This window comes from Muscardinus avellanarius (assembly GCF_963383645.1).
Source record: "Muscardinus avellanarius genome assembly, chromosome: 8".
NCBI classification, from domain to species: domain Eukaryota; kingdom Metazoa; phylum Chordata; class Mammalia; order Rodentia; family Gliridae; genus Muscardinus; species Muscardinus avellanarius.
Genome location: NC_137794.1, coordinates 98,786,122 through 98,858,210, shown reverse-complemented (window position 1 = coordinate 98,858,210; position 72,089 = coordinate 98,786,122). Strand labels below are relative to the sequence as shown.

At 37.8% G+C, this 72,089-nt stretch overlaps 1 protein-coding gene across 1 annotated transcript; it reads right to left on the bottom strand.

Moving 5' to 3' along the window:
- Nucleotides 1-14,223: 14,223 nt before the first annotated feature.
- RAB32 (RAB32, member RAS oncogene family) lies at nt 14,224-32,688 on the bottom strand (the record flags this gene model as incomplete). The annotated part of the gene is made up of 3 exons (XM_080700336.1): nt 14,224-14,373; nt 19,839-20,116; nt 32,445-32,688. 3 exons carry the CDS (start codon nt 32,686-32,688, stop codon nt 14,224-14,226), a joined length of 672 nt encoding a protein of 223 aa, XP_080556462.1.
- Between the last annotated feature and the right edge of the window lie 39,401 nt (nt 32,689-72,089).

The window sequence follows — 72,089 nt, the reverse complement described above, 5'->3', positions numbered from 1 at the left end:
GGAGAATCACACAGGCTTGAAGCCAGCCTCTGCTACTTAGTGAGGCTCTCAGCAACTTAGTGAGACCCTGTTTCCAAATAAAGTATAAAATAGGTCTGGGAGGTAGAAAATCCCCTGGGTTCCACCCTCAACACCACAAAAACCAAAACAAAAACTAAATAAACCCTAACCACAAAAGTTATGATTTTGGAAGGTAAGGCTCTTGGAAGGTGAGTTGGTCACAGAGAAAAAGAATTGTTGGCTTATAAAAAGATGTCCCAGAAAGCCTCTTACCTCTGCTGGCATTTGAGAACACAATAAGGTAACAGTTGTCTATCAGCCAGGAAGCATGTTCTCACCAAACATCTCTTCTGGTGGTGCCTTGATCTTAAACAGTGAGAAATGAACTTATATTGTTCATAAGCTGCACAGTCTCTGGCAGTTTGTTGTAATAGCTGGAGCAGACCAAGTCTTACATTATTTCTGTTGTATAGATTTTAAGGGAAACTAGGATTTCAGCAACATTAGTAATCATAATCTAGGAAGTAGGTATTAGAATATCTATGTGCCTTAAATAATTTTTGAAAAATATATGTGGAGTTATTATTAGCATTAGAAAAGTCATTGTGAGGCATGTATTATCAAAAGCGGGTGAAATAACCTTTTACATTGCTCAGCACAGTTCTCAACATCTAACAATGACACCTATAATAACTAGTCACCCCTGCTCAATCAAAGGCATGCACTGCATAAAATAGGCTTCACTTCCACGATTCAAAACAGGTTTCCGTTGCTTTAGCACTCAATTTTCAAAGTGGCTTTGAAAAACCTATACAATTATTATGTTCCTATATAAAAGTTCTGTGCATTTTTATATCCATGGACTTTTTTTATTTGATTATGAAAGCAACACCACTCCACCATTCTGGTTTTAATCTATGCTTTCCAAAGTTTTGCTTTTATAACTGTTACTGAAATGATTGTCCTTGCAAAAATGAATTAAATTTTCAGTTGTCCAAGTATGTAAGAAGAAAGTCCACGTGGAAATGCACTGTCAAGATCATGAGTACTTTCCTCTATATAAATTACATTACTCTTTTACTCTTTCAGCACAATAAGACCTTTTTTGGTCCACAACCTAGTAGTCTTAGCAAATACATTTTTGGCTAATCAAGTTGACTTTTAAAAATGCTACTGCACAATAGTTTTGAATTTATATTTTTGTGAATTTGAAGATCTTTTTATTTGTTGAGGAGTTATTTGTATTTCCTCTTCAATGAACCGTTTTTGCTTATTCTTTGTTCTTTTTTCTTTTTACAGTACTGAGGATGGAACCCAGGGACATTACACTTCCAAGCTATACCCCCAGTCCTGTTTTTTATACTTCATCTTGAAACAGGGTCTCTCACTGAGTTGCAAAGGACCTCACTAAGTAGCTGAGACAGTCTGCAAACTGCTCTTTATTTTTTATTAGCCTCTTTTTTTTGTTTTTTTGAGCAGTAGTATGAGGTACTATTCTGTGAATATCTTTTGAGTTCATTTATGATGAATTTTAGGGCAATGTTTTTATATTTATTCATTTTTATGTAGTTGAATATATCAGATCTTAGAATTGTTTGCAATACTTAAAAGGTCTCCTAATTTGAAGACTTAGAGAACCCTGTTTTAATTTAGTAATTTAAAAATATTTTTTACTTAAATTATAAATTTATCTGGAATGTATTTGAATTAATAATAAGACTTAGAGAGCCAACATGTTTTCCTAGATGACTATCCAGTTGTCACAAGACAGTTTATTAAATAATGAATTTTACTGATTTAAATAAAACCATGCCATATACTAAGTGCTTTCGTTTTTTGGACTTTCTTATTCTGATTCATCTTACTATTGTTATGCTAATACTTAACTGACTTACATTAAGAAGCATAGAGAGTACTCATTTCAGCACAATGTAGAATGGCCCATGTCTATGTCATCATCACAGAGAAAACTTTTGGTATGTGGAAGTGAGTAATATTATATTAACACTATTAATTATCACATTTTATTATTAAAATTAATAGCCAAATTTTAGAAATTCAGTATTACATACACAGGAAGAATTCCTCAGCATTATCAACAGTGAAGAGTGTTCCTATTTATTCTGCCATAAACTGTGATACTGAATTGATTTTCACTTTATTTTATCTTATTTAAATTTTGGTGCCTCTACCAGTATAGATTATTGATAATGAAGATGTTGTGCTTCCTTTGAAATAATAAATACAATGTGCATCATTTTCTCAACAATTTGTAGACTTGGAGACTTGACATCTGGTGGTCCGGCCCTTTCAATGATGCTGCATCTGGGAAATCAAACTTCACGTCCTCCTTGAAGAAGCAACTTTCTGAATAGTTCTGGAAGTAGATGTAGATTCTTGTCTTTAAAAAATGTTTTCTTCAGTATAGATAATTGTCAAAAGAATGGGAACAAATCTACCACTCGATCCAGCAATACCTCTTCTGGGTATCTACCCAAAAGAAAGAAAACAAAACTACCAAACTAATGCATGTGTATCTATGTTCAGAGCTACTCTATTCACCATAGCCAAACTATGGAACCAGCCAAGATGTCCATCAACAGATGAATGGATTACAAAACTGTGGGATATGTACACAATAGAATTTTACTCAGCCATTAAAAAAAACCCCACAATTACATCATTTTCAGGGAAATGGATGGAACTGGAGAACATGATGCTAAGTGAGATTAGTCATTCACAAAAAATAAGAAATTGGATGCTTTCCCTAATATGTGAAAACTAAGGAAAAATGGGTCATAGGAGGAACTCTAGATGAAAAAGGAAATCATATAGAGGAGCCAACACGACAACCTAAGAGAGGGGATGGGAAGGAGGAAGAAGGAAATTCTCTAAAGCACACAATGTACTTAAATATATCAAAGCCAACCACTAAGCCAAGCATGGGAAGGAGGAATGGGGAGGGAATGGGGTGGGAATTGGGTAGGGGCTAAATGGGTAAAAATATTTTAAAAAATGTTTTCTTATTTGTTATTGCATTCCCATTTTGTGTTATTACCTGAGGAAATATTCCTCTGAAAATATAGACTGAAAAAATGAATATTTCTCAAAATAGTACAGTTATCTCCTACCTGCATTTCAGTTAGACTGGTTCTTCTTCAATATCAGTGTTCGCCTTGAAGGTGAATGATAAAGGATGCTATAGAAAATATCTTTTTTTTTTTTTTTTTGGTGGTACTGGGATTCCTGGAAGCCCTTCTACCTCCGAGCTACACTCCCAGACCTATTTTATACTTTTTTTTAAAAAACAAGGTCTCTTAAGCCAGCGCGGGGCTGGCTTCGAACCTGTGCGATCCTCCTGTCTCCGCCTCCCAAGTGTGGGGATTACAAGTGTGCGCCACCATGCCCGGATGAAAATATCATTTTAAAATATACAAGTTTTCATAAATATTAGCTCGATTATCTCATCAGGAGGCTCCAGCAAACCAAATATATCCTTCATGTGTAATCATTTATTAACAGAATTTAAGTTATTTAATAATCAAGAATTTTTTAGTCTTCATTCAGATTTCCTTCTCACATGTAGTATCTTCTATCTTATTTAAATAGTTTATAAATATTCAGAACTGGCAGATCTAAACTCCTTTTTATGTAGTTCTAAATTCTTTATGTCATATGGTTTTGTTTTTGACTCAAGAGAAGTAATTAAAATGGCTTGCTATTTTTCTGCTTTTGGCCAGTAAATATTACTTTATTTAGCACTCTAATTACTTTCTGGACATAAAAATAGTATGAACAAAATGCTAAACTTCTCACAGTCCACATCATACTTGCATTATTTCAGTGACAACTTTGTGACACTTTTCTTTACAATTTTTCATTCTCTAAATATATCTTTAGTTCTTTCACTGTGTTGATTTCTTGTGAGACCCAGAAATCTCTCTGCTGTGAAATAAAATAGAAGTGTTAAGAAATTTATTATTAATGTACCATGCTGTCAAACCTATTACTCCTGCATGTCCAAATGCCTAAAATACAAGGCTCACAATAGTACATTTAATATCACTAACATTTTTTTAATTCCACAGCAGAATTTATGGAGGAAAATAAAACCTTTTCATCACTGTCTTCTAAACAAATTGTAACTACATTACAAAACTGGAAAAAATTAAATATTCTTTCCTTCAACCTCTGAAAACAATTGGAAGTCCACAGCAATATTTTTATATTGTCTTTTAAATTCTTAATTTCTGTAAACTCAAAACCAGTTGATTCTCAAAACATTCTATCCAAGTATTTTGCTCTAAATTCTGATTAATAAAAATGGGTTTGAAGTATGTCTTTTTTCTTTATAACTTACTTTTATTATTATAAAAGTAATATAATTTAGATAATTATATTTGACTTATAGATTACCTTTCAACTTTTTGTGATATATATATATATATATATATATATATATATATATGGAAGTAGGAATTATTTATGGATCATATTGTAATTTATTTTATAATTATTTGAAGACCCTCCATAATGTTTTCTATAATGACTTCACCATTATACATTTCCACCAACAGTACCTAAGGTTTTAATTTTTTCACATCCTTACCAACACTTTTTTTAATAGTAGCCTTCTTAACAAGTATAAGTTCATATTTCATTGTGGATTTCAGGGTGCAGTAATTCTAGTTCTCTGTAAGCTGAGATAGGAAGATTGAAGGTTTGAGGTCAGCATGTGATGATTCAACAAGACAGTTTAAAAGTAAAAAAAAAAAAAATGAGGAATGGGAGTTTAGGTTAGTGCTAGAACACCCCTGGGTTCACACACTCATGCACACACACCCACAATTCCACTTCCCCTATATTCTTTGAGAAGTTTTATATTTGAGGTGTTATGCCTAAGTCTTTCTTCCATTTTGAGTTAATTTTCTGTATGGTGTAACATGATCACCCAATTCTATCATTTTATATGTGGACTTAGGTTTTCTCAGCACTATTTATTGAACACAATAGACATTTTTTACATCTTTGTTAAGGATCAGTTGATCCTTTATGGGTGGTTTTAAGAATTTCTATTCTGGTCCAATGATTGATGTGTGTGTGTGTGTGTGTGTGTGTGTGTGTGTGTGTGTGTGTGTATGTGTGTGTGTATTGTAAGCTTCAAATGAGAAAAAGTAATTCCTCCAGTTTTGTTCTTTTTCAAGATTGCTTTTTATCTTTCAGATCCCTTGTGGTTCCATTAAAGTTTTAAGAATTAGCTCATTGGTATTCATGGGTTTTATATAGGCTTGTATGTAAACATATATGCGTGCGTGTGTGTGTGTGTGTGTGTGTGTGTGTGTGTGTGTAATCTTTTGGGGTTTTATGGATAAGAGTACATTTCCTACAGAGATATTTTTACTGTTCTATTTCCCCTTGTATATTTTTTATTTACTTTTATTGCCCAGCTGTGGCTGAGACTTCTGGAACTATGTTGAACATAAATGGAAATAATAAGCATCCTTTTTTTGTTCATATCTTAGTGTAAAAACTTTCAGTTTGTTAATCATGCATATGATGCTAGGTACCCTGTATCAATCCTGTATTACTTTAACTATTTAAAAGTACATTTTTCTATGCTCAATTTGTGAAGTACTTTTTATCATAAAGAAATAGCCGAGTGTGATGGCACAAAATTGTAAGCCCAGCTTATTTTGAGTAGCACAATAATTTTGAATTTGATACATACTTTACTTTTTCTTCAAAATTATTTTTAAACAATTAACAATGATTTACAATATTTAAGGCACACAAAATTCTATTTTTAAAAATAACAGACTCCCACATTTAAGGTGACTCCTAAAACAAATATTAGAACAGAGTTAATAAGCTATGTTATATTGGATATTTTACCTAAAATATTTGGACCAATAACAGAATGAAAAATTGCTTTTAAGGACCCAGTGGAAGTTGGCTACTATTTCCCCTCTAATCAAAGCAGACTGAGCTAGTAGAGAAGCTTGTGGCTAACTCCATTTGACAGACCCTGTTTCTTTTTCCTCTTCAAGTTCATCATTAACTTTGGTTTGAAAAGAACAAGGAGGCTTCAAAAATGAACTTACAGACATGTCATTTAGTAAAGGTTAAAAAGACAGACTCTTTCATAACATGCAGTTCCCCAAATGCCACTGCCAGCAGTCATTTGGAAGCTCGTCCAACTCGTTAATGAGCTCCCTTTCTTCATTTGTTGCTTCAGTACATTGCATGAGGTATTGCGAGAGAAGAGAAAACCTTTAGTCAGCACCTATGAGCTGTAGCGACAGGGTTTAGGACCTAACGTTTCCATGGTAGCTCCCGCAGGAGCATGGCCATTGCTTTGAGTCAAGGTAGTCTGTTGCATCAGACTCTTAGCTGATACCCACAAATCAAAACAGGAAAAGTAATGAGTTAAGGGGACGGGGCATAGAAGTAAAACCCATGTACAATAGATAAATTCAGCTTAGTTTGGTTCATTCTAGACCTATCAATATACGCATACAATAAGTTCTCATCATGAGGATTTTCATTAAATTACAAAATGCCTTAAAAATCTGTTACAGTATGAAATAATTATTTTAGATTTCTTTTATGTCTAAAAACGTAATAAAATATTTAAGTAGATATTTAATATGTGAATAATATCACATATTATATCACAGATAATATCAGAGCATAATGTTTTAAATTTAGCCTTGACTTAGCAACTAATTATCACTTTATACTGAGATGAAGTATATGATACTTAAATGTCTGAGCATAAGACAGTTATTTCTAGTTACCTGTTATCATTACTTTGGAACATAATGGCTTACTTATCTATTCAGTCATCAAGTTTCTGTTTTAACTACCATTCTTTTCTTTTTAGGTTCTACTACTGTTCATATTCTACATTGTTAACAACATAAATTGAATTTATCATCAAGTCATCATCCTGTTAAATAAGATTGGATTTAAATATGCTCAAATAGTACCATAAAACATAAAACAGCCTACGATATGTATTCAGTTTTCAGAGGTGTTAGGTGAAAAACTACTTCCAGATATTGAAATGATAAATACTATAAATTAAAAGTTTGGGTAAGGCATTTGAAAGTTCATAATATGTTTTTTTTTGTGTGTGTGTGTGCGTGGTACTAGGGTTCCTGGATACCCTTCTACCTCCAGGCTAAACTGACAGACCTATTTTATATTTTTATTTGGAAACAGGGTCTCTTAAGCTAGCGAGGCTGGCTTTGAACCTGCGCGATCCTCCTGTCTCCACCTCCCAAGCGCGAGGATTACCAGCGTGTGCCACCACGCCTGGTCACAATCATAAAGTCTCTCTTGCTCTCTCCTACTTCCCTCCCCAAATTCCCTTCCATTATCCTACCCGTCTGGCTCCTCATTTACCTAAATTCCCTTTTGTTTCCTCCCCCTTCTAGCTTCCACATATGAGAGAAAACAGGGCTCATTACTTTCTGAAACTGGATAATCTCACTGAGCATAATATACTCTAATTCCATATGTTTCTGGAAATTTCATAATTTTCCTTCTTTATGGCTAAGTAATATTCTATTTTATATATAACACGCTTTCATAATCCATTCATTTTGACAATTATGAATTACTTTTTTTCTCTTCCAAATGACTAACTGGTGGTAGTAACAGTACTTGTAGATTAGTTTAGCCTTTCAAAACCTTAGGTCTATTTAATTCAGTGAACAAAATCAAATATGCATGGCTTGTCTATTAAAATTTTAAGATATTCAGACTTGCCAAAAACAAGTGAAGATAAAAGTGCTATACTTAAAGAGTGTTCATGTTTTGATTAATGCCATACTTCTTAAATGGAATAATATTGTATTATTGCGACTTTATATAGGTTTTCAAGATGAATACCAGATGTTTTTGTAAAATTATATTTATTTTTGTACTTTTATTGATTTATTATGGCCTCACATCATCCTGTAGTTCATAGTGATGGTGACAGACATGCACACAGCACTTGCTGGGCTTTCTCACAGCTTTCTCTCCTCTTCCCCATACAGGATATTAAGATTTTCATTGGAAATCTCACATAGGTATATAATATCAGCAGAAGTGTTTTCTTTATTGATTCTTCCTCTCCCCGTCCCCCTCCCCAGCACCACCTTTCTTATTCCATCGGGGATTCTCCTCCATTATCTCAATCCCGTCTTCTATCCTAATTACTCCCTAAATTTCTGCCTATGAGAGAAAATACATGACCCTTCACCTTTTGTAATCCCTTCTTCTTTTGATAGATGCTTGGGTTGGTTCTATAATTTGTCCATTACGAATTATGCTCCTATAAACACGGATACACATAGAGCACTATAATATTCTGACTTCAGTCCCTTTGGAAAGATACCCAGGAGAGGTATAGGTGGATCATATGGTGGGTCCATTCCCAGTTTTCTGAGAAATCTCCACACTGATATCCATAGTGGCTGCACTAATTTTCAGATCCACCAACAGTGTGGAAGAGTTACAATTTCCTCACATCCTCACCAGCATTTACTATTGTTTGACTTCTTGTTAACTGCCATTTTAACTGCAGTTAGTTGGAATCTCAGTGTAGTTTTAATTTGTATCTCCCTGATGGCTAATGATGTTGAACATTTTTATATATGTATTGACAATTTGTGTTTCTTCATTTATGGAGTGTTTACTTAATTCAATTGCCCATTTCTTGATTGGACTATTAGTATTTTAAGTGTTAAATCTTTTAAGTAATTTTTCTATTTTAGAAACTTTTCTATCAGAAGAATGGCAGGCAAAAATCTTCTCCCATTCTGTAGGCTCTCTCATTAGACTCGATGATTCCCTTTGATCAGCAGAAACTTTTAGTTTAATACCATCCCATTTATTAATTCTTGTTTTAATTTTTTCAATGCTGGGGATCTTACTGAGGAAGTTTCTATCTCTACCTATATGTCCTCTTTTAGTAATTTCAAAGTTTCTGGTCTAATTTCCAAGTCTTTGCTCCAATCATGAGTTGACTCTTGTACAGGGTGAAATGTAGAGATTTAATTCCATTTTTCTACAATGGATAACTACTTTACCCAATGTCATTCTTTTCAGAGCTAGAAAAATCAGTCCTAAATTTATATTCAAAACCATAGGACCGAGAATAGCCAAAGTAATTCTCATTAATAAAAACCATGCATGAGTTATATATCACTGCATCTGCTTTCAAATTAAACTACAGAGGTATAGTAATGAATGCAGCATGGTATTGGTACAAAAGCAGACACATAGACCACTGGAACAAAACAGAAGATACAGAAATAAATTCACACACTTGTAGTCAATTGATTTTTTACAAATGTGCCAAAAATGTACATTGTGGAAAAGATATTCTTTTCAATAAAATGTGTAAAAACATATTTCTGAGTTCTATCCTTAGAAAACTAACCCAGTGAGAGCAAAGTGAGGTTCCAGCATTTTTATTAAAAAACTTAAGTGCTTTTCTCAGAAAGCCAAACTACACCTTTAAAAGTCATAGCTTTTGATATCAATTATTTTTAGAAACATTATTTGGTTACTGATCTAAAGATAGTATATTAAGCCACTGAAAATTTTATGATGTTTATGTCTCATGCAAACAGGTGATACCCATCCTTGTAATTGATGAGGTATTCTATATTTTTTCAGTGTCTGAATTTGTGTGTGTGTGTGTGTCTGAGTGTGTGTGTGTGTGTGTGTGTGTGTGTGTGTGTGAAATTGAGTTTATATATGTAATTGGTTTTTCAAAGTTAATAAAGGAGTTGGACAGGATGGCACATGCTTGTAATCCCACGTACTGAGGAGGCTGAGGCAGGAATATCACAAAGTAAATTCCAGCCTCAAAAACATAGGGAAACCCTACTTCATGTGGGATGCAGCATATCTCAGTAGTTGAACAAAAATCAACTACTCAGAAAGCAGTGCCCTGACCAAAAAAGCAGTTAAGATATTTACAAACAAAAATACAAAAAAGGGAACCACGGCCAAAGGAAATCCAAACCTCTGAACGCGATTCAGCTACACAACAGGATTTTTTTTCTAATTGTGAAACTGGATTACTTATGTCAGAGTCACTGAGAAACTGCATACTACTAGGATATAATCTATCAGAAACTCAGAAGAAAAGTGGGTGTGATGGCCCACACCTGTAATCCCAGTACTAAGGAGGCTGAGACAAGAGCATAGCAGGTTCAAAACCAGAGATCCACAGCAAAGAACCTGGACGCGCACCTGACCTACAGAACACCATTAAGACAAGATCAAAGAAGGACCTCCCCACTCTATATAACAATCAAAATGACCAACAAAGGGGCTAAGGAAAGAACCTTAAAAGCAGTGAGAACAAAAGAAAGGGTGACAAACAAGGGCAAAAGAATAAAAGTCACTCCAGACTTTACAACCCAAGTCATGAATGCCAGGAGAGACTGGTATGATGTGATCCAGACCCTGGAAGAAAACAACTTCCAATCAAAACTGCTATATTCATCAAGATTATTTAAAATTGATAGAGGAAAAAAAAAGTGTTTCAAGATAAGCAAAATCTCAAAAATTCATGAATACAAAGCCAGCACGAGAGAAACTACTTAAAGAAACCATAAAGAATAAAACAGAGGCAAATTTTGAACTAAAAAAGAGATGAATTTGATCAGCAAGGCAACTAAGCAATGAAAAAATAACGTTATATCAAAGAGAAGATAGAAGACTAAATGAGAGGAAACAAAAATCATATTTCAATAATAACACTGAATGTCAAAGGACTTAAAACACCAATTGAAAGAAGTAGACTGGCAATGTGGATTAAAAAACATAATCCAAATATATGCTGCTTGCAAGAAACTCACCTTACAGCCAGACATTCATAGGCTGAAAGTGAAAGAATGGAAAAGATAAATCATGACAATGGAGACCCAAAATGAGCAGGAGCAGCAATGCTGATATCCAACAAGACAGACTCTAAGCTAAAATACATCAGAAGAGACAAAGAAGGGCATTTCCTTTTATTAAAGGGATCAATTCACCAAGAATATATAATGATAGTAAATGTTTATGCCACAAATGTGGGTACAGCCACATTTGTAACACAAACCCTTCAGGACATCAGATCTCAAATAGACACATATACAATAATATTGGGAGACTCCAACACACCACTCACACTACTAGATTGATATTCAAGGCAAAAGATTAGTAAAGACTATTCAAAACTAAGAAAACTATAAACCAATGGGCCTAATAGAAATATACAGAATATTTCAACCAGGAACAGCAGAATACACATTCTTCTCAGTTGCCCATGGAACTTTCTCCAAAATATATCACATCCTGGGCCACAAAGCAAGCACCAGCAAATTCAAAAGATGTAATATAATTCCCTGCACCTTTTCAAATCACAATGGGAAGATAGTTGAAATCAACAGAAGACCAAAAGAAACTATTTAAATACATGAAGATTGAATGATACACTATTGAATGAGGAGTGGGTAAGATCAGAAATAAGGGGAGAAATAAAGAAATTCCTGAAATTAAATGAAAATAGAGATACAACATACCAAAATCTATGAGACACTTTGAAGGTGATGTTAAAAGGAAAGTTTATAGCATTGAATACCCACATAAGAAGATCAGAGAGTCGCATGTAAATCACCTAATGACACATCTCAAAGACCTAGAAAAACTGCAACAGTCTAATCCCAAATCCAGAGAAGGGAGGAAAGAATTAAAATCAGAACAGAAATAAATGAAATAGAGAATAAAAAAATACAAAGGATCACAGAACATAAAGCTAGCTCTTTGAAAAGATTAATAGATTGACAAAGCCCTGGACAACCTAACCGAGAGAGAGAGAGAGAGAGAGAGAGAGAGAGAGAGAGAGAGAGAGAGGGAATGAATGAGAATAAATCAACTCAAATCACTAAAATTAAAATGAAAAAGGCACCAAGTACTATGTGAATATATGCCATTGTCAACATGATCCACATTATGATGTGAGACTGTAGTGTACCAATAAAATAAAAAAAATAATAGAAAGTAAAATGTTATGGGATGTAGCTCATTGAAAGAGAGTCCCTAAGTTTAATTCCCAGTACTAAAAAAATAATTAAGGGAACCAAAGTATTCCCTTATTTGCTTTGAGATCTTTCTTAGTTTACACTGAATTCTAGTTCTATGTTCATATCACAAAAAAGTGGCAATAATTTAGGACTACTGATAAGTTGATATCAACTATTGCAAGTTGATAGGGGCATACAAGCACACATCACAAATTTAGCCCTTCCCCAATCCCCACCCCCATTTCCTCCTCCTCTCTCCTACTTCATGTTTGGCTTAGTGATTGACTTTGATATTACTGCTTTAGAAAACAGTATGGAGGATCCTCAGAAGAATGGGAATGAACCTACCATATGATTAAGCAATACTGTTTCTGGATATCTACCTAAAAGAATGGAAACTATACTGCCAAACTAATGCATGTGTATCTATCTTCGGTTTTATTTTTAAATTATAATGTTAAAAATGATAAACTATCTCAAACTGGAATAAAAAATCTTGAAGGCTCATAAAAATGAGCTATGCAAGGTACTACCGTCCATTCTTAAAATTTCCTTAAATTAATAAAAATTTAAAGATGGGCAAAGAAAATACAATAATTCCTGATTTTGAAACCATAGCTAAATTAATTTAAACCTAATAAGTTATTGTAAAAATTAACATTAACATGTGTAAAAAGAAAAGTCCAAATATACTTGTCTCCTTAAATAGCTATTTAGAATAAGCTTGATATTTCTAACATTTGAGTTTTGTTATATTAGCATTTTATACATCCCTATGAGATGTGGAATATAAAAAACTTATAAAGTTTAACATTGTACATAGAAAACATATTATAACTTTTAAGCAAGGCTTAGCTTTAATAAGAGAGCTACATTTCATGGCCGATGGCAATTTTCATTTATTCACAGAAAACACCTTTCTGTGCATGTGGACTTCTGTGTTAGTTTTTTCCCCCCTGTTCTCAACAAATTTATGGATCTTTCCCACGAAGTTTATTTAATATATATGACCAACTTGATCAGTATCATATTTTGCAATAGCTTTGGATTATGATATGAAACCCCTTAAAATTATTTGAATTAATTAATTTAAAACTTTCACAAAATATAATTAAGTTCCTAATAAAACAGTAAAAAGTGAACAGATATGAAGTTTTCTAAGGCAAAAGTCATCTTCTTAGACATACATTAATTAAGGACACAGGCTTTAGTTAAAATATTTATTCTTTTTTTCTCATTGGGGCAAATGGTAATACAAATATTGTGAATCTGCCTTTAGTGCCTCACGCATTATACTATAAATTTCCTAAACATTATATAAAACTATACATGACCTAGTTTCTTTCACAATTTACACTGTAGAAACTTGTGTCTAATTGTATGTACTTTAAAAAATATCTTCTTGACCATTACCATTATAGATTTGAAAACATTAGCTCCAGTTAGAATTCCAACAGTAATGTCAAAAAGGCCCTTTGTGAGAAACAGAAACACACAGAGGAGGGGAGAGAAGGAACCAGCAGAGAAAAGAAGAAGTGTTCATTTATATTGTTTCCAAGTGGTAGCAAACAGTTCCAGAAGGAAATGGCCACGATACAGGTGTGGCACAGGTACTTCTGAGCAATTAGGAATGGCATCTCAATGTGCCTGAGAGGGATGTGATTACATGCCACACCTTCCATGACTGGTGAAATCATACTTACTTTCATGTGATGTGCCAGTGTTTTGAATAGACAAGAGAATTGCCAAACAGGAACTTCAAGCCTTTGTGGCTAACAGATTCTAAAAACCTTATTGGAAAGCAAAGATGGGATCCAGGGGCAGGAACAAAATCCGAATGATGGAACACCATCAGAGAAGTTTTATTACCACCCCAGTGCTTACACTAAAAGCTACAATTTGGAAGACTGTACAAAGATGTTAAAAGGATGGAAACATTGTCCTCCACATCTTGGCAGCAACAACCGCTTAGGTAGGGGTCACCTATTACATCCCAGAGCCACTAGCAAGGGCAATTCTCCAGGTGTTCTGTTCTTGAATGTGCAACTGTGCCCTGTGAGTGTACCTGTGGGGAGAGTCACAGGGCAGAGCGTCACCTGTGACCATTTTTCTCAGGGCTGGGGCGGGCACAGGACAAGTAGAAGCTCCATCAGCAGCACTGAGATCTGCGCTCTTCTATTTTGGTCTTCTGATCCATTTTAATTATGTCCTCATCATTTTCTTCACTTGGAAACCTTTGTTGATTCACAAGAATGTTCTCCACTAGAAACCGGGCGGCTTCGTCTATGTTTATGTTATCCTGTAATACAGAAGCAAAGAACAGAAGCAGTGCTAGCTAGGATCTGTTCATAGAAGAAAACATTAAGCATAGTAGGTGAGCAGGAAGGTTTGTCAGAGGCACCGTAATTACACCAACTATGTCTTCTCTAATACTCAAGTAACTGTCTACAAAGAGTTCAATGATCCTGGGTCGTGGGCTATGGAAAGAACCCTCTCTTTTTACCATGGACATCCTTTTCTGTATTCTTGTTTTAAACTTTTGCCACTGAGATTCTATGAGCTATATTAATAGTGGAAAATGTACCATCCTGCCTGGGCTGCCAAGTAGGTAGGCAAAAGCACTCTGACTAGCAAATCCACACCCTGTGATATTGTGCTAGATTTGTGTTGCTGTGATGAAAACCTGCAAAAATCAGCTTAAAGCAGGAAAGGATTTTTTTTTTTTTTTGGTGGTACTGGGGTTCCTGGAAGCCCTTCTACCTCCGGGCTACACTCCCAGACCTATTTTATATTTTATTTTTGGAAACAGGGTCTCTTAAGCCAGTGCGGCTGGCTTCGAACCTGCGCGATCCTCCTGTCTCCGCCTCCCAAGCGCGGGGATTCTAAGCCTGCGCCATCACGCCCGGCAGGGAAGGGTTTTTTTGATCATGGTTTTGGAGGTGTCAGTCCACGGTCAGCTGGCTTGTTGCTCTGGGCCTGCAGTGAGGCAGGACGTGGTGGCAGCAGAGTGTCAGGAGGAGAGTCACTCAACTTGTGGCAGCCAAGAAACAGAGAGGGAAGAAAAGGCCAGGGACAAGATAACCCTTCCAGGCACACTCCAAGTAAACTGCCTCCTCCAAGGAGGCCAGCCTCCTGTAGTTTCCAGCACCTCCAACAGTCCATTCCTATGATGAATCCATCGGTGCCTTAATCCAGTGTTGAGATCTGAGCCTTTGGTACCCAGTCACCTTCCTAAGTGCCCCACTCCTGTACGCTACTGCACTCAGACAGATTCTGACACAGGAGCCCGCGGTGTCCATTCCAGAGCCAACTCACATCCAATATGTAATTTGCGTAGTCAGGATTCTTTTAAAGAAAAATGAGAAAGGGCTCAAATCACATCAAAATATGTTAAATACATCACGTTGCACCATGAGCACAAATGATCGCTTTTAGTTGCCATGAACAAATGAGTCTGAGACGATCTTGTGGATGCAATCCCCATTAAGGACATCTCATTAGCTACCACAGCACTTCTGTGTCTGATTTTTATGTTGTCATAGAACCCAAAATAAGCCACACATAGAAAGTTCTATGCTTACTTTTTAAAATAATTTCAGATTTTGTAAAACACTGCAAAAATAATAAGATTTCCTAGATACCTTTTCCCCATAATCCTTAAAAACTAACAGCTTAGATATCTACCGTAAAACTCCTGGGTCAGAACATTAGGGAATCGTATTCTGCCAACATTAATCGATCAACCTTATCTAAATTGCACCAGATTATCTCAAGGTTTTATCCCGTTTTTTGTTATTTTACTGGCACACTGTAATTACGCATCCTAGTGAAACTCTAAGTGATACCTTCATACATGCACACATCAGCTGGTATATTTCCCTCCACGCCACACTGCTGTCTCCTCCCCCACTCGGATTAGTGAGATTGGTAGCAGTACCTTTGTATATGAACATCAGATGATTTGGACCGTTTCCTTCCTCAAGCCTCCCTTTCCCCTTTCCACCTCCCTCCCACAGCCCCTTCCCCTGTTCTTTTGGTCTTATCTGAAGTCTCTTTCGCTTTCAATTTTCTCTCTAGCTTCCACGTATAATAGAAAACATATAACGCAAGGCCCTGTATTTGATGCAGCATCATGAGCTGTATTTTGCTGGACTGTCTCTCTGGTCTCTTTAATCCGGGACAGTTCCTTATTCTTGATGCCAGCCAGATAATATCCCCCAATCTGGGTCTGCTTGATATTTCTCTTTCGTTCCATCCAAGTTTTACATTCTTGGACGAGACAAGACAGGGGTTTGCACTTCTTCTCAGAATACCAGAAGACACAAGGAAGCTGTACTGCTGGACTTCTCTCCTAAAGTTACTGCTTCCTGTTACTACTTTGTCAGTACAGATATGTAAAAATACACTCACTGTACTTTTCCTCACTAACTTTAGATCTGTCAATTCCTCCCTAGCATAATTACTGTGGTGTTTAAAGGTGATTTTTTAAATTTACATCCTTTTTTCTATAGTAGTTGAAATTCTGCTGTTAGGGAAAGATTCTCTTCTCTATATATTTAACATTTGTTTACGTACACCATAGATTATTACTGCCTTTTCTGGGTTAAGCCCACCACAACAGTAACTTATTTTGTGGCTCCAATTGTGTTAGATTTCTAGAACTCCTATACACAGGTGCCCGTGCCTCTGTGATGGGTCTCCATCATTTGGCAAATGCTTCTTCAGTTTCTGGCACCACAGAATAACTTGGCACGTTTTAACTTTCTAGTCCTCCCAGCCAATGTGAGTCAGTCATTTATCCACGGATCCTCACGGCTTTCCCCAGAAAACTTATTTGAGAAAACAAAATCCGAGGACTAGTGAAGGTCATTCATCTTATGGTATCATTGCTTTCAAGGCCTTTCAGGGGATAGAGCTAGGAAATTACACACACACACACACACACACACACACACACACACACACACACATTCATATCTATAGCTACTTCTCTGCTAATCTTCATTTAAAAATGTGTGTATATGCTTACAAATACACATAGAAATAGATCTATTTTTATCGTAAATCAAATGTTTATGCCAGGCGTGGTGGCACATGCTTGTAATCCCCATGCTTGGGAGGTGGAGAAAGGAGGATTGTGCTGGTTCGGAGACAGCCTCGCTGGTTTAAGAGACCCTGTTTCCAAATTAAAAAAAAAAAAAAAAAAAAAAAAATATATATATATATATATATATATATATATATATATATATATATATATAATATCCTAATAGGAACCCCAGTACCACCAAAAAAAAGTGTTTATGTTGTTATCTTCCATTGAATCAAACACAATAGATTCACTGTAGCCTCAGCCTTTAAAAGTATCACCTTCCTCAGACAGTAGAAAACCTTGAAGTGTTGTGCTATCTATTCAGGTTTCTTTTACAACACCAACAGTTTTAAGTATTGCCTCTAATACAAGCATGAGTTGGCTCAAAAATTAAAATGGTGATGGTAGAACACAGCACATCTCAGCAGCTGTAACAAAAAAGCATGAGTCTTTGGAAGTCCAAGCATCATTCTGTTCTTCCATCCCCATTTTAACAATATACAATTGCCTAGATGCATTTAGTCACACTTGTTTAGAAACAGAGCTTCCCATATTGCAGTGAAACTAATCACCAAGTTTCACATTAGAAGTCCATTATTTGCCATAAAGGGGAAGGAATGAAACCCATGACTTCAAAATTGTCTTTTGGCTATATTCCTATTAGAACCCAGATCACTGGGATTCAAGTAAAAATCTCATATGACATTGCTTCCCAGCTCAGAATTATACTTAGTGACACTTAGGACTTTTAGCTTATATTTATATTACACAACTTATATTACTAACACAATTTATATTACTGTTAGACTCTTGCAAGATTCCTCGTTCACCATACAGAAATTCTGTTAAAGCCATTTCTATTATAATTGTACAGAAGTCCAGAACAGACCTGAAACTTTGACTCTCTCACATGTATGTGTAATTTTGTCTATAAACATAATAAAACCGATCACTACATAGTCTCAAATTACAAGTCATATCACCATTTATGAATCTTCTATGTAGATCTCAAGAGAGAATTTGAATTTATCTGAAAGATTAATTCAAATAAAACCCAAAGTGGGATTTTACTGCAATATAAAAAAAAATACTCAACTTACATGCTTCCATAAACATTTATAGATACTGCTGCTTTTTTTTTTCCGATGAAGCCAAGAAGTTAAGGCAAAACACTCAACAGACACGCAGAGCCGAGAGAAGCCCAGCCCTGAAAAGGGCTTTCGCTTTCCTGGAAGCCTTTCTTTCTGAGAAGCCCTCCTTCCTGCTGGGCTAAGCGCTTAAGCACCACCATGGTATTCATCTTTCTTATAGGACAAATATTTATTTGTGAAACTGAAATGGAGTAAGATGCTATATTTACCCCATCAAATAGCCTGAAGCTTAGGAGTATTCATGTCTGCTTCCAGGAGACATTCTTTTATCCGTTATCACTCACCATGCTGAGGTTGCCCTGTGGCGCCACCTCTTAACAACTGTTTCCATCATGCTGCCCCCGCTGGCATCAAGTAATCCTCCCCTGTGAGGGGAGGTTTCTAGTGAACTAAAAGTAACTCAGTATCCAGTCTCCACAATGAGGGAGCTGATTTGGAAGAACAATGATACACACACACACACACACACACACACACACACACACACACACACACACACAATGTGCACAGCACATACTACAAACTGCTCTTATATAAAGAATATACAAAGGTAAGCCACATATTGTGGCACATGCTTGTAATCCCAGTACTTGGGAGGGGCTGAAATAGAAGGATCGCAAGTTCAGGTCAACCTCGGCAACTTAGTGAAGCCTTGTTTAAAATGAAACAAAATGGACTTGGGGTGTAGCTCAGAAGTAGAATGCCCCTGCATTCAACCCCTAGGATCCCTCAAAATATACAAATTTATGATGTAATGTTTATCATCATCAAATTGCCTAAACAGGTCAACATTTTATTATAAATCCAATGATTACTTACCCTCTAATTGAAATTCTCAGTGCACATAAACCTCAACTACTTTGAATATTTTTTTTTTACCTTTGCTTTCATGTATATTTAGGAGCTAAGCTGTTCAAAATCCACCTTAAGGATTTTGGTCTCAAAATAATGTTTTTTCCTGCTCCTAATGATGGAAGAAAAAAAATCCACTCTACTGTTAATGAAGAAGCATGTCATAAATGTCCACATTTTTCTCTTGTTCCAATCTTTCACATACATTTAATCAGAAACTTTTCAAACACCTTCTGAATAAATCCTCTTGCTGACCATTCAATGTCTTCTTTCATTCTGCATGAGACATAGATCTCCCCTATATTTCTTTAAGCCTTTTGTAAAAGTCAAAATGCTTGTATTTGACAATACACCTTATTCCCAATTCATATGAGCAACATGATAGGTACCTCAGTTAAAGTACACAAACCCACAGACAAGAGCACTTGAATTTTTCTCTAAATAACAACTCTTTTTTATTTGAATGCAAAATCTGCCCTTTTACTCACTTCCTCATTAGTAAATTTCGAAAATATTTTTGCTGCAGAATCATGGAAGCTATGACATACCCATGCTCTCCTTTACCTGGGTTTCAAACTCTCCTCACAGAAACGCATCTAAATATTTTACAGTTAAGCCCAGAATGACAAGGAGTAAGAAGAGTGGATTCATCAGCAAAGCAGATCTCACCTTGGCAGAGGTTTCAAACCATCCAGAGAAGCCATGGTCTTTGCAGAACTGATCCATCTGAGTAAGGCTCTGGCTAGTATCCCTCTTCTGGTCACATTTATTAGCTAGAAGAACAGCAGGAATAGGGCTGCCATTGGGAAGCTGAACTTTACTATCCAGATCACTTTTCCACTTTAAAACTGCCTCGAATGTGGAAGCCCTTGATATATCAAAGACCACAAAAGCACCAACAGCTTCTTTGTAGTATACTCGGGTCATGTTGCCAAACCGCTCCTGCCCTAGAAATAAATATACAAAAGATTAAACACCTGTAATTCTCACAGAGCAGTATTTAGATGTGGCTCCATTGGTCCTAAGAATAATACTATAAACAAATATCTCTTGTTTCACAGCAACATAAGCGAGTGAGTTTAAGGACACAGACATGGAACCATGACCTCTGAAACAGAAGTGGCTGATGATTAGCTTGAACATACAATTAACTTGTTTTATGTTCTGTGTATGGACAACCCATATGCCATAAACATCAATATGATGGTAATTTAATTTCTTCCTCCTCTCCCCTTGGTCTAGGAAGAGAGGCACACTTGTGAAAAAAAACTCAAGCTGGGCATAGAGGAAGAGATAATAAGCATGCAGGAAGGAGATTAAGTACAGTGGTAAAATGTTAGTCAAAAAGATTAAAACATGACAGGAGATTACGTAGCTCACGTGCTCATCTTTCCTTCATGTCTCTAGCCTATATCCACTATTGACTCAATATGCAAAACTGCTCTCCTCTAAGAAGCAGACGTAGAAGACCTAGTTTCAGAACAAGACATGGTACAACTGGTTGTGTGACTATTACAAGAATCAGTTGCCGAATACTTTGAATATCAGTGTTCTTTTAAAATAATTTAACTTATGTTAAAATACTTTGGGTAAATTCTGCTCCTTCATATAGTGCTGTCTATGCACACAGACAGGATTACAAAACATTCTCTCACTATCTGCTAGCATACTAATCTTTCACATAGGACGATGTTTTCCTTCATCTGAGAGATAAAAAGACAGGCAAAAGGATGCTCGGTCCAGATCAGAAGGATATTGATTAAAGAAGATATGACTAGAATACAGACTTTCTGACTGCCTAAAAGCTACAGAATTAGGATTCTGAACTTCCAAAGCTCGTAACTTCAGGTGTTAAATTACTCTCTAGATTAGGGGAAGGAATTAATAGTAATCAATGTGGATGTAAGATTTATAACTGTGATTTATGATAAAGACATAATACTTTCCTGTTCAAACACATGATGAGAAACACACTTTATCTACATTCCATTGATACATATTGAATTTACATTTTATTTGAACAAATGCAAAGCAACTCCAACTTAAAAAATATTCTCTCCTATAGACTTTACATGCCATAATACATATTTATACATTACTTTACAAAACAGTGGAAGAATATGACAATCGTCAAGCTTATATAAATAAACTTTTAACTCATTGTTTATGAAAACTTCTTATGTGGGTTTATCTGAAGTGGTATTATTATAGTCTAAAGACTAAAGGATCACATGTGAAACTATTATATTTTGCTGGTCAAATAAATCTAATCAGTCAATCAGATAGTTCATTTTATCATAAAGCCCACATATATAAAAAGTTAGCAATGGTACCATTTTTCATAAACCTACCTGTAATAATCATATATGACATGTTCACTTAGGATATTCCAACTCAATAGTAATATTGATTCAAAATCAGTGTCACTATTCTGCAAAAGAATTACCTAAATGCTTTTAAGCTATTCAGACTACAATTTCTAATAAAGTAGTATCCCAAATACTTCGATTTTTATGAGTTTTAATGATTAAAAATGAAAGGACTATGGTGAAAAGAATAGTCTCATTAAGATAGTCTTAGAGTAAAAAAGACCAAAGGATTAAAATTTTAAGAAAATTTTAATTAAATTAAGTTTAATTTCATTTAAAATTTCTTAGAGTAAGAAATATCAAAGGATTAAAATTTTAAGGTAATTGTAATTTAAAATTAAGCATTCCTTTGGACCATCCTTTTAATTTAGAAAAGAAGATAGACTGGCAAATACGTAAAGAATATAAATATTCAAATGTTACAAAGAAATATGGAACTTTATTAGCTATTACTTTTTAAAGCCACTTATAAATGCCAATTAATTTTTATAAATCATACTAAGTGATATAAAAATTCACTCATGTATGTTTTCTGATAAATCATGAGGCAAATCAAAGTACCTGTGACAAGAAGCTTTAAAGAGGACCCTGCAGCCAGGCGTGGTGGCACACACTTGTAATCCCCGCGCTTGGAAGGCAGAGACAGGAGGATCGTGCAGGTTCAAAGCCAGCCGCGCTGGCTTAAGAGACCCTGTTTCCAAATTTAAAAAAAGTATAAAAATAGGTCTGGGAGTGTAGCCCGAAGGTAGAAGGGTTTCCAAAAAAATAAATAAATAAATAAAAAAGGACTTTGCGGTTTAGAAATGTTAATCAATTTTCCTGATATCCAAAGGCTAGAATCTGAAACTCTCAGAAACACTAATATCAGAAACTGCTTTTATTTAAATAGCCACACTATATATCAAATCAAAAAAGTGTCAATTACACAATTAAGAGCATAAAAAGAAAAATATACGACAGATAAAATGTAAATCATGTCTCTGAAAATGATTTGTACCGAAAATAAATGCATAAAGAACTTCAAGATTCCCAAGTAAGAACATTTCAAAAATAATCAGCAGGGCGTGGTGGTGCACCCTTGTAATCCCCGCGCTTGGGAGGTGGAGACAGGAGGATCACGCAGGTTCGAAGCCAGCCTCTCTGGCTTGAGACACTGTTTACAAATAGAAATATAAAAAATAGGTGTCTGGGAGTGTAGCCCAGAAGAAGAAGGGTTTCCAGGAACCCCAGTACCACCAAAAAAAAAAAAAAAAAAAAATAGAACAGACACTATGAAAATGCAAGCAATTTCTGCCATACTAAATGTTCTGGGTTGAGTCCTGATGGAGTGCTAAGGGCTGAGTAGTTTAGGAAATCTGTACTTCTGAAATATAAGTTTTGTTTCAGAGGAGTGCCAGTATGTAGAGCTGAAGTTTGAAGCAGACTGGAAATAGAACAGAGCCTCGGGTATTCTTCTTAGTAGTTTTGTTGAATACACTCAGATTAGTTCAGGGAGAACTCTAGGAACACCATCTTCCTTGAACAGTGCTAGCACAGTCAATACTAATGCTAACGAGGAGGTACCCCAAATCATCTAGTCCAAGCTCTCTTATTTTATGATGAGAGAATAAGGCCTCTGAAGATAAAATTATTTGAATTTCTTTGGTTGACTTGCTATCTACTGTGCTATCTTTTATCCAGTCATTTACAGGAGTAGACATCTCTGCATGGGCCTATGGCCCATGTGACCAAAAAAATTCTTGACGGTACTAGAAGCCCAAAGTGACTTAAAGGGAACATAGTGCTACTAAATGTCACATCCCCTTTTATGTGTGACACGATGCTGTTCCCTCAGTAGCTGAGGGAAGACTATCTCCTGAAGAGTGTGTTAGTCACTCTAAAACTGGGGACAGTCTTTGTCATCCACATTACCCCTGGCATAGAGACAGCACATCGCCAGTGACTCTCAAAATGTTTTGACCCTTAAACAATGAGCTACTTCCTTCTCTAAAGGAAGAAATCTTGATTGTAATTTGACATGTTGGCACTAAAAAGGAGAAAAAGAGCACAGTGCCAGTCATATAGGCTTAAAAGATATTTAAAAATTCATACAACCTTTTACACATGTGACTGAGTGAACCTTAAAGTGCGCGTGCTGGGAAAGGTTTAAAAATCCTAATATCTGGAGGCCCCCAACACTCATGACGTTGCAAAGGACTTGAAACACCAAAAGTCGTATTTCCAAGAATATGTATTCCTGTTAAAAACTACTCAAAATTATTTGCCTTACCTCATTAATGCTAATGAAAATCTTAAGATGAAAGTATTTCCCTTTGGATTTAAAAAAGGAAGCACTAAATTCTGCTGTTATCAGAAATACAAGTCAGAGACACTGTCTTGGATTCTTGTCACCGCTTTTGTTTAGTTTTGTAAGGTCTCCCTCTCTATTTTTCCTTCATGCTCCCATTTGACATACAGTATAAATGTCTCTTTTAATATTATTTGAAATTCAAAATATAAATTTCACAAGTTAAGTTCTATGATGAAATGGTGTTTAGTTTTCCAAGTACAAACACCTTTTCCCCATCTGCTGATAATTACCAAGCTATACATTACTATTCAAGCTATATATTACTACACAGTTTCGAAATGGAAAGATGTTAAAAGAAAAATCTTTAAATCTCATTGCATATTTCAGAAATGAAGTATTTCCAATAAGCTACCTCTAATCATAAATTATAAGAAGATACTTATTTACCCATATCGAAATAGTGTACTGACTTGTGTCCAAACTCAATAGTTTTAATGGTTCAAGATATTAGACAGGTAGGTCCGTTGGCACGAGCCTATGATCTCAGAACTTGGGAGGCTAAGACAGCAGGATCAAAGGTTTGAAGCCAGCTTCAAACTTAGTGGAGTGGCTCTCAGCAACTTAGTGAAAGCCTGTTTCCAAATAAAAAATAAGATAGGGCTGGGGGTGTAGCTTGAAGGTAGAATGCCCCTGCATTCAATCCCCAGCACCCTCTCCCAACACACAAAAATACTGGGGCCTTTCTTTCTTTCTTTCTTTCTTTCTTTCTTTCTTTCTTTCTTTCTTTCTCCCTCCCTTCCTTCCTTTCTCTTTTCTCTTCTCTTCTTTTCTTTTCTTTCTCATTAGAGGCTGAACCCAGAGGGATTGTACCTCTGAGAAATACCCCCAGTTCCTGAGGGCCTCCCTAAACTTCTGAAACTGGTTTTGAACCTATGATCCTCCTGTCTCAGCCTTCTCAGTACTGTGCCCACGTAGGCTCTTTCCTTTTGAAATACATGTATTCAACAGGCTAAAAGGCATTGTGTCTGTGTCCTATAACTTACTCCTATATCTGTGTACTGGGCTCAAAGGGAACCTCCTCATCTCACTTCTAGGAAGTATAACTAGGAAACAGGCAACAGGCAGGCTTGCAGGCTAGGGGAGTCCTCCTACAGTGTAGTGACTCGGTAGTTATGAAGGATTACTATTTACCTATCCCAATTTCCCCTCACAGAATTTTATTTGATGAGGCCAGGTGTCTAGTATATAATAAGCCTAAGCAGCGGGATGTGCCCATCTGATTGGGCCACAGAGACCAAGAATATGACCCAGGGATAGCTGGGGGATGAAAAGCTGGCCTCTGCCCATGATGATTTAATGGTACTTCTCATCAGTCTTGGACTATCCAACCAGACTTCCTTGTGAGAAAAAGAACTCCTCTCCAGCTAAGATAGGATGCATATGCACACTGATGAGATGAAGTCAAATCAACGGATACAGTTGATGCTGAAGAATCTGTGTCGTAAGTACCTCGGGTGATTCTGATGGAAGACGCTCCACATAATCACACTAAGAACCCTGATATAACAACTTCTAGAAATAATTAAAGCCACTGCAGAAGATGCTTAAGAAAAATGAGTGGATAGGAGGGAGTGAAAATAATGAGGAAGAAGAGAATGTAGATCACATGTCAGTTAGAAAGACCAACAGACATCCTTAAACTAAACCTTTGTGATCCACTTATTTTTCCAGACAGTTATGGTTTAGTCTAAAAAAAAAAAAAGAATGAAAAGGCCCTATGCCAAGCCTATTCTATCAAGAAGTACATAACACTTTTGAAAATACGATTGAACAGAACTCTACAGCACCTTTCCTTGGGCTTCTGACTCCCCCTCCCGAAGCCTTCTCGCATGTGTATGGCTGTACTTTTCTCACCTTCCAAGAGAAGATCTCTCTATCCATGATAATGCAGTGTAAACTCTTCACTTAGCTTACTCTCTGTAACTTGTGTTGATTAAGTGTGAAATCATCACTATTTTAAGCTTATGCTATTACTGAGCTACAAATGTAAGACCTTCACATTTTCCGTCCGCAAAAGAGCACTTTTCTCACTTCACAATCTATTTTAGAAAGTGCTAAGGAATATATATTAATTCATTTTTAATTTTCTGTATTTTATAATTTGCTGATACTTGGGGGCTCGCAGGCCTGGAGAGGAACTTTCCCTCTCAGAGTTAGCTAGGTTTTAGAGCTAGCAAACCACTTTAGTCAGTCACAAAAATAATAAATTGGATGCTCTCTCTAATATGGGAAATCTAGGAAGAAATGGGTCATAGGAGAAACTCTAGATGAAGAAGGAGATTCTATAGATGAGCAAATAAGATGACATGAGGGGATGGGAGGGGGAAAGAGGGAAACTCTCTAATGCACATGATGTACTTTAACAAACATATCAAAGTCAATCACTAAAACAAACATGGGGATGAGGGAGGGGGAGGAAATGGGGTGGGAATTGGGGGAGGACTAAGTGGGTGATGTGTGCATGTATGTCTCCACCATCTTGTACCCCATTAAGATGTATGAGTACAATGTACCAATAAAAAAAATTTTAAATCCACTTATCTGCATGCATATCTCTGAAATGCAAGCCAATCAATCCTAAAATCTTATGTTACCCATCAGTCTTCTTTGATCATGTTCCTGAAGACTAAACATTATCTCTTTGCCCAGATAATACCAGGAACAGGTATCAGACAAAGAAGAACAACCTAACATCTCAGAGAACACTGAACTTATTCAAACTGTCCAATCCCAAACTCGCTCAATTTGCAAACCCTTCCTCACTCATTCCTACATTTGAAGACCACTGAAAACCTCTAGTCTAGGATTCATGTTTGTTCTGTCTGGTGACTGTCTCTAGTGCTTCTTCCTGTGGCTCTGCTTGGCAATGGTGTTACCGAACTGTGTCAGTAACCAACTCTCTTTTCAAAGGCTTCTGATCTTTGGCCTCATCCTTCCTGAATAAAAACAAAGTCCTGGATACCTTTTGAAACAGAATGAATATCACAAAAAATTCCATATTGAAATCTTACAAAAAATAAATGGTTGCTATGCCATTATATATAATGGATATAATTTCTCCTGAAATATATTTAGAAATAACACTGTATCCCCGGAGTAATACATGGCTTCCAGGTTAAGTCAATGAGGCTTTACAGCAGTCCAAACCAACATTTACACTTACTGCTTTGCTTTTCCAAGGTGTATGCTACAACCAAAAACCAACAAAACAGCCTTGCTACTTGTAGAAAAGCTCAGAGTTTAGAAACAGACTTTAACAATGTGTGCAGAATGATGGAGCCAGTAAAAAACTATCTACCTTTGAATTACTGTGTTTAATACGTGTATATATAGATAGATATGCAGATAGATAGATAGGAAGGAAATGATTGAAAACAGGAATTGTGGTAAGTATGAATTATAAGTTATATGCTCTAATTTAGCGTTACTTGGAACATTTGAAAAATTAGAAAAGAATTTGTGTGACTGTTTTGACACCACTGTAACAAAACTTGCTACACTGTTAAAAGCTTATTGTCTTCCTGTCTCAGAGTTATGGAACCCATCTCCCATATGGTGCCACTGACTACCTGTGTTTTTTGGTCTGTAGTAGCCATCTCTGTATGTAGATTATGGAGTATCCAGAACCCTGCGATTCAATTCAAATGGCTGGGAGGGAAGGGATATTTTAGAATTTCCTACCCGCACTTCACTGCCTCTATTGCCAACCTGAGTATCTTTCAGCTTAACAGGCTGAACCGGACAACTGAAAATGCTAACATTCCCAAAAGGGATGGCCCTACGCATATCAGTATCAGGATAATTTCTAAGAATTCTCCTAGCAGTTATAAGAGCTGATGACCAAGTGCCTGCCTGGGCAATTGTGAATACACAGCCCATAGTGGAGCACCCTAAGATATCTCAGAATTCAGAAACCGAGAAAGATTTCAAGGTGTCAAAGGGGACAGCAGGCGTGGCTTATAATTCTGCACAGTAATTGAGCCTCAGTATGACTAGGATGGCAAGACTAGAGGAGTCAGACCACTCCTACGTAATAGACAGGAAAAAGCCCTTGACCGGCGCATATGTAACTGGCTGCCAATAAGTAATAAGAAACTCTAGGTCTCCATCAACAGATGAATGGATTGCAGGATTATGGGAAATATACAGAATGGAATTCTATTCAGCTATAGAGAAGAACAAAATCATGCCATTCACTATAAGATAGAAAGATTGAAAGATTTGGAGAACATTATATCAAGTGAGATCAGCCAAGCACAGTATTTCTAAACTAGGGAGCAGTGGGGATGCCAGAGGGACTCCAGATAATGGAGGGGAAACCTCAGCAAAGCTAGAATGGAAGGACAGGAGACCAAGAAGGCTGAGGTTGATTAATGGAGGAGCTACATCTGAATACCTGGACACTCATTGTTGGGATGGGGGAAGTGAAACCGGGGAAGGAGAAGAGAAGACACCAAACACAGTTTAAATGTATACCATTTTTAATAAAAATGAAATAATAATAAAATGTATTAATATAGCATGGTTAACTTGGACACTCATTGTTGGGAGGGAGGAAAGGGGAACAGGAGGAGGGGAGAGGATCACGAAGCACTCCCTAAATTTATACCATTTTCAATATGTTTCACATATAAATAAAAATTTAAAAATCAAACAAAAGAAAGAAACACTATAGTATTTGTGCATGAAAAAAATACTAGAATAATTATATAGACTAATTCCTCAAATCACTGCTTCCTCCTATTTAAAAGCTAACCAAAGATTAATGATCCCAGATTAGTAGTTTACAAAAAGCATCTGAGATAATAATCCTGTTTCTTTCTCATGAAGGTTGAAAGAGAGTTAAGAAAGAAGACGACAGGAAACGACTTGATAGAATAATTAGCAAAGTACAAGATGTAAGAAGAAACTCAGGATCAACTTTCTGCTTTAGGGCACAAATCAAATAACAAAACATACATATAAATAGAGCTTATATGATTTATAGTGTTTTCTAGGCATGATTTTGTGTTTGGGTAAAATTTCCATGAACTTCACAGCAAATTATCCCTAATTTATAATTTGGCCCAAAAGAGAATTGCAAATCACTTCAATCAATATATCACGTCTAACATAAAATGTATAAGATTTAAATTGGACTAGCCATTCAGCCTGTCTTGGAAATTCTATACTTGATCATAAACAATAACCCTACAATTCGTGGTCACCCAGGCACTACTTTATCTACACTATGCACTAAAAGAAGTATCAGGGGCATCTCTTATTACATCTTAATTTGATGTGCATGTATTCAGCTATTTTTAAAACCTAAATAAAGACTTTATTATCTTAGTGGATTAAAGTTATGCACTGAGCAGCTGTCTCCAAGCAGGTATGAATTTAAGAGGCAGCTATTGTTTTCATTCAAATATAGTATTAAGCTATAGCCTCATTTTAAAACTAGTAGGCTTCAATGCCATGAGAAAAGATTCATTCAAGTCTGTCTTTGAAAGCTACCATCGATCTTAATTTGAAGAGTTTAGCCAAATATGCTTGGTCATATTTGCAGAAAACATTCAAGATTTCTTACTTATTATACTTGCCAAAGCTTTCCAGGATAAGGGCTATTCATATAATTTCTTTATGGCCTTGCCCAACTCTAAAATCTCCAAAATAACAGCAATAAAGAGAGAAAAAAGAAACTAGTAATAACACCAAACCTTAGGTTAGTCATATCAGTGGGCTGACTCCACCTCCTGTTTTGCAATCAAGGAATATTTCTTTCCTTTGAGAATTCAGGACGATCCAGCTTCTTATTACTGCATGAAGCAAATATGTCTTGCCTTGGGGGAGATTTTGCGACTGGCTTTTACTTGGCCTTCATTATATCATCCCTACTTAATTCAAATGGTATGAAGTAGGACACACTCGTAGCTCAAATACACAAACCAACTCTCAAAGATGCAGCTCCCCAAATCTTCACACAAATCTGTTATTTTTTGCTCTAGATATGATTAAATGGAAACTCTTACTTAAGAAGAACCTAAGAAGTTTAATTACCTTAGAAGTTTACTTCTAATTTTGTTAATTGCTGATGGAATCTCACCACCTATTCTTGTTGAAACAACTGTAGCTGAAAAACAGAAATCCCTTTTGAAGATCTTAAAATGGCTTTTTTTTTTCCCCCCAGAAAAGCTCAAGATTTGGATTTAGGCAAAAGTACAAAGAGATCCCACCTTTGCAGGTATCTGCCAGAGTATGATGAAGGTGGGATGCACCTCCATCCTGGCTATATGGGTCTGTTCAAGAACGAGAGGAAGAGAATAGGTGACGGCCCAGAAGAAACTCTCCCTCCTGCTTTGGTTTTCTCAAATCTCCAAACAAGCATTTCACCATGAAGCTTAAAAACCTATTCATCATAAAAACCTAGCCATTCATACCCATTTACCTGAAGTGGGCCTCAATCAGAACTTAGTATTTAAACGCACGCTAATTTACATAAAGAATGAGCCAAGTCAACCACCTTTCTAGGCAGGAGTTTAAAACCCTGTTTGTGGGAAAGCTCCACTGGTCATTCCTAGACGAGGATGGTCACAGGGTACAGCAGCCTTTAAAACCCAAGGCTTTATCAAGCAGCAGCAGCACGTTCACCAATGCTCTGGGCAACAGCAGGAAGTGTTTTGAAAGAAGCCTTGGCTTCAAAAGATGACTTTTCAAACGTACTTTTGGTTTTTTGTAACAAAAAAAAAAAAGAAGAAGAAAAGGAAAAAAAAAAAAAAAACTGCTGAACCCAAGGCTGATTACCTCTTTTCCTGAGGATCTGATAAATGTGTTCTTTTATCTGAAGTAGACAAATTTACTAATTTACTTTTTTTTTTTTTTTTTTTTTTTTTTTGCGGTACCAGGGATGGAACCCAGGGGCACTCTACCTCCCAGCTACACCCCAGTCCTATTTCTTATTCCTGTGTGTGTGTGTGTGTGTGTGTGTGTGTGGTACTAGGGGTGGAACCCAGGGGCTTTTCTATCACCAGGCTCTACTCTCAGACCTATTTTATACTTTATTTGGAAACAGGGTCTCACTAAGTTGCTGAGAGCCTCACTAGCAGCTTCCATCCTGTGCTATCCTCCTGTCTCTGCCTCCCAAGCGTGGGGATTACAACCGTGTGCCACCATGCCCAGCTTAATCCTTATTTTGAAACAGGGTCTCACTGAGTTGCAAAGGGCCTCACTAAGTAGCTGAGCCTGTCTTTGAACCACAATCCTCCAGTCTCAGCCGGAGATTACAAGCGTGCACCACTACACATGGCTGACAAATTTACTCTTAAATAAATGAGTATGAAGTTTAGAATTTTTCAATATTTTCATATATATCACAGGCTCTAAATAATGAGAGAACTACCTTGCAGATAGTAGTCATGTGCTCCTGGTACTCTACTCCCAGCTGGGTAACCAAAGCTTAGAGGGGCTGTAGGAATTATACAGAGACCCCTCCAACCGTGAACACACTCCTGGTCAGGTTCTCTGTGGAGGACTGAGTTCCCGTAGTGAATGAACAGGGTAACCTTTGCTACCAAGTCCATACTGGAACTTTCCAGTAGTTCCCTCTTTTTCAATGTCCACATCCCCACCCTGTCTGCCACACCAGCCAGCCAGAGGGCAGATGTTCATAAATTACAGTTAAGTGTATTCCTCCAAGAGAATGATTCTTACATTCCAGAGTGACAACTGGAAGCAAGAGCCAGGGACACAATACAGTGTTTGTGGGATGGGGAGGCCAAGGCCAGGGGTAAGGGCAGGCCTTGGCTTGGAGAAGGAGGTAAAAGCTTAAACCTTCAGAGAAACTTTCCCAGGCCTACCTGGGTGACCCGCCTCCTGCCTAGAGGGCTAGGAGCATAGAAGTTTCCCTTACAAAGACCAGGCTCAAATCCAAGGCTTTCTTGTCCCTAGCTCTGACTCTTCCTGGTAGATTATAGGCTTGTCATTAGTTAAAGTTAACATTTCTGGAAAAGTCTTTGTGACTTCCTCTCCTGCTGGTCAGGAGGGAGAAATCCCTCCCTAATGTGGGGCTCAGACCTGAAATGGGTGCAGGAAAAACTTGCTGAAAAGAAAGGAACCTGGGGTTCAGCTTGGGTCCTGCCACTACTGTAGTATACTCTAGTGACCGCTGGCGGAGAGGAGCCAGCCCCTGCAAAGGCTTGAGCCCCCTTCATGGCCTGCACCAGGCTCCGCCCCAACTCTTCCAGATCAGTGAGTTTAAACTTTTAGAAGAGCTGGTGGGGCTTCCTCGCCGCCTGTGAGGACAGAGAGCCCTGGAGTGGGTGGAGGGCCTCCCCTCCATCTCTGACAGACCTGGGGGCTGCACTAACCCTGCCCTGCTTTGAAAGGCCTCCACTACTGCCCAGGTCATTGTGAGTCCCCTGGCCGCCTCCCAGGGCATCTTCCCTTTTCTCTTGCCTCCCTTCTTCAAGAAGTACACAGACCAAAAGTTCAGGCCGAGGACAGAGAGAGAGAGACCAGGCTGTAGAGAGGAGCTGAGCGCCTGCAGGGGCGCAGGAGGGACTCGGGCGCCTGGCTTACCCGCGATGTCCCACAGCTGCAGGCGCACCAGCGTCCTGCTGTCCCAGTTGAGGACCTTGAGGGCGAAGTCCACGCCGATGGTGGCCCGGTAGTGCTGGGAGAAGAGCTGGTGGACATAGCGCTTAATGATGCTGGTCTTGCCCACGCCCAGCTCGCCGATGACCAGCACCTTGAAGAGGTGCTCGTGGGTCTCAGGCGCCGCGGCGGCCGCCGCCCCCAAGTCCCCGGGTCCCCCGCCCGCCATGGGCGCCAAGTCCCGCTGCGCTGCGCCCCGGGGCCGCCAGACGCGCGGACACTCGGAGAGGCCGCCGATCGCCTGCGTGCAGTGGTCACAGGACCCGGAACCGCCCGAGGACCCGCCCCTGCCTGGCCAGCCCGGCCAGCCGGCTCAGGACTTCCTCCCCGCCGCCCGGCCCGCCCCCTGGAGGCCAGGCTCTGGCTCCCGGAGCCGGCGGGTCACCCAGGCCCAGGGAGAGCGCCAGGCCCAAAGAACCCCAAAGACTGCCCAGAGCCCGGCACCCGAGCCCTTGCCTTTTGTCTCCAGCAGCCCGCGTCCAGCAAAGAGATAGTCAGCCACCTTTGACTCTGAACTCAACCAGGGACTGAGGGCTGGGTCCTATGAAAGTGCCAGTTTAAACATTTTAGGAATCCTCGGGCTCTTAGCAATGGAACCTAGTGAGACCCTGTTTAAAAACAAAAACTAAACAAACAAATAAACAAAACCTGGGGTGTGGCTCAGAGGTAGAATGCCCCTGGGTTTGATCCTCAGTTAAAAAAAAAAATCGTCCAATTTACACTAGGTCCAATGGTATTTCAAGAATCCCCTTTTCTCTAGATCTTTTTTGATAACAGCTTTCATAAGAGCGTGAGATGCTGACATTATAGTTTTGATTTGCGTTTCCCTGAGGTTAGTGGTATTGAGCACTTTTCCACATACCTAGGTCTGTAGGTCTTTTGGCGTTTGTGTGGTGCTGCGGATTGAGCCGACGAGTGTTTTATGTGTGTCACACCACTAGCACTACTAAATTTTTTCTTTTTTGGAACAGGGCCATTAAATTTTAAATTTAGTGCCATTAAATTGTTGAGGGTCTCCCTAAATTGCGGAGGCTGGCCTGGAAACTGTGGTCCTCCTTATCAGCCCCCTAATTACTGGGATTAGAGAGATGTGTACCATGCTGGGCTCCATTGGTAATCTTTAGAAGAATGTCCATTCAGATCCTTAGTACTTTTGTTGTTTGGGTATGTATTTAGTTAGTTTTCTTTTAGTTAGTTAGTGGGTATTGTTCACTGTTGAGTTGTATGAGCTCCTAATGTATTTTGAATATTAGCCCCCTGCCAGATACATGATTTACAAATATTTTTTCCCAATCTGTGGATTGCTTTTTATTGTTGTTTCCTTTGCTGTTCAGAGGCTTTCTAGTTTGATGGAATCCCACTTGTTTTTGCTTTTGTAGTGGAAACTTTTGGTATGTTATCCAAAATATTATTGTTAACAACAATGTCATGATATGACCCAGCAGTCTCTCTTCTGGGTGCGCGCGCACACACACACGCACGTGCACACGTACACAGACACAGACACACACATGCACATATACACGTACACACAGTCTCTCTCTCACATACACACACACACACACACACACACACACACACACACACACACACAACGGGATTTCATTTGTATTCCCAAATAATTCTTTGTAGCACAATAGCCAAGATAGATACAGAAGCAACTATCGTGTCTATGGACAGACAGATTGGTAAAGAGGCTGTAATTCACATTTATAAGGGAGTATCATTCAACCTTATAAGTGGAGATTCTGCCATTGGCGACAAAATGGAAGAAACTGGAGGAAATTGATTGTACTAAGTAAAAGAAAAAAATTTTAATGAAAAATACTGCACGATGTTAGTTTCATGTGGAATCCTTTAATTAAAGTCAAATATATAGAAACAGAAAATAGAATAAATGTTGCCAGGGTTAGGGACCAACTGAAAAATGCAGATGAAAAGGGAAAAAAGTTGCAGTTATGTGGGATGAATAAGGGTAGAGATCAAATGTGTGGGTGCTGGAGTGGATGATATTGTATTGAATACTAGAAATTTGCTAAAAGAGTAGATTTTAGACATACTTGGCATTAAAAGTATATCAAAACACACAACTTAATTGCATAAATAAAATAATAAATATAATACTATATTAAAAACTTATGATTCTTTCCTATTTATTTCTTAACTCTTTAGTACTTAAATGAAGGTGGAGTGTGAGAAGGATGACACAAGGTCTCTAACATAAACTTTATTTATCCCTACAAAGAAATAAACCTTTTCAAGTCTTTATCTGGCAATGTTTAGGATAGACACAAAGGCTCTGAAAAAAGTTTCAGATAATAGATTGGAAGTAATAGTATTGTGGGGTTTTATTTTAAAGAGTTCTATATTTATAAAATTGAGAGATGCTTCCCATGGCTTTAATATTTAGGAACACCTGGAGCTGATATCCTCTGATAGGTAGATTTCTTAAATAAACAAAAGCAGGTGCTTACCCCACCATCCTCACTGTAGTTGACAATCATTGAAAAATATGGTTTTTTTAAGATGGAGGCATTTTAAAATTTAAAAATCAAGGTGGGAGTAAAACCTTTTCTATAACAGCTATTGCAAAATTATTAATACATGTCTAAGGGAGTTTTATGGCCAACCAGAACATAACCTTTATGCTCACTCACCAGCTTGGGTAAAGTAGAGAGCTTCTAATTTTTACTATATGTTTCATATATAGGTCCTGTTTCTAATGTGCCTAGATTTTGTCTAGGTTAGAGGTAGAATTGTGGTGCTAAAAATCATATTGAAATGGTCACAACTTAAAGGCAAGATGAGTGTATGTATAAATGGTGTCCAAATTAAAGGCAAAATCATGGTTTTGATTGATGGTTCTCAAGTTTAAAAAATTTGTCACAAGAGATTACTAGGTACACTAAAAAATAAACAAACACAAAAGCTGTGTTTTGAAAGAATATAATCAAGATTGACAAATCCTTGGCCAGTCTAAACAAAAGAGAAAATTGACCCCAAATTAGTATAATAAGAATAAAAAGGTGGTATCAGACAATTATGATTCAGTAGATTTGGGGTGGAACAAACAATTTTTATTTTGTCAAGTTTTCGGATGATATTGATGCTAAGGGGCCAGAACACAGTGGTTTGGATCAGCACCTGCTTCTCAAACTTTAAGGTTCATATGTATATACTACATTTGTTTTTCCGCTGTCCCATAGACTGTTTCCACATATTAACTATCCTAAATAATGCTGGGGTGTGAATATCTTTTCAAGATCCTGAGTTCAGTTCTTTTGTAAAAATAACCACCAGAGGTCAGATTGCTGGATCATATGGTAGCCCTATTTCTAATATTTGGAGGAAACTGCAATGTTTCCTCCCAGTGTTTTAGTTAGTATTTTAGTTAGTGTCAAAACTGTGTTTTTCACCATTTTTATTCATAGGAATGCTGAATTTCTAACAAGTTTGTAGGCAATCTCAATGCTATCGATGGACTACCCTCTCCTTATCAAGAATTCAGATTAGAATTCCGTAGTTTTCGTGCACATCTGTGATCCCAGTACTTGGAAGACAGAGATAGGAGGATACAGGACGGAAGCTCATCTCAGCAATTTAGCAAGGCTCTCAGCAACTTAAAAATACCCTGCTTTCAAATAAAAATATAAAATAGGGCTGGAGTTGTAGCCGGAAAGTGGAAAGCACCTGAGTTCAATACCTGGTAACATACACACTCATACATACACACTAAAAAATAAACACAAAAGCTGTGTTTTGAAAGAATATAATCAAGGTTGAAAAATCCTTGGCCAGTCTAAACAAAAAAGAAAATTGACCCCAAATTAATAAAATAAGAATAAAAAGGTGTTATCATCAAAGATAGCATGGAATTCCAGAGGATCATTAGAAATATTTTTGAGAACTTATATTCCAATAAGTTGGAAAACCTAGAAAAAAAAGTAAAAAATTCCTAAACAAATACAACCTACCTAAATTGAACCAAAAGAATATAGAAAACCTAAATATAACAAAAACAAGCAATGAGATAGAAACAACAATAAGACATCTCCCAACAAAGAGAAGCCCAAGACCCAATGGATTCCCAGCTGAATTCTCTAAGACTTTTTTTTTTTTTTTTTTTTTTTGGTGGTACTGGGGATGGAACCCTTCTACCTCTGGGCTACACTCCCAGACTATATATATATATATATATATATATATATATATATATATATATAATCTTTTTTTTTTTTTTTTTTTTTTGTAAATAGGGTCTCTTAAACCAGCAAGGCTGGCTTCGAACCTCCGTGATCCTCCTGTCTCCACCTCCCAAGCGCGGGGATTACAAGTGTGCGCCACCACGCCTGGCTCTCTAAGACTTTTAAACAAGAACTAACCCCAATTTTCTTTGAATTATTCTATGAAAGAGAAAAAGATGGAATGCTCCCAAACTCATTTTACAAAGCCAGTTTCCCCTGAATACCAAAACCAAATGAAGATATCTCAAGGAAAAAAATTACACACCAATATTCTTGATGAATATAGATGCAAAAATTCTTAGTAAAATGTTAACAATTCAAATTCAAAACCAGAACTCTAATATTGTGTATCACAAACAAATTAGATTCATTTCAGGGATTCAAGGCTGGTTCAGAGTAAGTGTAATTCATTACATAAATAGAACCAAGAACAAAAATCATGATCATCTCAATAGATGGAGAAAAAGCATTTTACAGATTCAACACCCATTCATATTATAAACAATGATTATCTTTTAATATTGTTTGGCATCCGTATGTATGTTCTTCAGTGAGATATTGAAATATTTTGCTCGTTGTTATTTTGTTATTTGTTTGATTTCTTATTGTTGTGTTTCAAGGATTCTTTGTACCTTTTGGATGTAATTCTGTAACAAGAGTTTTACAGACATTTCTCAACCTATAGCTTGTATTTTCACTTCTTTAACAGTGTGTGGCAGAATATAACATGTTAATTTTACTAAGGTTATGGAATTTTGCTATTCCATTAGAAATCTCATTGCTAGGGTGTGTGTGTGTGTGTGTGTGTGTGTGTGTGTGTGTGTACAAAGAAACAAAACCAAAACCAAAATCCTCATTGTCAAACCCAAGATAATGTATATTCTTCCCTATGTTTTCTTCAGTAAGTTTTATATTTTCTAGATTTTTGTTTATGATCAATTTTGAGTGAATGTTGTAGAAGTTATAACATCTGTATCTAGGTTTAATTTTTGCATGAATATACAATTGTTACAGGACCATTTGTAGAAAAAGATTGTCTTCTCAGTTGTATTCCCTTCTCGGTTGTTCCTTTATAAAAAATATCAGTTGGGTGTATTTATGTGAGTCTATTTCTAGACCTCTATTCTGTTCCCTGATCTAGTATTGTTCTTTTGCTAATACCATGCTGTCTCAATTACTGTAGCCTTATAATACATTTTGAGGTTGTGTCATGACAGCCCTCTGACTGTTCTTCAATACTCTGTTGGATAATTTGAGCATTTTGCCTTTACAAATAAACTTTAGAGTAATTTCGTTGATTTCTATAACACATCTTGTTGGATTTTGATTCTGATTAGAGAGAACTGACATTATAACAACAGAGTCTTCTAATCCATCAACACAGACTCTTTTTAAATATTCTTTATTTCTTTTATTATGTTTTTAGTATTTTAAATATAGATTTTACACGTTTTGAAAAATTTATATCCAAATAGTATAGTTTTGGGTGGCATTGTAGATAATGATAATATATTCACATTATTTACTGTTGATGGGGGAAAGCAATTAATTTTTATCTGTTTACCTTGCATTGTGACACATAGTTATACTATCTATTAGTATATAGTAAGTATATTACTATGTTAGTTTGAAGAACTTTTTAAAAGATATTTTAGAGGCATTTTATATAAAGAATTGTGTGATCTGTGAATATTGATTTTATAATTTCTTTTTTTGTTTTATTGCACTAAGACTTTTAATAACATGTCAAATGCAACAAAACAACCCTTTCTTAGGTTTAGTGTCTCACAATTAATTTTGATATTAACTATAGTTTTGTAGATGTTCTTTACTAGGTTGTGCTCTCCCTTTTCCCAGTTTTATGAGAGATTTCATCATGAGTGTATGCTGAATTGTGTCAAATGTTTCCTTTTTCAGCCTGTTGATGTGATGAATTACACTAATTGACTTTCAAATTGTGAGCATTTCATACTTGAACTATACTGTATTTGGTTGTGGTGTAGGCCTTCTTTTGACCTCTTGAACTCAATTTTTAATTTTTATTTTGTTAAGAATTTCTACGTCTATGTTCATGAGAGGTATTAAAAAGTAGTTCTTTCTATTACTGTCTAACATTGGGTTACATTGGCCTTCTAGAATACAATAGGAAACACTCCCTCTGCTTTCGTTTCCTAGAAGAAATGGTGAAAACTTGAAATTATTTCATCCTTATGTGGTTAGTAAACTTTACTAGTGAGAAAATAAGCCTGGTGCTGTATTTTATGGACGTTTATTAACTATTTATTAAATGTCTTTATTAGAGATAGGAATATTTGAGTTATTTCTTTTTCCTTGTGTTTCAATTGTTTGCCTTTTTAAAATTTTTGTTCTATTTCATTTATCAAATTTGTGAGCACAGAGTTGTTCATGGTTTTCATTTTGTGTACATTTACTGTTTATTGGTTCTTTAATTATGACCCCTCTTTCACATATAATATTGGTCTTTTGTGTCTTTTCTATTTTTCTAATTTAATATAGCCAGATATTTTACATATTTTATTTCTTTTTCTGTTTTTAAGGAACTGGCTTTCTAAAGTTTTGAGGGTTTTTTTTTTTTTTTTTACTAATTCTCTATTTTCAATTGTATTGATTTCTTTTCCAATTTATATTTATTTTCCTTTGCCTGTTTTAGATTTAACTTGATTTCCTTTCTCGAGCTTCTCTAGATAGAAGATTACCCATCAGATGTTCGTTCTTGAAAATATAAATTTAATGCTATGCATTTCAACCTAAGCACTGCTTCCACCTCATCCCACAATCTCACTGTAGAAAGCTACTGCAGACGTACCACTGTGCCCTCTATCAAGTCTATTGCTATGCCTGTTTAAGTGTGCTTTCTGTGAGAACTTTGACTTGAATTAACAACCTCTCATTTTTCTTAAGTATCTGCAGTAGTGTAATATGATTAGGAACAATAGCAGGAAAGTGCCCTATGATTAACATAATTTTAAGTAATTATAAATGTATTAAACATTTTAAATGTATTAGGCAGTTAAATTTGTAATATTTTCTGTAAGTCATGTATACTTATTTAACCGTTTTAATTTTAATTTCATGTTAGTTTCACATGATTTGCAACAGTTAATGTAGAACAGCTTGGCAAAATATAAATTAAATTCTTGCTAGTTTGGACAATTTTGTTTATCGCCTTCTGCTTCTACAATGTGCAGAATAATCTAATATTCATGGTATTATGGAGCCAAATACAATTATAGTATCTTCTCAGTTTAGACGATTGTATTTTATGCTCTTTTTAGAGGTCTTAAGTTGTGGGACTGGGGATAGAAAGCTTTTTAAACTACTTTTTTTTTTTGCATAGAACTAGTTGACACAAATTCCAAAGAATGTACAAAAATCAGTTTTACCATTTATTTTTATATTGAACTGAATATCTTTTTGTATCTTCCAAAGTCATTTTAATAAATTCAACTGCTTTTTATCTGCAAAGATATTTCATATTTAAATTAGGCATTACCATGTTTATTCAATTGCCTGGACATTTAAAAGGAAATAGAAAAAATAGAAGAAATATTTAACAAATGCCTCTTGTTTCTCTGAATTGTTGGAGAATGTAATTTGAGAAGATGTGAATATTTGCACATATTAGGTCTTCATGGTAACAGTTTGATAATTTGATGGAGCCTTTCATGTGAAACCACATAACTTGGAAGGCATAACTTGAAAGGTTTCTATATAGATTATGTTTTTAAACTGTTAATTTTATGTATTTCAAATATGATTTAAATATTAGTTGGCAAAGCCATAGCAACCACTTGGTTCATTAACATATTTGGAGTTATAAGAAATTTATTGCAGATATTGTCTAGAGTCACTAGAGATAACACCAGATCACCCTGTTCAAACATTTGCTGTGAAACAAATACTATGTTATACCCTGCACACCTATTAACACATTAACTAAACAACCCTGTAATATAGCCCTTTTATTACCTATCTCTTATGGGTAAGAGAAAAGAGATTCATGATAATACAGGCAGGCAGGTCCCAGGCATCTGGTTTCAGGATCCCTGCCCTTCCCTACTCTGCAGTGTTACAAAATCAACTTTCATCCATCAGTGGCTTAAAAGGGAAAAGAGACTAATATCTATTTTCTCTCAGGCAGAACAATTTGTGGACTGGATCTTTTTGGCCTCAAGAGGGCAAGCTTTACAAATTCAGTTCAGCTGAACAGTGATAGAAAATGCCCTGCACTAATTTACCCAGAAGTTTCCTTCTATCAAAAGATCACCAAATGTCTACTGCAGATTTTCCAACGTGTGTTGTTATGTCATTTTGAGTAATTGATATCAAGTGTGTTTTAAGGTTTGGTACACATTATTTCAATGTATGTTAGTGCTTGGTATACTATAGATCACAAATGCCTAAGTTAAAATTTCCATATTCTGCCCTCTGCACACTCAGCCCACTTGTCAAAATTGGACAAAGATTACCTGAAAAACAAAGAACTGGGTTAATAATTTTCTTTTTCCCCCAATTATATATCAAAATATTTTTAAGCACCTGTTTTATTCAGAAATTGTTTGACTTGAGTATGGAGTGTTCAATACCATCAGTATCTGTCTTCCTTTTATGTAGAGTAGTAATCAGGTGAGTTGAGGTTACACTTCATTAAAAAACAGAACTCCAATTGCAATGGTCTAACCTGCACAGGTTTGATCTGTGGTCTGTAACACCTAATGTGGACTTGGGTATGTCTCCAGGTTCTGTGCACCAAGGGATTCTCTGGAGCCTGGACTTCTTTTCTGCTTCTGTGATCACTGAGCAAGGGCAAGAGAGGACTGGACAGGTTGCACCAACCACTAAATGCTTTGGCTTATCAGTATGACACTTCACTTCTGTTCATAAGGTATCTCTTAGTCATGAAGCCCTGTCTACATTTATGGGGGATGGAGAAGCTCATTGTATGCCTGGAAGAAGAAGAAACCATAAGTTTCTAACATATGTAGACTACTGCTTCTAAAGAACTAAGGAGGAAGTAAGTAAACACATATGCATTATGAAAGGTAGGATTATTCCAGTAATTACAAGAAAAAATAATATAATGATTCCTATTCATCTGTAAGAATGATGAAACTCAGATAATTGTTTAGTGATAAATATATTAAGGGCAGTGTTTCTCCTACCATATTGTTTTATTGATTGATTTTGTGGTACTAAGGATTTATTCCAGGGGCATTCTACCTATGAGCTACACCCCCAGTGCTATTTTTTTTTCTTTCTTTTGAAATAAGGCCTCACAAAGTTGCTGAGGACCTTGCTAAGTTGCTGAGGTCTGGCTGTGAACCTGTGATCCTTCTGTCTCAGCCTCCCACGTACTGGGATTTTAACTGAGCATCACCACACCCAGCCTATCATATGTTTTTTTTTTTTTTTTTTAACTAGGGTTGCTCAAACATGGTATTGTTGACAATTTTTGATGCATGGGGCTTTTCTATACATTGTACCATATGGCAGCATCTCTGGTTCCTACCCACTAGATACCAATAGTCAAACCTGGACCCATCCATACACACCAATATATGACAGTCAAACATGCCTCCAGAGATCACCAAATCTCTAAGGAGACAAAATCACCTTAGAAAGAAATCCATTGGTTGGAATTATTCCCCATATCATTTTCAACAGCAAACCATAAGGTTGACCCAGGCATACATATACGCTTTGCATTATGTGAAGCATTTTATACAATTATATCTTAATAAAATAATTTAAAGAGAAAGGCATTATTCTATATAATTTAAGAAGAAACAAGTTGAACAAGTGAAAGGCTTTCTCCATGTGACAAAGTGGGCAAGTGACAGGAAGCAGGTAGATCTAAGTTCTTTCCTTCCAGACTCAAGGTCTCCTTTCCGGGGTTGCTTGCAGACCTCCCATCAGACAGGCACTGTTTGGGTTAGGGTGGAAACATGGACCAGAAAGCCCATTTTTGCTTCCAGAAGGCCCACAGTCTAGTGGATAAATGAGAAAAATTAACATAATGTTTCACAGGAGATGATTAAGTACTCTGATGGAAAGGCTAACAGTGCTTGGGGGGAGGCTTCTCACCCACAGAATGTTGGGCAAAGTGATAGAAATATTCATCTGCACTGTGTGAGAAGGAATCCTGGGAAGTTGTTGGAACAAAGAGAATGTGGAATCTCATTTCTGGGCCACCACCAAAAACACAAACAACAAAAAATGAGCTGAAATATTGAGAACTGCAGAGCAGATCAAGAGGAAAGAGAAGAATCATGTTCTGAGCTGTAAGGGGGAAGACATGTAAAAAATTAACAAACTCTGATGTGCAGGCAGGTATCATCTGAAGAATTACAAGAGACAGGAATACCCGCACTAGCATCATTCTGTAACACAGAGTCCAGTGACTCTCCCAGATCTGCAAAGAGAACTCCTTCTACAGAAAATCACTAGAGATTTTTTTAATCAGCTCTAATTGTCTCAAAAGTAAAATAGAGGTGAATTAGAATAGGACCAAAGAAGGGCATAGTTTGTATAAATGATAAGCAATATAATGTCTTAAGAGGCAGTCTAATATAATTTTTTAAATGTAGCTCAATGTGTGCTCATCTAACTTTGGAAATGTGGTCACTTGGAGCTAACTTGTTTGCCCTTTTTCTTTGATGCTAACTTAATACTTAAATACGATTTATTTTGCAGTTGTTTCAATTTCTCGGTATTTTCCAGTTCTTAAAATATATATTTTTTAAAAAGTAGAGATTAATTAGCATATTGTGATTCCCAATCAATGCATTATCTAATAATTTTACCAATTAAATGACCACAAGCTACACAAAATATGCTGGACAGGTTTACTTTTTGAACTCCCACTGGCCACATTGAGATTTTTTTTTATTAAGTGAAACATATTTTCAACTTTTGTTTGAAACCAGGGTGTTAAAGACCATTTTCTCCCACATAAGCATCTTGGCGTTCTTTTTAACAGGATGCAGTTCACTTCTCTCTTGTCCTTTCCGTGTACCAAGGTGTCCGTCTGTCATCAGCCTTCACAAGAGACTCAGCTCTCTTCCAGCCCCGTCACATCCAGCACACCCTATCATCTGTCCCTCATGCTCCGGTCACCCAGTGTGACATTCAAATCCTCTCTGACTGTGCTCATGCCCTCAGCACCTTTTCCTGAACTGAAACGTCAAAAGTGATCCCTGCCTTCACCCTGCCGAGCTTTATTCAGGAGTCACCATTGGCCGTTCAACATATCTTGTGTTGGTTGAGGGCAATAATTCTGTGCTCTGACTTGTCCTCCTACCCCAATTTTCCCAAATGCTCCCTGCGAAGAAAAGCGTATGGTGAGGGCAATACTCATGGATTCAATTTTACAAATATCACAAGGGTACAATTTGAACAACTCAACAGAAAGGAAGTTGATGGATTGGAAGAGCAGTGTGGACAGAGGTAAATAATTGAGGGAAAGGGATGAAAGGAGAAAAGTTCAGTTTATTTGTGACTTGGAGCAGGGAGGAGGAAAAGATGTGTGTTTCAAAAAGGACATCAACCTCTGAGTCAAATCTCCCAGAGGTTCCCCTTGGATGTCCAGAAGTCTTAAAGGCACATCTTCCTGCATTCTGAGAAGAGGAGCCTTGGACTATAGGAAGGGAGGTAGGAAAGAAGTAGCGGCAATTTAGCGATGCAAGAGTTGGGAAGCTGCACTTATTCCTTTAAGAGAGAAAGGAAAGAGAGGATGTGGGATCAAATCTAACAAAAACGACCTGAGAAGACCAAGGGAGCTCATTGTACTGATGGTTCTGGACGATGCAGGCCATCAGAGTGTCTGTTTAGGAGGTCAGTCCAGGGCAGACAGCGCTGCTCTGCTATTACTGCCTATATTATCTGGGACAATTAGCTTCCACTCTAAACCTCTTTAAATCCATGCCATGGACGTTTCACAAGCATCTAATCAAATAAAACATGCTGAACAATAAATAGCACGATGCTTGGCATAGAGTAAGGGCTCCATAAATGGCAAGCTCTTCCTGTTTCTCTCAATGACAGGGAGCAGATGGACAGAAGGTAGTGCCAGGGAAACCTGCATAGTGGATGGAAGCACAGATTTTGAGTCACAAAAACTAGAGTCACAGCTGGTTTGATTTGGACCCAGACTCACACTTGCTCCCGTGAAAGGCAGGGTTTCCATCTTGCCAGGCTGCATTTATGAGTATCAATTTTAAGAGGTTTAATAAAATATATTGCAAAAATGGGTGTTTTAAAGACGAATTATTTGATATGATTTATATGTCACTCTGATGATAGTTTTAGCATTAATTCGTCCAGTAAGTTCTGACCAATGTTACCAGAACTCCAGCAATTATGTGCATATGCTTTTTTTTAGCTTCATCAGGCTGATGGTCTATGAAATAATTTAGTTGCACAAAAATGCCTTACCTTCTAGCTGGGCATGGTGGTGCATACCTGTAATCTCAGCTACTAGAGAAGGTAAATGGAGACCAACCTGGGCAACTTAGTGAGACCTGTTCTTATAATAAAAATTTAAAAAGGCTGGGGATGTAGCTCAGTGGTAGAGTACTGGCCTATCATGCGTGAGGCCTGTGTTCAAGCCCTAGTACTACAAAACAAACAAAAAAACAAATAAATAAATAAATAAATAAATAAATAAATAAATTCTTCTTATGGGTAAAGCACTGTGCTAGACACGGAATCGATTTAAAGCAAAAGATATGTAATATTTGTTTACAAAGTGTTCACATTCTGATAAGGTGAACAGACTTTACCAAAGGGAAAAAAAAAAGGTCCATTTAGCTGGACATGGTGGTGCACGCTTGAAATCCTAGCATTCGGGAGGCTGAGATGGAAGGAGGCTGAGATGGAAGGATTGCAGTTCGTGGATAGCCTCAGCTACTTAGTGAGGCCCTCTGCAACTTAGTGAGACCTTGTTTCAAAATAAAGAATAAAAAGTAGGGCAGGGGATGTAGCTTGGAGGTCAAATGCCCCTGGGTTCCATCCGCAGACCCGCAAATAAATAATTAAAGTCCATTTGCAAATGAGAGGGGAGGAGGTATTAATTCTGAGAAATATGTAAGTTCCCAATAATCTGAATTCTGCAAAATGAGTAGAATTTCAAAGGCAGAGAATTGGAGGTAGAGTGACTTAGAATGGCTTTGCAGAAGATCTAGATACAAAATGCTTCATGTGTTTGGAGAATATCTAATTTGGTGTTGAGAGGATTGCTAAAAATAATTATATTTTTGATTCTTGCTTTTGGTCTTTCATTCTTTAGTGATAGGAGCTGTTCTCATTCAATTGAGTATTCCATACAACCTTTCACAGTTTCTTGTATAAGGTAAGCTTCAGTGGAATGAATTAAATGAAAAATGCTTTCACATTAGATTTTAATTTCCCAAATATCCTAAGGTTTATCGCCTTCTATGCACAATGGATTTATTTGATTAAGCAATGCCAATTAATATGCTTAGGTGTTCTGTTGCCAGAGTTCAGAAATAATAATGACAGAGTTTAAATTTTTCATGGCAATTTACTTGGCTTTAAATGATTCATTTTTCATACTAGATTCAGCAAAACTGCAACAATAACCAATTCCCAAACCTTTGATTAAGCTGATAATTATGAGTTTTCTCTCTGTCAATGTGTAGTAATAAAGAAAAGCTTCCTCTGCCTCTACAACTGAAAGGACCAGGTGGTGGAGGCGTGAGGAAGAGATCATTGCCCAGAAAAAGAGGCAGCCGATCCAGGGATATATGGATACTAAAGAAGGAATGAAACCATCAACCAGTGTCCTCACCAGATACACTCAGGTGGATTGTTTATTTCTGACCTATGTAGTAATATGGGAGAAGGAAGAAGAGAAGGAGGATAAAGGGTGTGCAGGAGAGAACATGGAGGAGAAAGAGACTAGGCTGGGGAGCAGGGCGAGGAGTGCAAGATAATGTTGCATAAGCATTCTGGTATAGTGGCAAATGCCTGTAATCTCAGTACTAGGAAGACTGAGGCAAGAGGATTACAGGTTCAAAGCCACCCTTTGCAACTCAGTAAGACGCTCAGCAACTTGGCAAGAACCTGTTTTATAATGAAAAACAAAACAGTTTGGGTCTATGGCTTGGAGGTAGAATGCCCCTGGATTTAATACCCAGTACAAAAAAGGAATACAAAAACAAGTGAAAACAAACAGACAAGTGTTGCACAGGTACAAACTCACCTTAAGATTGTTGGTATTACTAGAAGGAACCAATCCTCTAATGTATTTGGAGTCGATTTTATTTCAGAATAAGACTAAGAAGTAAAACAAAAGTATAAGATTCAAAGGATTATCATTTCAATGTCTGCTTGCATTATTCATGAACCATTGTACTGAATTCTAATGCTGTCTTTTTATTTACTTTCTTAGATCATCAGGTTTATTCTTACTACTGGATCCCCACTTCCATCCAGTTACCACCTTGTTTCCCACCCCCTTCATTTATAGAAACACACATATACAATTAAAATTTGTCTCTGCCCCATTCTCCCACTTGGTCTTCTGCCCTTTGTTGTAAACATACAAGTAATCTTCCATAGTCAGCTCTGAGCTTTCGCCATACCAAACCTACCTCCACACTTGCATAGTCAGTGGGTCCTCCTGATTGCTCGCGCTCTCTCTCTCTCTCTCTCTCTCTCTCTCTCTCTCTCTCTCTCTCTCTCTCTCTCACACACACACACACACACACACACACACCTTGGTTGTGTTCTCTGCCTTCTTTTGTGTTTCTCCATCATTTCCATTCCCATGACATGTTAAATGATGTTTAGGAAACCCAGTTTTCTATTTGTCTATGATATTTTCTAGGCAAACTCATCCAGTCTTGCAGCTTTTTATATTATTTGTGTTTTGTAGACTTCCACATATTCACCTCAAAACTTGCCCGTACCCTGAATTCTAGACTTTTTGATGTATCTGTTATGGTTTGGACCTGGAATGTCTCCCAGAAGTTCATTCTTTGGAGTTTGGTCCCCAATGCAGCAGTGAACATAGGTGGGGCTCTTGGGAAGTGATTGGACCATGAGCAGTAGGACCCCATGAGCGGATTAATTCACTGATCAATTTATAAATTGAACAAATTATTGGGAGGAAGTGGAAAATGTAGGAGGTGGTGCTTACTTGGAGGAAGCAGGTCACTGGGCCATTCTATGGGTGGGTATATCTTCTTGTTCTAGCCCCTTTTTCTCTGTCTGTCTGTGTGCCTCTGGCTCTCTTTTCTGCTCTCTAGATAACATGAAATGATTAGCTTTGCTCTGCCACACCCTCCCTACTGTGATGTTCCTTCTGCTTCACCTCACGTCCCTAGTGATGGGGCCAAGGGACTAGGGACTAAAAATCTCTGAAGCTGTGAGTTAAATAAACTCTTTCCTCTAGTAAGGTTTTTTTCAGGTATTTTGTCCAGTGACAAAAAGTTGAATCTTAAAGCCACCCTTGACTTCATTCACTCCTTTATTCCCAACATTGAATCCAAGAACCATTAACTTAAACACACACACACACACACACACACACACACACACACACACACACACACACATTATATGCCGGGCACTACTTTGAAAAGTGGAGATACAGAAAATAATAAAGCAGTCCGACTTTCAAGCTCTGGTGAGCTTAAAATAGTTCCACAGCCAAGCCATGTTTCATCTCCTGTAAATCACCATCATCAGCAACAGCAGCCTGAACAAAACCAACTTCATCTCCTTGAATTATTGCAATAAGCTCCTGCTTTCACTTTTGTCACCCATACTTTCCATATCGGCCAGAGTATTCCTATTAAAATACAAACAAAACCATGCCTGTGCTTGCTTATAACCCCCTGAAGTTTCTTCAACTCACTTGGAATAAATCCAGAATCCTTACAAAGGTCCACAAGGCACTGGCTGATCTGGGCACTGCTGTGGCTCTGTTCCCTTGTCCTTTCCTGAATCTGTTCATCATAATGGCCTCCTTGCTCTTTCCCAACAGTCTGAAAGGTCCACAACATACAACCTTATTTCTCACTCTTTGGCTTTTTGATAATGTCCCCTCCCATTGGAGGCTTTACCAGACCTCAAACATAAAAACTGCTCCCTACCTTTCTCAGTGTCCACTCGCTTACCCCACATCATGCACAAATATGTATGTCTATTGTACATCCTGGCAGTTTCCTCTACCTAAAACCTAAAACCTACATCTTTGACAACTACAACTTTGTTTTGCTTGCTGCTGCTGTATCTCTGTCTCCTAGAATTATGCCTGGGAAATATTTTGCACTCAGTATTTATTGAACTGTCTTTAATCTTGGAATTTCATGATTTGGTCATTTACAGGTATTTTGACATAAATTTTCTCTTGGTGACCAGTCTGAATTTGTGAGTCAGCTAACATTAGATAAGTGTATCATTGATGGCTCAGAAGCAGGAAATTGCATTTCCCTGTGACTCTCATCAACTTTCAGTTCTATCCAAATTAGGTATAAACCTTCAAGTTTAAAAATTAAGTTTGCCACCTCCTTGTTGTGACTAGTTTGCAATATCTGTTAAACTATTAAACAGAGATCCTTCTGTAAATATGCAGTTACAAAGCCCATTGAAGGCAGTACAAGTAATTAACATTCAGCAGTTTATGACTCAAACTAATCACCTCACAATTTGGCATCTGAATAAACTGTGAAATCAGATAAACTATGTGTAAGGAAAATAACTACATATGTTTGATCCCCAGTAAACTAGGTAGAACACTTCTAAACTATGATATGGAATAAGAACAATAGAAGAATTATGACTAACAAGAATCCATATGCAAATATTTTTTAGAAAAAAAATAACTTGGGAGCCATGGAAGTAATAATTTAGATAAGATAAAATATCTGTGCATTGAGAGCATCAGTCTCTTATTTGGATATTTTGCCTCAATTATCCCTAGCCTGAGCCCAACCACAGCAAACATGCTTCCATCATTCTGTCACTTTTTAGTACCTCTGAAGTATTACAGGAACTTTCACCTTTTATTCAGTCCTCATGCCATAACGTATTCAGCAAATCCTGCGCACAAGATCCAGTTAAAATACCCCCTTCTTGGTCAATGTTTTTCTGAATCCCTGATGGATTTACTTGCTCTCCTCCCGGGTTGTCTTATCTAGTTGTGTATGTTTCTAGCACAGGATCTTAATGCATTCATTTCCTTGTAAGACTCTATACCTCATCTCTGTTGGTTCCTTGAAGATAAGAGAAGTTATAATTATTATTATACCAGCAGAACCAAACTCAATGCTTTCTTATTGCTTTATCTATATTGTAAATGTTTTCTCTGTTTCAATTAGGGAAATAGTTATATTATGTACTTGCTACTATTTTAAAGTTCCAAAGATACTAGAAATTCTTTTTTTTTTTTTTTTTTGGTGGTACTGGGGTTCCTGGAAACCCTTCTACCTCAGGGCTACACTCCCAGACCTATTTTTATATTTTTATTTGGAAACAGGGAGTCTCTTAAGCCAGCGAGGCTGACTTCGAACCTGCACGATCCTCCTGTCTCCACCTCCCAAGCACAAGGTTTAGGGCATGCGCCACCACACCCGGCTAGAAATTCATTTAATGCAAAATTGTTTATATAAAATGGAATGCATCAGAGTAACCTCTTTTCCTGTCTCAGATACACAGACCAGTGTCACATATTTTTTAATATGAGTGATCCTTAAGCATCTTGTTTATGAAGGATCAATAATATAATATGTCTTCATCTCCTTTTTGGCTATAGATTTCAAAATACCCCTTTGACATCAGTTTAGCAATGCTCACAAATTCTCCACTAAGAAGAAAATGTTTCCATTTTGTGTTTCGTGTGGTATGGGACTTAGGGATGAGAGAACTGAAGCAAAGACTAAAAGGCTGATTCAGTTACTTACCCTGTTATAGCTAGAAAATAACTCCTTCTTTAATTCTGCTTTTATTTTCTTTCCAGAACCACATTCCTAGTTTTGTAACTTTCTGGGCAATATTTAAGTATTAACATTTTTAATTTCAAAATTTACTGATTGTTTACTCAAATATCTTGGAAGAAATTATCTAGTAGCATGTTTCTTTTTCTTTTTATGATAATGACCAAATTACTCTTGTGTTACATTACAAGGACTGACTGTGGGTATTTAGCATTGAAGTTCATGAAGAATAAAAGGAGAATATAAGGCTTTGGATTTTAAAAAATATTTTGCAATTTCTATTCCATCAAGGTCCAAAGATTGTCTTCCTCAAAGTAGCACTTAAAAGACTGAGTACCTCCTAAGATCAGGGATTTATAAAAATGAATGATGTTGCCAGCCATAGTGGCACACGCTTGTAATCCCAGTACTTGGGAGGCTGAGACAGGAGTATTGCAAAGGTTCGAAGCCAGCCTCAGCTACTTAGTGAGACCCTGTTTCCAAATAAAATAGAATATAGGTCTGGGGAAAGGTAGAAAGCCTCTGGTTCCATCCTCAGCACCAAAAAAGAAAAAAAGAAAAAAAAAAGAATGAAGTATCTCTTCCAGGGACACAGTCAATAAATACCTAACAGTAAGGCCAAAAAGTTTATAAATCTATTAAAAATAATAACAGAAGGTAGTGTACCCCAGCATGCAGTCAAACTCCACAGGGAGGCCTGCATGCAGTTTTAGCAGGAAGAGGGTATTCTTATCACTTCTAACTACATTCCTCTGGATGGATTCTGGGTGTTCATGGTAGCATCCAATTATAATTTCCTAGTGCCTTATTTGGGATAAAAAGGAGTTAGCCTTTTCCTAATATTTACAGAAATAAAAAAGACCTGAAAGAATCGTTTCTCAACAAAAGGACTTTCAAAAGCTTTATAAACATTCCTTTTCCTTGCTTCACACAGGTACCATTTCATCTCTGAAAAGGAGCCTAGGGACAGGACTTGCTGTCTTCACATTCCTATGACAAGATAAATCATTTGATGACCCATCAGAGGTGTTATGTATCATGTAAAGACTTCCTTACATCTCTCTAATATGCCACTTGAAAAATAAGAATTGAATCATTAATCTTTGTATGTCCATATTGCCTTTGTTTCACAACTTACCACAAGACATGCTTAAAATATCTGTTACATAAAATTGAGTCAATTCATATAAATTAACAAATTAACATTTAATTGATGAATTGGCATTTTACCCATCTAAATTTTTATATGTATAATGGGTCATGAATTCTTACTTTATTACTATTTGTTTTATAACATAGGAAACAAAAAATATTTATTTCTCTGCAGATTCATTTCTTTAAAAACCCAATGGTGTGTCTCAGGACATCTATCCTTCACCTGGAGATCTGAATTATCCTTCCAGAACATATGGATTTATTGTTATAAAGTTTGAATTTTTTAATTTTGTCTTTGTCTCCTTCAAAGAGATATGACTGTGTTTAGGGCCAGACTCCAAACCTTAGTGTGGTCTGGAGGTCAGGTGAGATTTTTAAATTATCATTCTATAGGCTTGTACTTCCAGTGACAGTTTATTTTAAATATTTTTATTAAGCAACTGAGTATTTGAACATTCTTTGGGAGTTCTCCAGCCTGGGCCACCAGTTAGTCATTTCCTACTTAGCAGAATCTATAAGGAGGTCACTTTGGGCCATGCAGGAAATAGTTACTTCCCCCAAAGTTAAGGCCTACTATAATACTTCCCAAGCCCACTTGTATATCTAAGTTTGTTGTTGAAGTGATTCATTTTGGATAAGGCTATCAAATTCTGTCAATGATTTGTTGTTCTCTCACTGTCTTTGAAACTGACTTGTGGGTATGAGAGATGAGCGCGCCACTCATTTCTTGTTGGCAGATCATTGTTTTAAAAATAAACCTTTTATGTTTGGGAGATCTTCAATGCTGGTATCTAACTTCCTGTGCAAAATAATCATCCTAACAATGTTGGACAGGTGATTCATAAAGTGTCATTTGAAGTGGAAGACTGAATTATATCAAATTTAGATAGAAATACAATATAAAAATGAATAATAAATCCTTGGAGGGTGTTCTGGGACAGTTGCCATAATACTCAGAGAATATTTTTGGTGAGAGAGCTTCAAATCACAGATGAGGATTGATTAATGGAGTTGAGGATGGGGTTTTTCTAAGTTTAAAAATCCAAAGTCAACTGCCCTTAAAGTCAACATCTTTCACGAGGGCAAGAAAGGCTGCTCTTTAATGTACTTATATGAACTAGGAAAGTTAACATTAGGAAGATGACTTTAACTTGGAAAAATCATCTGAATTACATCAACTTCAAAAGAAATCTAAATAAATGTCATCTGAAATAGTTCCCTTGAAAGATTTCAGGAATAAATATCTATGTACACTCTAGCTTAATACTGAAACATCATGTGTTCATTGCCAAATAATTCCATCTATTTTATTTATTTTGGTTGTACCTGATTGATACTAGCTGGATCTCCTTATTTAAAGTTTTGTTTATAAATAGCCACTGTGGGGTTTGGCTCAGTGTTGGAGCATTTGCCTAGAATGTACAAGGATCTGTATTCAAGTCCCACAACCTCAATAAATAAATAAACAAACAAACAAATAAATAAATAATCAGTCACAAGCTAAGGTCTTTATTTCATGGTTATGTACTAAGAAGCACTGAGGCTATTCCTCTTTCTCTGAAGATATTGGAGCTAATTCCCAGGGCAAAAATTTTGTTTCTAATGACATTGACATCATCAAACTGCTTAAAGCAGATGTATATCTTTCTCAATTTACCTGCTTTTTCTACTTATAATAATAATAATAAATTTTGGTTTAATCAATAATGAATTCCATCCAATACTTCTGGGTGCTCTCTTTTAATTTTAAGATTTATTTCACATTGCTTCTATTTAAACTGTCCACAAGACCACTCGTTGAGACTCTTTTCAGTAAAATCTTTGTTTCTGACACTGGTCCATTTTGACAGACAACATGGGAGAAAATTGGGCAAATAAAGAGTGTCCCTTCTTTTTGTTCTTGCAGTCATTTTTAAATCTCTTCCTCACTTATTCTTTTCTTTTAAATCTCAGCTGCAAACATTCTCCTCCCTCTCCCATAGCGTTGCTCAGAGTATTACTCATTATTGTCTCAGGAGTCATATTATTTTTAGTAACTCAGTCAAGAGTTTAGGGAGACAGCTTGAACATATGCTATAATTCAAAGTAAGAAAACTCTAGGTTACCTGGCTTCTGACTCTGCATCAGAGAAAGACATTGAATCTTACCACCATGGATGACACAGGGTTCTCAGTAAGGGCTCTGTATCTTCTTTCTCACTGTACCCGAAGCTTTCTCCTCAGAAACATGTTCTGCATAGGCCTTCTCTTTTCCTCCACTGGGGGTTGGTTGAGCCCACCTTACACGATGCAAGTCCAAAATAGAAAAGCACACAGGGTTTTCTTGCACATCTCCCAGATAATGTGGAGGCGGTGGGAGAAGTCGATTTGCCTCCCAAACAGCAGCTTGCCAGAAGGCGACTTGGAGCCAGTGGAATCATCTCCTTCTCATTGCCTGTTCTTTAAAAATAGAAGTATTTCCTCTGGCAACTGATTATAACCACTCCAGGGATTCCCTGCAAATTTTCTGTTTTGGAGCAGGGCAATGTGAGGATGGTGGGGGAGGAGGGCGACTGTTTACTTCTCTGGAGAAAACAAATACACAAGGATATGCACCTAGAACCTAGGGACACCCAGCAAGTGTTTGCTTGGAAAAAATAATTTCAAGTATTACTATAAAATCTCAGTATTAATCCTAGATCTGGCAAATGGCTTCCTATCAGCATGGCAGTGTATAGCATCTCTCTCTCTTTTTCTCTGTATGCACACTTATGCGCATGCGCGCACACACACACACACACACACACACACACGCACGCACACACACACCTATGTACCAGTACTCTGTAAAGCAAATTTTTTTATTAAATTTTTATCTGTAACAATAAAATTCTTGATTAAGGGCAACATGCAACCATCTTTCTTGAATACTTTTTCCCATTTTGGTGTTGAAGATGCTTCCAATAGGGAATCTTGCCAAGAGGAATCCCCTGTGCCCATCCATTGAATTATGCTTGATATTTCTGCAGCAATCGTTATTATGGTGACTATGTAAAAATTGTAATATAGAATAAGACTTATGCACCTTCTACCTCAATCATATTGCTTTGACCAAAAAGTAACAAGACAATCACTACCCTGTCAGATTTGAATCTAGATTGTACGATCAATATACTATCCTAGACACTAATAAAGATTATAAACAAAAGACATTGAAATGTTGATTTGCTCTTTCCACATCAAATATTTCTGACTATGCAACTTAGTTTAAAAATTTTAGTTTTTTAAATTGCTATAAAGAATGAAATACAGCAGTTCTGAGTCAAAAGAAAGTATGCAGCTGTATACTCTGTATATCCTGTATGCAATATATTTTTAAACACAGTGACAATTATCCCAATTTTTAATAACCTAATTAAGGTGTATCTAGAATCTGGATATATCCCTTGCCATTTTTAGCAGGTTTTTCTTAATTCATAGGTTGAATTATTGGTTTCTTCTCCACCTTTCTTTCTCTAGAGATTTCTTTCTGCATAGAAACAAAGATATGATAAGATCATTCCTTTTGCTAATTATTTCTATAAAAAGTGAAGAAATGTGCTTCATTAAAAAATATTGATAAGCCTGTGGTCCGGGCCCCTGGCCCCGACCCTGGGCAGGGGGGGGGGCGGTAGGAGCTGGTGGGACACCCTTCTGAGACCCCCTCTCCACCCGGAAGGACCCTGTGGTTTGGGCCTCTGGCCCCGACCCTGGGCAGGTGGGCAGGCGCTGGCGGGGCAACCTTAGGCGATCCCCTCCCCACTCAAAAGGGCCCTGTGGTCTGGGTCCCTGGCCCTGACTCTGGGCGGGTGGGCAGGTGCTGGTGGGGCACCCTTCGGCGACCCTGTCTCCACCCGGAAGGACCCTGTGGTCCGGACCTCTGGCCCCGACCCTGGGCGGGTGGGCAGGCGCTGGTGGGGCACCCCTAGGCGGCCCCCTCCCCACCCAGAAGGACACTGTAAAAAAGGAAAAGAAAAAGAAAAAAGGAAAATATCGGAGAGGGGTCAAGGAGGTGTCGGAAGCCGGGATACTGGAGATGCAGACAAAACTTATCCAAATGAACTGGAATTATTTGAAAAAATTCCCGCTAAGGAGGACTGCTTCTTCTCTACATTGTTAAGAATCTTGGACATCACCTATAAGGAGAGAGACTTTAGCAGAGACCAAGGAGAAAGGTGGTGCTGAAAACAGTCTCCGCGTTGGCGGTGGAGACTTGTATTCATGAAAAGCAGAAATCGGAGCCCACCAACCTTATTTTTTATTTTATTTTTTTGGAGAAATTACACCAAAGGTTGAATGCTACCATCGCGCAAGCTTAGGAACACTGGACAACATTCAGAGTGGAAAAAGAGCTTGGGAAAGATTTGAAATGGTGGAGGCAGTGGCAATGGTAGTGGCCAGTACTCAGGGGAGGCAGAGATCTGATGCATTACACCTGGAACCCTTGAAGTAATGACCCCAGAGGCAGAATGCTACCACCACACACCCTTGAGAAATTGGGACAAATAGTTGGGCGAAGAGGGTGCTCGGATTAGAGCCTGCCGAGGGGTGAGGCCGGCAATGGACACAGCAAAGCAGGGCCGTTATTGAGGCCTCCGAGGTCTGGATTGAAGCCTGCTGAGGGGTTAGGCCGGTGCTGGGGCCAGCGAGACCGGGATGGAGACTGCCGTGAGGCAAGGCTGGTGCTGGGGCCTCCGAGGCCAGGATTGGAGCCTGCTGAGGGGTTAGGCTGGTACCAGGGCCAATGGCTGGCATTGGAGCCTGCTGAGGGGCTGGGCCAGTGCTGGGGCCAGCGAGCCCTGGATTGGAGCCTGCCGAGGGGTTAGGCCGGTGCTGGGGCCAACAGCCAGCATCGGAGCCTTCTGTGAGGCAAGGCCATTATTGATGCCTCCGAGGCCTGGATTGCAGCCTGCCGAGGGGTTAGGCCAGTGCTGGGGCCAGCATGGCCGGGAAAGGAGTCTGCCGTGAGGCAAGGCTGGTGCTGGGGCCTCCGAAGCCAGGATCGGAGCCTGCTGAGGGGTTAGGCCAGTGCTGGGGCCTCCGAGGCTGGGATCGGAGCTTGCCAAGGGGTCAGGCCGGTGCCAGGGCCAGCGTGGCCGGTATCAGAGCCTGCTGAGGGGTTAGGCTGGTGCTGGGGCCAATGGCCGGCATCGGAGCCTTCTGTGAGGCAAGGCCATTATTGAGGCCTCCGAGGCTGGGATTGGAGCCTGCCGAGGAGATAGGCTGGTGCTGAGGCCAATGGCCGGCATCGGAGCCTTCTGTGAGGCAAGGCCATTACTGAAGCCTCCGAGGCCGGGATTGGAGCCTGCCGAGGAGATAGGCTGGTGCTGGGGCCAGCGAGACCGGGATCGGAGCCTGCGGTGAGGCAAGGCCGGTGCTGGGGCCTCTGAGGCCAGGATCAGAGCCTGCTGAGGGGTAAGGCTGGTGCAAGGGCCACTGGCCGGCATCAGAGCCTGCCGAGGGGTTAGGCCAGTGCTGGGGCCAGCGAGGCCAGGATCAGAGTCTGCCGAGGGTTCAGTTCGGTGCCAGGGCCAGTGTGGCTGGGATCGGACCCTGCCGTGAGGCAAGGCCGGTGTTGGGGCCTCCGAGGCCGGGATCAGAGCCTACTGAAGGGCTAGGCCAGTGCCGGGGCCAGCGGCTGGCATCAGAGCCTTCCGTGAGGCAAGGCCGCTATTGAGGCCTCCGAGGCTGGGATCGGAGCCTGCTGAGGGGTTAGGCCGGTGCTGGAGCTAGCGATGCCGGGATCGGAGCCTGCCTCGAGGCAAGGCCGGTGCCGGGGTCTCGGAGGCTGGGATCGGAGCCTGCCGAGGGGTTAGGCCAGTGCCAGGGCCAGCAGCCGGCATCGGAGCCTTCCATAAAGCAAGGCCGCTACTGAGGCCTCCAAGGCCTGGATCGGAACCTGCCGAGGCGTTAGGCCGATGATGGGACCATCGGCTAACATTGGAGCCTGCCGTGAGAAAGGCCGGTGCTGGGGACTCCGAGGCCAGGATTGGAGCCAGCTGAGGGGTTAGGCCAATGTCAGGGCCAGAGAGACCAGAACCAGGGCCTCCCATGAGGCAAGGCCGCTGCTTGAGCCAGCGAAGTCTGGATCAGTCCACCGGGTAGTCAGGCCACAACTGGGGCCATCAAGAGTGGGATTGGTATTTGCAATGTGGCATGCACAGAGAAATATCGCAGAAAATTAAAACCAGATGCTTCCCCTAATCAGCAATAACTAGGAGGAAAGGGGCAACAGGAAGTGGTCGAGCTATAGAAAGGACCCTATAGTGAAGCAATTAAGGTGACCAATCAGAGGGTATGGAATAGGGGAGAATGGAGCCTCTTTAAAAAGCAGGAGGTACATAAACATATGTATCAAAGTTAATCACCAAACAAGCATGGGATTGAGGGAGGGGGAGGGAATGGGATGGGGACTGAATGAGGGCTAATTGGATGATGTGTGCTTGTATATCCTCTCAAGTCTTGTATTCCAATGTGATGTATGATTACAATGCACCAATAAAAATAAATTTAAAAAAATATTGATAACTTTTTCTTGCAACATGTTCAATGGTGAGGTTAAAAAGATCCAGACATTTCACTGTGGGTACTATGAGGGGATTTTTAAAGGTTTATTTAAACATGTTGCACAAAAATTAGACTGCTGTGTTTTAAAATCAAAACATTCCAAGTTCTTGGCATGTTTAAGCATGTGTGCACATGGATATGTATTCAGATTATCTAGACAGTCTGTATTAGAAATCTCTATTTTACTGAAAAGTTAAAAAAATTATACATTTATGGGGTAAAATTATCATTTGACCATTAATTTTATTGTATTTTATTCTCCTGCAGTGCCTATGTTCTTTAAAGCTATATCTAGCATCATATTTTCGTGTAAATATTTTTTATTTGTTGTAGTTAAATTCTTAATAGACGAAAATTTTTCAAGCATCTCTTCTGTGCCAAGGACTCTGCTTCTCCAATAAAACATGATTTGAGGATCTGGAAGTAAAAGACTAAGTAATCAATGGAGAACTTTGTAATGTTTTTCATACATTTGAAAACTATGGATAAGAAATTCACTTCACGCACCACAGCTTTGAAAGTAATAATATTCCTATTTATTCAGCAGAACCTTCCGTGCACATACCTGCCATAAATTCCAGAGATACCAAAGTAAATAAGGCATGACTCCTAAGATGCAAACAGTCTGTTGAAACCCTAATCACTGAAGCTTTGGAGCAGACAATTTTAGAATATTCCCTAAGAATTAGAACTGTCCAAAAATATAACAAATTGTCTTAAGAACTCTCATCACTACATTTGGCTGTTATTCTTCAGGATCTGGTATTGTAGAGGAAAAGTCCAGGACAATGGACTTAGTAGTGCCTTAATGCTAGATATGAGCACCTTTAAATGGCATCTTCAAGGTATAGACATCCAGCGCTGGTAAGTAGTGGAAAAGTTGTGGTCACTGGCCGTGATGGAAAGGAAGCCCTGGAAGCTGGTTCAGAGAATTAAATCTAGAGTCAGAGGAAGGCTCTTTGCAGTCCAGGAGGTGCTTGGTGAAGGTTATACGCAAACATGATACCTCTAAAGCCTTTGAGAGATTCCTGTCTGTGTGGTACTGGGGACTGAACTCAGTGGCATTCTACCTTTGAGCTATACCCCCAGGCATATTTTTTTGTAAGCAGGGTCTTATTAAGTTGTAGAATACCTCACTAAGTTGCCAAGGCTGGCCATGAACCTGTGATCCTTCTGTCTCAATCTCCCAAGTACTAGAATTACAGGTGTGCATCACCATGCTCAGCTGGATGATGCCTTTATAATATGAAATAAAGGGACCTGCAACATTTGACAAAAGTCAGGCAAATACCAAAAACAATACCATAATTGTATTTAGTAAATAAAAATATGGAATACCCAATCAAGTTTAAATTTCAGATGAACAACAACATTTTTGGTCTGACTATATTCCAATATGACACAGGGCACATGTCAACTATCATTTTTATTGTTTATATGATATTCGATGTTAACTAGGTAAATCTACTTTATCTGGTAACCTTAAATAGAGTAACATCAGCCAGGACGTTGGAAATGAGATCCATTCAGAGGCTTATATTCATTTTTTATTAAACAGTATCTATGGGGGTACCTGATATGTGCCAGGTGCCATGCTCACCATTAGGAGTACAAGAACAAGAAGGGCAGCCTTGATCTTTCTGTTTTATAACATTGCTGCCTAGGGAAAAGATAAGGCCATTCTCTCAATACTCTGACAGAAGTAGACTATTATAGGAGGACATGGTGGTATACTGACTGCATTCTAGAGGTATCAAGGAAGCATCCCCTAAGATATAGCTTTTGCTCTTTTTAGAGAAACAGCTTTATTGAGATGAAATTGGCATAAATATAAATATATATATATTTAATGAGTGCTACTTCAAAGTAATAAACATACTCAACACCTTCCAAAGTTTCCTGTGTTCCTTTGTTATTTATTTTTTTATGGTAAGAACACTTGACATGGTAGTCAACATCAATGTTTAATAGATACTTGAAGTGCAGAGTATCTTATTGTTTACTCCAGGTGCTATGCTGTATGTCATACCTCTAGAACTTAATCTAGCATAAATAAAATAGTATGCCCATTGAGCAACACTTTCTAAGATGTCAAGCATTTGTAGGAGGGAAAGGAGCAAGGTAAGCATTTTTGGCAGAGGAAATAACAAATGGATGAAATTGAGCACAAACCACTCAAGAGATTCAAGTTGCTGCTGAAACATTAGCTTTATATAACTATTTGGAGACTTAAAAAAGATAAGGCTGAATAAAAATCTAGATTATCGCCGGGCATGGTGGCGCACGCTTGTAATCCCCGCGCTTGGGAGGCAGAGACAGGAGGATCACGCATCGAAGCCAGCCGCGCGTGCTGGCTTAGGAGACCGTTTCCAAATAAAAAAGTATAAAAAATAGGTCTGGGAGTGTAGCCCGGAGGTAGAAGGGCTTCCAGGAACTCCAGTACCACCAAAAAAAAAAAAAATCTAGATTATGAGAATATTGGAAGCAGTCATTTGTATGTTCTTGGGAGGATGTAACTGGTGAGGGAGCATAGAAGCCAAAAGATCCTAGAAATATATAGAAAGTTGTGTCAACAGAATTAGTTGTTGTTTGGATGTGAAACATAAAGACAAGGACTCAAAGGAGATTTACAGGCATCTAGCTTGCACAACCGGAAAGTTGACAATGATAACTCCTAGTGCCTTAAAGAAAACACTGGAGGAAAGTGGTCACATCTTAAACAAAAAGCAACTAGACTTTGAAGTACTACGGCAAAGGAAGAAGTCTCACATGCACCTGTATTTATTGACTTTGAGACAAAGATTTTATAACTATTCACATGTGGATAGTACTTGAAATCAAGGCAAAGAAAGGGAATGCCTAAAAATGTTGGTACCATGAGAAAGGCCTTAGGAAATATCTCTGGGGACATGAACAACTACACAGGAGATGACAATGAGAGTTTGGGAAACTAATCCATTGTGTGACATTTTACACATTATTCTTCTACCTAATGACTCATTTTTACCATGTACAAGTGGAATAATATAACATAGGATTGTTGCATTACACGAAATAACCCAGTACCTGACATACAGTAAGTATGAATAAATTCAGCAGTATAGTCTGTGCTTAGCCATTATTCTACCTTCTTTTATGCTGCATGCACAAAGTTCAATTTATTATTCACATCATTGCTTCTTTATATTTTTTTATTTTGACTTAGCCCTTTTGAAAACCTGAAGCAATATATTCTTTCCTTCCAGAAAAATGTATACTAACAACACAAAACAATTCCAGTGCCAACACAATGTTTTATATGATGCTTACTTTTGCTTCATTAATAAATATTTTAGTAATGATCAAATGATACTATTAATTATTAAGATTTTATTAAATAAAAGATAAAACCAATTTAGAAGTTTTTGTGTGCAAGCTCAATGATCTTTTGAACTTCCTGTAGATCAGTCATGAATCCATGGATGTTATAGTGTCTAAAGAAAGGGGACATCCAAAGAGTGGCTGCATTGGTATGCACTTGGATCGTTCAGAGCAACCAAGTTTAAATACACTTTAGGTTTGTAGGTTGCATCACAGATCTTGGAGTTCTTAAATTAAAGGAAAAAGTAGGTATTATTCTCCATAGACAAATATTGTTAGAACAGGCAGGATGTGAAAAAGTCCTGCCTTTTATCTTTCCACAGACCCACTTGGTATGCAGGCAAAGGGCATACTGCCTTTTGATGTTCCATCACCATCTAGGGTGTGGCCTCTACCTTTGGTGGCCAGTAGCAGTCAACTATTCAACCATGAGTGAGAATCTATTGGCTTTTCCTCTTCCATTCTGTCTCCTTTGAGTTTTCTTCTGTTTTTTTTCTCTCTTTCCAAGACATTCTGATTATTTCCTTTAACTGAACATAATATGGGAGAGTAAATATAATTTTGATGTTTTATTATCTTTAGTGAATGCATTTCTATATACTATTTGAAATTTGAAATTATTCACTTTGGGACTTCTGAGAAGATGGTGATCAAGGGAAGCAGCACATATCAGCTCTGCTGATACTTGATCTCTATTGCCATAAAAACAGCACATTTTGACAAGAGAAAGAAACCAGCATAAATTTGAACATAGCTCCAAGAATTGAAAAGCAGTGAAAACAAGGCTAGAAGGTAGAAGAGAGAACAGAAAATTAACCCACCTACTTCCAATGGATGTTGCCATGGGCATTGCTGTCAGTGACCCCCAGCACAAAACCAATGACTTGAAATAAACAGCTGCAGCTCATCAAAATTGTAAGCTGCCAGTACATTCTGCCCAGACCCGGCCTGCAGCAGTGGTGGCAATGCTTAGCCAACCTAACATAAAGAAAGAATCAAACCAAGTCATTAAAATCAGAAATGAAAAAGGAGACATCATCACAGACAGTGAGAAAATTCAGTAGATTATCAGAAACCATTTTGAAAATTTATATTCCAATAAACATGTAAAAAAATCAATAGGTTTCTAAACACATAAACTTACCTAAACTGAGCCAAGAGAATATATAAAACAAAATCCATCCAATAGCAAGCAAAAAAGTAGAAACGACAATAAAAAAATTCTACCATCAAAAAAAAAAAAAAAAAATCCCAGGTCCAGATGGGTTCCAGTTGAATTCTACAAAACTTTCAGAGAAGAACTAAATCCAATATTTCACAAGTTATTCTGTGAAATTAAAAGTGATGGAATTCCCCCAAACTCTATGAGTCCAATATTGCATTAATACAAAACCAAATAAAGATACCTTAAAAATAGAAAATTAGCCGGGTGTGGTGGCGCACGCTTGTAATCCCCGCACTTGGGAGGCGGAGACAGGAGGATCGCGCAGGTTCGAAGTCAGCCGCGCTGGCTTTAAGAGACCCTGTTTCCAAATAAAAATATAAAATAGGTCTGGGAGTGTAGCCCTAAGGTAGAAGGGCTTCCAGGAAGCCCAGTACCACCAAAAAATAAAAATAAAAATAAATAAATAAAAAAGAGAAAATTATAGACCATATCATTAATAAACACAGATGCAAAAATTCTAAACAAAATACTAGCCACGTACATTCAAATTCACATAAAGAAAACTGTACACTATGATCACGTTTGTTTTATACCAGGAAAGCAAGACCGGTTCAACATATGCAAATCAGTGTGGCATTCAGTCTCCACATATTTGTGTGTTTTATCTGGGTCTTCTTATAGTTTATCTCTAATTATACTCCACTGTGGTCTGAAAAGACACAAAGAAATAGGTCACATTATTTTAATTTCTTAGTGCTCACTTTTTGGCCCAGGATGTGATCTACTTTGGAGAAGGTTTTGTAAGCAGCTGAGAAAAATGCGAATTCTGCTATAGTTGGGTGAATTGTTCTATCCTTGTCTAATAGGTCCATTTGGTTTATGATGTTCTTTAGGTCGGCGGCATCTTTACAGACCTTTTGTCTAGAAGATTGGCCTAGTAGTGTGAGAGTATCCCAGTATTATTGGATTGGGCTTTATGTGTGATTTAATGTCACAAAGAATTTGTTTTATGAAAGTAGCTGCAACTATATTTAGGGCATAAATGTTGACTATAGGTATTTCCTCTTGCTGGCTTGTTTGTCAGAAAAGAATGATGTGCTTTGTCTCTTTGATAAGCTTGTGGTTGAAATCTAACTTGTCTGATATCATAGTTGTTACTCCTGCATGTCTTCAAGTTCTGTTGGCATGGATTACCTTGCTCCATCCCTTTAACTTTAGTTTGTTACTATCTTTACTTTTACGATGTGTTTCTTGTAGGTAGCAGATAGATGGATCAGGATTTTAATCAATTTTATTACCTTATATCTTTTGATTGGGGAGTTTAGGCCATTTATGTCAGTTTGATTATTGAAACATGATTTTTAATTCCTAATATATTGAATTTTAATTTCTTTTGAGGTAGTGGTTATTCTTCTTTACTTAGTTGTTTGCTTGATGGCAATTATTATTTCTCTGGTTCTAGAATGTATTATTTATTTTTTCTTTGCAGTTAATTATTTGAAAGATTTCTCAAAGTGCTCGTTTGGAAGATACTTCAACATCAAAAAGGCAATTTACAATAGGTTCACAGCCAAATACTGGTCACCGCTGCCGGTGCCATGGCCATTTTGGTTCTCTTCTGAGCACCTTTTTCACATAGCATGCTGTCCCAAATTCCCAAGCATGTGCGGCAGTAGCATGCTACCTTTGGGGAGATTTCGTCAAAAGATCAAGGTGGATAGAATCAGATCTCTGCCTCTCCCAAATACTGGCCGTCGCCACTGCCACTACCACCACCATCTCAGTTCTCTTCCAAACACTTTTCCCACACAGCATGTGGTCCAGAATTCCTGAGCATGCACGATAGTAGCATTCTACCTTTGGGGAGATTTCTTCAAAAGATCAAGGTGGATTGTATCAGATCTCTGCCTTTCCCAAATACAGGCCTCCGCCGCTGCTGCCACAGCTGCCTGTGCCGCCACCGCGGCCATTACCACCATCTCAGTTCTCTCCCAAACACTTTTCCCACCCAGAAAGTTGTCCAGAATTCCTGAGCATTCACTGCCTTAGCAGCCTACCTGTGGGGAAATTTCTTCCAAAGTTCAAGGTAGATTGGATGGGATCTCTGCCTTTCCCAACTACTGGCTGTCGCTGCCATCTCAGTTCTCTCTCAAACAACTTTCCCACACAGCATATTGTCCAGAATTCCTGAGCATGCACGTCAGTAGCAGTATACCTCTAGGGTGATTTCTTCGAAATTTCAAGGTAGATTGTATTGGATCTATGCCTCTTCCGAATACTGGCCACTGCCAACCCTGCTGCCACTGCAGTCCTCCTGGTTCTCCACTGAGCACCTTCCTTACATGGTATGATGTCCAGAATTCTTTAGAATGTGTGGCAGGAGCATTCTCCTCCATGGAGATTTTTTTTCCCAAAAGTTCAAGGTGGATTGGATAGGATTTGTCTGCATCTCCTGAATCCTGGCTGCCGCCACCGCCATCTTGGTCCCTCTTCAATATTTTTTTACTAAGAGAAGACCATATGTGTGTTTTGAAGAGGTTGTGGGATCGAGTGCTCAGCAGCAATGAATTTTATCTCCCCTCCAAGAGCGAAGGCCACAGCCTCACCGCATAGAGCAGGATCTGCTGTTCTGAGTGCAACACAAACCCCAGCGCAGCATTCAGGAGCGCGGTGGCCAGGCACACTGAGTTCCCCAGGGTGCTTCCTGCCTGGCACTGCTGGGCTCACTCCACCATGTCCGGATCACTTTTCTTACAAGGTATGTTAAGAGTTCCCCAGCATGTGCAGCTGAAGTTGTCTTTTCTATAATCTCTTCTGGAATGTTCTTCCAAAAATCACTTTTCTTGCCTGGTGGGCACCTCATTGTCATCTTGCTTCTAATTCTGCCATTTTCCACTCTCTCCTGTATTCTACATGGGAACTCATAGCTGAAAATGTCTCCTTAAGTTGTCCCAATCAGACATTAAACTAAAATCTGGTGTCTAGAGCTTCTCTGAGGAATGCATGTCCTTTTCAGTCACCACTGTGACTGTGGCTGCCGCCATCTTGCCAGCTCAAGACTCTTGAGAGTATTTTTTTTAAGAAAATGTCCCTCAGTATGCCCTTTCTTATGACTGTTTTGCAAGTTGATAACTGCTGTCTCATGCTCTTTACAGATTGCATTTTTCATCTATCAGTAAAATTGGTATCTTTCTGACATATGCTAAGGAATGACCTTGAGTTTTTTTTAAGAGATGAAGTGCAATCTCCATTTATAAAATTATATGAACACATCTGCATATTTTTAAGCCTGTTGACTTTGCTACCGCCATCAAAACCCATGCTCAGGGAACAATAAAGACTGTCATTTTAAACTGTGTGTACACAAATCACTGCTAGTGTGCACCAAGCCATCTGCTCTGCTAAGGGATTGTTTTTCATGTTTCTTCTTCTATGCATATCTTAAGTGTGAGAAGGGTTTAATATGATAATATCATGCTAATTGCCTGTGCTATAATTTTCATCAACTTGTCTTATGAAAAGATGACTTCTTGGCTAGGTGCAAAATTTTAGTGTTAGAATAATCCCTTCACTAATCACGTTATTCCCATGTATTGAACTACTTCAACTAACAGATCTTCAAATATTGCAAAATCTCTTCTAAATGCAAGTGATACCAAGCTTCATGGTATGGACTCCCTTTGCCCCTCACATTCTTCTTCCTTTCCTAATCTTGGTTGTTGCCAGTCCTGGTTATGGTTAACTCTGGTTATTAATTAGATTTAAATAAACCATGGTACAAAATTACAATAACTAACCCTAGTGTTGAAAGACCATGTCACCTGTTATTAACATTCTTTAAGAATAAGAAGCAAGATATTTTTTCCTCCGTAATTATTGGAGTAATTCTGTTTACAATAGATCCACATTTTGAAGTTCCTTCTTTCTGACATCCCAGAGGGAAAGAACCATATATTACTACAAAAATGACATAGCACCCCTAGTGCTCACCTGATTCATTTTTATGTAATCAAACTGGTGTCCCTCCTCACCTCCTAACCCTATTCTTTTCTGTTTATTCTACTCTCACTCTCCTCGATTATCTAACATGTCTTTTGTTTTCTATTTTCTCTTTTGCTTTCACATATGAGAAAAAAAATTGACCCTTGATTTTCTAAGACTGGTTAATTTCATGTAGAATCATATTCTCTAGTTCCATCAACTTTCCTACAAATGACATAATTTTGTTGTTCTTTTGGCTGAGTAAATTCCATTGTGTGTATATGACACATTTTTGTTAACCATTTATCTGTTGACAGACACATTTCTTCCATCATTTTTTATTGTGAATGGTGCTGCTATAAACATGGATATGCATGTATCGTATATTTTTCTGACTTTAATTATATTGGAAAGATTCCAATAAGTGGTATAGCAGTTCAATTCTTAGTCTTAGAGGAATTTTAAAGAATATTTTTTGAATAAACTATACATTTGCTATAAATGTACAAATCATTCATGACCCTGCAAGAGCATGTAAGGCTTTCCAGAGAACAGAATAAGGTTGAAAGATGGTGATACTTTTGAGTTGGGGTTTTCCTGCTCATGCTATCTTTTGATTCCAGATACTGCAACAGGTTCTTATCAGTTGAACCATTGTTGACCTGTAGTTCTAGAAGATTGCAGCATTGCAAGTATCGTTTTATTGTTACAGATTTTAGTGAAATTCTCATGATCTTTGGATTTTGTTTTAATAAATTCATGGGCTGAGGAGAAGTCTTTTCTATCTCCTTAATACTCTATACATATAGTAATGTGAACAGAGGAAAACTAATATGTCAAATGCCTAATTATCTCCTTTAATCCTTTCACCCATCTCAAAGCATAGGACCTATGCCCATCTCGCTTGAAAGATGAGCAAATTGAACTCAGAGCAGTTAGGTAATTTGTTCCAAGTTCTCGAAAGACAAAGACCAACACAAACCTCTCTGAGTTTTCATAATCTAAGCCAATCTTCCCAGAAGGCACTCAAAACAATGGAATCACATTCTGTCTCAACATTGATTATACAAGTTGTAGGTAGATGTGACGTTGTGAGCATTCGAGCGTGTTCTCTTTATTAGACAGATAAAGGTGGAGACAGTGAGTACAAGCAGAGATCCAGGCTCAAGCCACAATCCTGATTATGTTGGACATCAGCTATAACAGTTGGAAGCTTATTGTTTTCTATTTCTCTACAGGGCCAGAAATTCTGAAACTCCAAAGTATGATAACCTGGAATTTCAGAGGCTTCTTGAAAATTAAAATAATTTGAGCAACAGTGTTTTTGTTCAAATTTATTTCCATGAAACCAGACAGCTTGGGCTCATGTCCTTGGTCTCCCTCAGGAAGACCTAGTAACTGCAGGAACAATTATGTCTAAAGCTTATTTTAAAACATTTTCCTGTATAATATTATTACCAAATTGTAAATAAAACCTATGTTGATGGTATGTTATGGACTAAATGTGTTGCTCTCCAAATATTTATATACAGAAATCTTAACCCTCAATGTGATGGTATTTGTAGGTGGAACATACAGAGGTAATTAGGTCATTCAAAGTAGTCACAATTGGAATTTGTGCCTTTTTTTTCCTTTTTAAATTTTTTTATTGGTGCATTATATTCATACATCATATTAGGGTAAAAACTTGTGTGGACATACATGTACACATTAACCATTTAGCCTCTACCCAATCCCCACCCCATTTCCTCCCCAACCCTCTTTCCCTTGCTTGGCTTAGTGGTTGACTTCAATATGTTTAAGTACATTGTGTGTTTTAGAGAATTCCCTTCATTTCCCCTCCCATTTCCTCATTTAATTTGTCTTGTTTTCTCCTCTATAGGATTTCCTTTTTCATCTAGAGTTCCTCCTATGACCCGTTTCTCCGTAGCTTTCACATATTAGGGAAGGCATCTAATTTCTTATAATGTCCTCCAGTTCCATCCATGTCCCTGAAAATGATATAATTGAGTTTTTTTTTTAATGGCTGAGTAAAATTTCATTGTGTACATATCCCACAGTTTTGTAATCCATTCATCTGTTGATGGACATCTTGGCTGGTTCTATAGTTTGGCTATGGTGAATTGTGCAGCAGCTATGAACATAGATACAAATGCATTAGTTTGGTAGTTTGGTTTCCTTTTTTTGGGGTAGATACCCAGAAGTGGTATTGCTAGATCAAATGGTAGATTTGTTCCCATTCTTCTAAGGATTCTCCATACTGTTTTCCAAAGTAGTTGCACTAATTTACAATCCACCAACAATATTTTAGAGTTCCCACTTCTCAATATCCTCACCAGCATTTGTTATTGTTTGTGTTTTGAATGATTACCATTCTAGTTGGAGTTAGGTGAAATCTCAGGGTAGTTTTGATTTGCATCTCTTGATTGCCAATGATGTTGAACCTTTTTTCATGCATTTATTGGCCATTTGAATTTTTTCTTTTGTGAAGTGTCTATTTAGTTCACTTGCCCATTTTGTTATTGGATTATTTGTTGTTGTTGTTTTTTTTTTTTAGTTGGCCAGCAAACTATGGATTGGAACACACAGTAGGGCCTTCACAAGAACCCCACATGCTGGAATTCTGATCTTAGACTCAGTCTCTAGACCTGTGAGAAGTAAATTTCGTTGCTTATGAGACATCCAGCCTGTGGTGGTTTTCTACCACAGGATTTGGAACTGACTAGGATATTGTGCTATAGGAAAACAGGAAAAGGCTACAAGATTGGTTCAGAGTAAAGCTATGTAGACAGAGGGTGATGGATGAGGGATGAGGTGAAATGCCCAAGGACCTTCTTTCATCTTCAAGGGCAGTAAAATAGTGAGATATCCAAGAGAGGGTAAAGACTTCTTGAAAGTCTTTGGAAATATTTAGGAATGTGTTAGAGTTTTACAGAAGTTGAGAGGGAGTAGAAAATAATTTTACTGAGTATCAAAGGAAAAAAATGGCCATGAATTGTAGGGAAGATTTGAGGAGATTCCAATCATATACAGTTAAAAATGTTTAGCATTAAATTAGAAAACTAATTTAATAAATTTATTTAATATTAAATTTAAAACTAATTTAAAACTAATTTATTGAATATTTAAATAAAAATTAAAATTTATTTCTTATCATGCAATAAGTGAGAAATTATTTCCATGTTTTTGAGGATGATATCTGAAACAGTGTTTATAGGAAGAAATAGTTCTTATTCAAACCCATGTCATGAGGTAAGGCTTTTCTAGCCTACATTTTTAAAAATCTCTGAACCTCAAATATATGTATTTAGCATATCCAGAGGATCATTTTATCTGGGATCTATGATGACAAGGAAATAATTTGAGAATGAATTTGTCCACAGTAGGGCGCAAGAACTAAATTCAACTCACTAAAGGTAGGGATATATATATATATATATATATATATATATATATAGTACATACACATTTGATTAAATGCACATTCAAATGTCTATTTGACTATATATTAAAGTGTATGTTGTATATATGTATAAGTGAATAAGTACAGTATGTGTATGTATGTGCATATGTTCTTTAAATGAGTATGCAGTCTTTGAAACAATACCTTCCAGAATACTGCTAACATTACTTTGGGCCTGCAGAGAGGCCTTGTGAAGTACAGCCAGAATGACCATCCCTCCCAGCTTCTTTCCACTGCATTTGCTTTTATCATTTACATGTTTATGAGGCTCTGATTCCTCAATATTCTTGTTGTAATTAGTAGCACCAGGTATTTCATCTCGTTCTGTGAGGTGTGTAGTGGACATTATCTTTGCATGCTTTTAATGAAGTTTTAATGAACTTCTGTGATGATTATTAAAGTTGAGCACTTTTGCATGTTTCTTAACCAAATGGATAGCCTTCTTCCACAAGATGCCTATTTAAGCCTGACAAGTCGGGTCCCTTCCCCCTTCCCCGCAGGAGGCAGAACCCTGGAGGAGGAGGAGGAGACTCTGCTAGGCAGGCAGGCTATATCACGAGGCAGGCGATATCGAGAAGCAGGCGGTATGGCGAGAAAGCTGCGTTCCCACGCGTAGTCCCACCCCCAAGATGTATAGCTTAAAAAGAGAGGCATTCTCCCTTTAGCCTCGGATGGGCCCGCAGGTCTTCAGGACTGTCCAGCCCCCAGAGGACCGCATTAAAACTGGTACCGCACTCCCTGGTCTCTCTCGTGTCTTGACTTACTACACAAACCTAACAAAGCCTTTGGCCATTCTTTTATAACTAAGTTACCTGCCTTTTGCAGTTGTTTATCATGGATATACATTTTTTCTTCATTATACACATTACCTTAAAAGTATTGTAAGTATTATCAGTTTTAATTTGGTTAGAGTTTGCATATTATTCATTTTACCATCCTCTTATTTTTAGGTTTTATGTGTTTTTCATGAAAAACATTATATATATATATATATATATATATATATATATATATATATATATATATAACCCAGGGGCATTCTATCTCTGAGCTACACCCCCAGCTCTATTTTTAAAATTTATTTATTTATTTTTTTTTTTGGTGGTACTGGGGTTCCTGGAAGCCCTTCTACCTCCAGGCTATACTCCCAGACCGATTTTATATTTTTATTTGGACACTGGGTCTCTTAAGCCAGTGCAGCTGGCTTCGAACCTGAGCGATCCTCCTGTCTCTGCCTCCCAAGCATGGGGATTACAAGCATATGCCACCACGCCCCGCCTTCTATTTTTATTTTTTATTTTGAAACAGGGTCTCACTGAGTTGCAAAGGGCCTCACTAAGTAGTAGCTGAGGCTGTACTCGAACCATGATACTCCTGTCTCAGCCTCCCAAATGCTGGGATTACAAGTGTGAGCCACCACGGCCTGCTTGTGTTCTTATACTTATAATTGTGTCTTTCTTTTCAGCCTGAGCATCTTTTTCTTCAGTGTTAATGATAAATGTTTATTTCTTAATGTTAAATGATTAGAATGTAAAGATATTTTGTCTAAAATAAGGTAAAATAAACTTTCTAACTTATTACTCATTGCCTCATTTATTAATTTTAATTAATATTTATTTATTTATATTATAGTACT